Raw genomic sequence first — 60,948 nt, forward strand, 5'->3', positions numbered from 1 at the left:
CACAATGGAGGTCTAGTTAGATTTTCATTTGGAAAACAATACGGGTTCTTAATTATTTAACCAGAATCTTTTAATGGTCATTCTTTTTCTTAAGAAGTCAGCAATCCAATTAATTTATGAAGTATATTACAAAGTAACACTAGTTAATATAGGGTGGGACTGGGCAAGAAAAGACAAACTTCCTGGAATGGTGGCGATGGCCAGAAACCGACTTGGATTTGCATAAGTGGTGGTTATTTGGTTGCTTCCTGTCCTCTAAGATGTCATGGGGTCTCTTAAAATATATGAGTTTGGTCACTTGGGCTTTTTCCTTAAAACCTCACCTTATGTCACTAATTCATATTTCACTTAAATGACATGTATTTTCATAAGATGAAGCAGGGCAAAACTGTCATGCAGTTGCTACAGTTTTCCAAAAAATTCAACAACACTTGAAATGTCAGGTGTACAAATTATAGTCACTGGCATACAAATTATCACACAATGGCAGCTTCACAAGGTAAATATTAATGTGCTTCCTTTGAATTTCAGCAGGTTGTCTATGATTGGATTTGAGTATTTTCGGTATTTTTATGGAAATGTATAGAGACATTCTAAGCAGAGGTAATAAAACCTGATCTCAATAGAAAAGAGGAATTTTACAATGAATGATTTTTTTAACATCTCAGAGAATGAACTGTAAACAAAACTGACCAGGTGGTCAAATATGAAGAGAAAATATGATTAATGACCCTATCTATGTCTTGTCAGATGAAAAATGCTGGGCCTGTCTGAAGAGATACTAAAGGAACACAAGACAGTAAACAGCGTTCTTGCTAGGCCAGAAAAATCCCAGCTTTCAGTGTATAAAAATGTGTGAAAGTGACCCAGAAAAGATTCTCTCGCTGGAAAGTAGCCCAGCTTTCTGCTTCTTGCGCCAGCTTCCAGGCGGTCTGACAGCAAGACTAGACAAGAACCAGAACCGAACTGGGGAGAAAAGAGAATGAAGAATGTGAGTGATCAGGACTTTACTTCTGTTTATATGAAACCTCCCTTCATCAAGTGCTTCTCAATAGTTTGTCTAGTATGAACCCAGAAAAAGTAAAACTGCATAAAATAAACTCCTTATTTGGTTTCAATCATATCTTCACTAAGAGGCATCAACAGGCAGATTTAAATGTCATTTTATTTCATTTCCCTGCCTTGTGTTGTTTGGAGGGGATGCAATGGACCATATAATCCACATTCTGGGATGGATCTCGGTCTCCTAAATGACAGGGACCTCTGTGTCTTTCCATTGTAAGAGTCAGAAAGCCCATAAGCCATGGGTTCAAGTTCAGGTGCTGACATGATTTTGAGACTTGGGCAAGTCATTCTATGAGCTTTGATATCTCCTAAAATAGTAATAATGGGGAAAACTATTCACGGGACTGCCACATGAGTCAGAAAAAGTAATACTAATAACAGCCAAAATTTGTAATCCTAGAATAAATATCCAAAGAGTCATTGTTCACTGAGAGTTGGAATTACAGGCTGCACCAACTGCCTTAGTCAAAGAAACTCTTCGACAACAACTTTTCAGAGAACTGGAAAAAATAGGAGAAAAGAAATAAGTTTAATTGGATTCAGTTCTAAGTCTAATTAATGTGCCCAAGAAAAGATAGGCATATTCTGGCAACAAAAGTCACAAAGATCCAGGGTTTTGTTTGGGGGGGAATAAGATAAACTGAAGATCTGGACTTTATATTCAAATTGTATGCCATCAGGTGTGCATTCCTAAAACCTGGCTCATAAATTTTCTTCAAAATGCCTTAAGCCTCTCCCTCTAGTCACATCCATCTCTCAGGGTGGAAAAAAATTTGTCTTTTGCTTTGGATGTGTCAAAAATAGAACATGTATGCCTATTCCTTCAAACGGCAGTGCACTAATACATGTATTGTAATCATGTGGAAAGGCATTTAAAATGTTTTGCTGTTTGTAACATTTTATTTAGTAAACATTTTATTTTGGAAATGTATGTATGTAGACTTTCTCACGTATACCGTTTTGACAATGACAGGAAACATCCCTGCCAGGTCCTCTGTTTTGGAACTAAGCCAATGAAGCAGACAGGAATAAATCTATTTTCTCCCTCAATATCATCTCACATTTTAATGTAAACAAGTCTGACACTTCAACAGCCAATACAATAAATTCAGACAGTGTGTGTTATTGGTGTGAAAATTCGAGAACTAAAGGGTTAAGCTCTGAAAACTGTCTCTTACCTATTCAGTTTATTTAACCTCTTGCAATGAGCAGAAATAATTCAGTTATTCCTAGTGTCATCTGTCTAAGGATTAATTCAGAGTAGAGCTAAGGACCTTTGCGGCTTGAGCAATTTCTCTCCTCAGTATGTCCTGAGGATACCTCTTTTCCACCATAAGAAATTGCAATGCGAGCCACATGAAATATACTAATAACTCCCATCATTTTCAAATGTCCCAAATTTATACCAGCATTCAAAGAGCAATTTTATTTTATTTATTTTAAAAAATATATTTATTTATTTAGGCTGCGCCAGGTCTTAGTTGCAACATGCAGACTCTTAGTTGTGGCATGTATGTGGGATCTAGTTCCCTGACCAGGGATTGAACCAGGGCCTCCTGCATTGAGAGCACAGAGTCTTACCCACTGGACCACCAGGGACGTCCTGAAAGAGCAATTTTAAATAACAGTTATCCCTTTGCAGAAGGCTATCCTCAAGCACTAGTTCAATTTACTATTGATAGATTTTATGGAAATAGAAATGTCACAAGAAACCTCCTTTCTAACATTAATTTTCATTATTGATGAAAAGTGAGGCATCAAGTACACAATGTTCATTAAAAAACAGCTTGAGTCACACAGAACAGTGCATCACATATTCAGTAAAAATATATTCTTTAATAGATTCCATTAGATGCAATGATCCGAGTTACGTACTGCAATTCTGATAAAGTTATTTGACATTTCAGAATAGAGAATTTCTACAATAGCATGGTATTATAGAAATATATTTGGTCTTTGTCCCTGATTCTTGTCACACAGCCCCTAAAACCCTTGGAACTTTCTAAGTGATAAGAGTGATAGGTATGGCTCTTGTTCTAATGAAGTGACTCTTGGCCCCTAAATAGCTGTAGAAGGGAGGCTGATTGCCAGAAAGACCAAGCCTTGATTAGAAGCTGAGAACTTTCAGCCTTACCTCCCAACTTCCTGGAAAAGGGGAGGGACTGGAAATTGAGTTATCAGTCTCCAGTGATTTAATCGTGCCTGTGTAATGAAGTCTCCATAAAAATCCCGGGACAACAGGGTTCAGGGAGCATCCAGGTTGATGAACACATGGAGGTGCTGAGAGAGTGGCCTGTCCAGAGCGGGCAGCCATCCACCCTCTCCACACCCTGCCCTGTGCATCTCTTCCATTTGACTGTTCTGTGTTGTATCCTTTTATAATAAACTCGTAATAGTATGTGCCTTCCTGAGTTCTATGAGCAGTTCTAGAAAATTATCAAATCTGAGGAGGGGGTCATGGGAACCCACAATTGAGAGCTGGTAAAGTCAGAAGTACAGGTAGCTCAGGACTTGTAAATGGTGTCTAAAGTGGGAACAGTCTTGTGAGATTGAGCCCTTACCTTGTGGGATCTGATATTAACTCCAGTTAGATAGTGTCAGAATTGAATTGTTGGACACCCAGTTGGTGTCCAGAGAGTTGGAGAATTGATTGGTGTGAGAAGAAATACCCCCCACACATTTGGTGTCAGAAATGTTATGAGTAAAAATAACAAGTGGTTAAAAAAAAAAGTTTAAGGGAAAATAAATTTTTAATATTTTATAACTTAAAAATAAAGTTAGAAATGAAAATTTATGTTCACATAAAACCTATACCCAAATGTTCATAAGAACTTTATTTGTAGTAACAAAATACTAGAAACCCCAATATCCTTCAAAGGACAAATGGTTGAGTAGACTCTGGTACATCCATACAATGGAATACTACTCAGCAATAAAAAAGAATGAACTACATATAGATACATGTGACAACCTAGAAAGTCCTCAAGGGTATTGTGCTGGAAAAAAAAAATATTCAACTTCAAAAGTTGTATTCTGGGACTTCCATGGTGGTCCAGTGGCTAAGACTCCATGCTCCCAATGCCAGGGGCCTGGGTTGGATCCCTGGTCAGGGAACTAGATCCCACACGCTGTGTGGCATTGCCAAAAAAAAAAAAAAAGGTTGTATTCTGTATGACATCATTTATCTACATTCTCAAAATAATAAAACTACAGCAATGGAGAGCAGATTAGCAGTTTCTCCGGGGCAGGCATGTGGATAGGGGTTGCAAATCCAAAGAGGTAGCATGATTGAGTTCTTTTGTGGTGATGGAACAGTTCTGTATCTTAACTGTGGGGTGGTTTCATGAATCTATACTTGGGATTAAATTGCACAGAACTGCACACACAAACAAGAATGCAGGTTAAAAATTGGTGATAGCTAAATAAAGTCTGTACTCTGGTTAACAGAAATGTACCAGTGTCCTGTTTTTGATATTGTACCATAGCAATATATGATGACATCACTGGGGTAAGCTAAGGGGAGGGTACATGAGACTCTGTACCATTTTGTAACGTCCCATGAGTCTACAATTATATCAAAATACAAAGTTGAAAAAAGTTTTTAAAATAGTTAAAGTATTAATATTATTCACATCAACAGAGATTTAAATTTTTATCTTTAGTTTCTTGCTAACATTCTCTTTTAATTTTATTATTTTTTAAGAAAAGAGGGTATTTTTTCCCATGTTACCCCAAGATAGCATATGTAGTTATCTTTCCATGAACTATCTCCAATTTCACTTCATTCTGACATGAAAATAGGATTCAGCATTTCACTGACTCCCCCATTTTAAAAAAATAGTCCGTTTCACAAGGCATTGGCGAGCCATATAGATTTTACTAAAATTTTCATATGTGAAACATTGCGTAATACACAGCAGTTTTACTAATACACATACACACACACACGTCTCCTCTCAAATCAGTGCTCTCTGCTGTCCTTACTTGCTCACAGCCTCTTCTGTACCCTGTGTCTCTTACCACTCTTGCACCCATGGCTGTGGCCTAGGCTTGGTTCAGTATTAAGTCAATACATACAGATAATTTTTTGGGTTTTTTTTTCCACAAGAAGTCTAATCATGTGAAATTTATAATTTTGCTAATGCTTAAAAGTTTGTTCAATTGTATTAAAAATTGAACTGCTGGAAGGATAATTTTACATGTTACACAATTTTTAGCCAAATCACTAGTTCTGCTACTTACATTTTTCTGCCTTCCAAAAGCCAGGATTCCCAACACGTGCCCTTGCTTGTAATTTGTGATAACCTGAGAAATGTAAGCCAATCATCTCTCTTGACCAAGTTCTACTTACTTCTCTTTTGCGGAACAGCTCTGCCATATTATGTGCTACCTCAGCCACTTCTGGAATTAAGGTAACCACATTTCCTCTGTCTTATTTCACACATAAAGCAGTTATAACTAGTTGATTTATCCATTTAATTTGACAGGAAATATCAAAGTCATAATCATCACACTTAGCATTATATATCTTGCTGAATGTGTGTGTTCAGAAAGCTAAAATGATAGAATGCTATTTGTTATGTTACTACCTTAACTTTAAAAAGTGAGTAAAAAGAAATCATGTATTGGAGAAAATAACAACAGTATTTGCTGTACAACGTGGGCTGTGTTAGACACATTGATTTGTTTGTCAAAAATCTCCTACTTTCTTGAGAAATGTTCTCTCACCTAGGCGGTTACTATAGGAACAGTCATTTTCGAGCTACTTCATGTTATCTTGTGAAAGCTGATTGTTAGCATCTCTTCCAAATTCACATTCTGTGCTATCACATTGGGAAAATGGCCGTGGTGAGAGTATTTATACCTCAGAGATGGCAATCACTACAGATTGGTCCCTCCAGCCCCCCAAAATCCTCCTTTCGCACCCCTCTGCCCACCTCCCTCGCCCCTGCCCTGCTCCAAATCAACACACCACTACATTTGGTACACTGTGGCTCTGGTTTGGACTATAGTTTGTACAGAGGCGGATACCTGATTCCAGCTGAAATCAATCAGTTCTTTTCCTATAACTTGTGAAACTGGAATTGAAAATAAAAGCCAATTTCTCTTCAGTGGCTGAAATAGTAATAAGCAAATCAGGAGATACTGGAGAGAAAGGAAGAATGCTTATTACTATTTAGATCAGAAAACCAAAGACAAAGGGCCTGCAAAGAGAGAGAGAATTATAAAATAGATGTACAGAGGTGAGCAGAAATGAGAGATGGTGAGATGATTTAGGGATATATAAGCCCTTCTTCTACTTATTCCTTGAAAACATCTGCATTTCTATCCATGGGTTCCATTAAATACTTCATTTTCATTATAACAAATTATTCTTTGTGCTAATTTAATTTAGATAAGATTTCTGACCTTGGCAATCTAGAAGAGTCCTAATATGTGGAACCTCAAATATTTGCTGATTTAATCTGAAGACTTCTCAAATCCTCTCATTTAGTATGTATATATTTCAAAAGCATAATTTTCACAATAAGAGTTAAACCTCAAAGTACCTTTTGAAATTAACTTAAAACATACACACACACATAACTTGAGAGGAAGAGAACAAATGAATTAAATGCTCAGCAGAATTAAATTTGTGTGCCTGCCTTACACCAGGTGATCAATAAATATGAGAAATTCTTCAATTGAGTCCACGTGTAGTGTTAAATGGTGTCATATGGACCAAGCTCTTCACTTAAAAACCAAGGAACAGGGCTTCCCTGGTGCCGCAGTGGTTGAGAGTCCGCCTGCCGATGCAGGGAACACGAGTTCGTGCCCCGGTCCGGGAAGATCCCACATGCCGCGGAGCGGCTAGGCCCGTGAGCCATGGCCGCTGAGCCTGCGCGTCCGGAGCCTGTGCTCCGCAACGGGAGAGGCCACAGCAGTGAGAGGCTCGCGTACCGCAAAAAAACAAAACAAAACAAAACAAAAAACCAAGGAACAAAAATGTTAGAAAACAAAATAAGAATTTGGGTAGCTGGCTTGGTCATTACAACTTGCACAAATATTCTACTAGCCCATTGAAAATGAATCTGATTAATGAAACTCAGTAAATAAAAGTTCATGTTTTGTCCCAGGATCGCCATTCTTGTTTGGATCCTGAAGAGCAAGGGGATGAGCCAGGAGCTCTGAGAGCTGAGTTCTGGTCGCAGCCCTCCCATTTGTCAATTGTATAATCATGAAAAATTGCCTCACCTTTCTAAGCTTCCACTTCCTCATCTGTAAAATGAAGATAATAACAGCATTTATCCACTGGGCTATAAGGTAATGTCAGACAGTTCATGGAAAGCTCTTGGCACAGAGTGTAAACAGGCAATAAATGCAATCTATCATAATAATGATATCATTACATTATTGTTTCTATTATTATTATTATTATAATGGAGGTTATTATTATTATAATAAGGTTTCTTGTAAGAACCTTTAACTAGTCACCTTGAATCCAGCCTCACCCACTTCAACTACCCAAACCCTCTTAAACACCATTTCCAAGTTAATATTCTCACAATTTTCCTTCACTGTCCAATACTGAAATCTGTGATGAGTCAAAATTATTCATTGAATAAACTATAATCCCCTAGCCTGGCATCCAACGTCTTCAATGTGTAGCCTTAAACTGCCATTCCGGAATTGTTACTATCAGTCTGTGTACCTTATGTATAGTCCTTCTCCATTTGCCCTTAGCGTCTGTCTGCCTCCATATTTTGCTCATTCTCACCTTTTCATCAGACATGCAACCATCCTCACAACCCCTGATTTACCTGTTGAAATGTTGCCTGTATTAGTTTTCTATTGCTGCCGAAACAAACTATCACAAATGTCGTGGCTTAAACACAAATTTATTATCTTATAGTTCTGTAGGTTAGATGTCTGATACAGTCTCAACTGGGCTAAAATCACAGTGTCAACACAACTGTGTTCTCTTTTGGAGGCTCTAAAGGAAAATCCATTTTCTTGCCTATTCCATTGTCTAGAAACCTCCTGCATTCCTTGGCTTGTGGTCCACTTTTTCTGTCTTCAAAGGCAGCAATGTTGTATCTCTCTGACTACTTCTATCTCCCATTGTCACATCACTTTCTGACTACACACAGCCTCTTCCCATCTCAAGGTCCCTTAACATTAATCACAGCGTCAAATTCCCTTTTGCCAGGTAAGGTAACATATTCACAAGTTCAGGGCATTAAGAAATGGACATCTTTTAGGTGTGTGAAAGTGGGCGCAGCTGGGTGGAGGGGAGCAGAATTATTCTGCCTACCATACTTCCCATTCATTTTTAATCTTGGCATTCTAACATACAGGTAGTGGAATGGTAATTGGCAATTAGGTTTAGAGGGTAATTTCAAACATATTAAATTTATGCATTTTCTTTGATTCCATGTAACTCCACATCTATGAAATCTATGCCACAGAAATACTTACACATTTATTCATTCAAAAATCCTTATCAAAAGTATATGATACCCCAGGTATTTTTCTAGTTTCTAGGAATAAAGAGAAAGCACTTGGTCTCAAGCCACTAGTGGAAGAAAGCAAAAAAATAAATAAATATGCATTATGCTAAATGGTGATGCTGGTTTTGGTTGATCAGACCAAAATCTTTAGAGTTTTTCTTAATTCCTCTCTTTTCCATACATACATATCTAATTCATCAGCAAATCTTACTGACTCTATCTTCAAAATATGTAAGAATTCAACCACTTTATTGTGCACAAATATGTATCTACAAAAATGTTTCCCAAGGTAAATCAGGACATTATTACTAGATGAAGAGAGATCAAGTAATGAGTAGGAAACAAAGAAACAAATATCTACTCTGATATCTTATATATCTAACATGTATCTAACACAAACTCTAGCCAAGTAATCAGCAGTTATAACAACACACTGACATATCATGAAGTCTTCACAGCTATCTACCAAATTTTTATTATTGCATAAATATTTTTAAACCCTACCTGAAGATACATTCTACTATGGTGATATCTATTGGATAGAGCATTAAGTGGGTAATAAAAAGCAGTATATGGCCATGTACAAACCAATATAAGTAAAAGCTAGAATGATAATGTAGCATTAAGATGGCACCAAAGTAAAATCTCAGATTTCCTGGAACATAGTTGGTGGGCCAGGGGCTATTGTATGCAGATCCATGTCATAACCTCTTCTGTTCAAACAACATAATATTGAAAGTCATAAGAGCGCATAGTCCAGTAAATATGAATTAAATGCAAGTTAATCATATCAAGTGTGCCGTTAAACATTTCTGTGTCTGGACTTCCTTGGTGGTGCAGTGGTTAAGAATCCGCCTGTTAATGGAGGGGACACGGGTTCGAGCCCTGGTCTAGGAAGATCCCACATGCTGCAGAGCAACTAAGCCCGTGTGCCACAACTACTGAGCCTGTGCTCTAGAGCCCGAGAGCCACAAATACTCCAGCCCGCGTGCCTAGAGCCCGTGCTCCGCAACAACAGAAGCCACCGCAATGAGAAGCCCGTGCACTGCAACGAAGAGTAGCCGCAGCTCGCCACAACTAGAGAAAGCACAGCAACGAAGACCCAACACAGCCAAAAATAAATAAATAAATTTATTTTAAAAAAATCATTTCTGTGTTTAAAATTGTGCTGTGAATACAGGTCAGAACCACAAGCCACCATTTAGCCTCTGCTAATATGATTTTCTGCCTAAGTGCTTGCTGCTATGATTCAAAACAGTATGTGTCATGAGGTAAAAGCAGGCTCTAATCTTTGGTCTATATTCCAAACAAAAGTGTGTTGACTTTCATCAGAAGAACATCTTACTTGAAGACTAATGAGAAGAGTAAAAAAAAAAGAAGCTCTAAAAAAAATTTTAAAAGTCCTTGAATTTGTTTAATGACTAAACTATTATTATTCGGTCTTATTTGACTGTTTTCCTTTGCTTCTGCACTTTCTCACTTCTCTGATTAAACTTATTCTTTGGCTAAATTTTCTCTACAGACAAAAGTGGGGGAAGGACCATAGGGTCCTGCTGTGTTTCAGTGGGGTACTTTATTTTAGTATAAGAGCCAGGTAATTAATATCCTTAGTTGACAATTCAAACGGGCTTGAGAGTACAAAATGTCTGGAATCTGTATTCTTGATCTTCCTTAATACCCGGATATAATAAGGATTAAGTAGTAGCTGCAAAGCACACCCGGGGCTTATAACAATTACTTGGATAGAAGATGAACTTCCGCTTGACTCAGTAGCTGAGAGTTGTTTACTATAATTTACTTATTTTATTCAAACCCTGTTTTGGCTGCCAATTGTTTGGTGTAAAATTATTTTTCTTTAATGACAATATTGCCAAGTGGATGGATTCAGAAATTTTATTGACCAACACAATTTTAGCTTAAGAGCCAGTTTAAAAAATTGCACAAAGCTAAAGTACAGAATTTAAATGATTAAAGTAGTTGGATGAGGACCAAAATTTCCAAAGGGATTCCATATTGATTTCATTTTACTTAAAGCACATTTCAGAGCAAACAGGCATTGAAAGCAAATATATCTGCTGGATGGTAATTGCAGCTTTCTGCAGAGGTCATTGCTAGGCCCTCAGAGTCAACTGTTTATTTCGTCCTAGAATGAAATAAAGTAGAGTCCAAGGGCACAGGGAGCACCACCTTTGAAAGAGGGCTCTCTTTTATTACCCTCCTTCAAGCATCTTCTGTCTTCTCCTCAGAAACTCCCATGTCCCTTCCTGAGGCTTTTCTTCCTCATGGGCGTCTGGAGCATTGATATTGCCCAGAACCCTTACTCCTTGCTTAACAGAATAAAGCGTCTGATAAACTATTTCCAACAAAATACTAGTGACAACTATATTAGCTTCATCCTCCTTTTTGACACAGCCAATTCCAATTTTAACCCACATGTCAGCGTACCCAACCTCCAACGTAATCCTGTATCCCTCCTCCTAAAATCTGTGCATTCCTACAGTTAACCCTGTCATGTCTCTAATGGGTCTTGAATTTTTGTTCCCAAGAGTTCTTCAGTATCACCTCCCATGACTGAGGTGTTCCTCATGTAGGACTTAAGTTTATTTCCTTGTGTTCTGCAAAAAGAAAAATAGTAAAAGAAAAAAACAGACAAATCATTTGTGTCATAGCCTTTTGTGAAGACCTGGAGACAATGTTGTATAGCAGCAACACACACAACCAATTCAATACTATGTCCCCCAGGAATTCCCTGGTGGTCCAATGGTTAGGACTCCGCATTTTCACTGCCGAGGATGCTGGTTCCATCCCTGGTCCTGGAACTAAGATCCCCGCAAGCAGCTCAGGGGGCCAAAAAAGCAAAAAATTAGTCCACCAACTTTAAGAGAAGCATCCTCTACTGTTGCTCAGCTCCCTCTTTCCCTCTATTCAAACACCAGCATTTCAAAAATACCACCTCTGGCTTTCTGTTTTATATCCAAAGACTCATCCATATGCTATGATTAAACATAGGTCATTTTGTCTGAATCTAATTTTTCTCCCCATCTCCCCAGTCTCTAAAGGCAAGGGAGTCGAATGGAGATTTATTTAGCCAATGAAAAGAACTGTGTCACACCCTCTATGTTGTAGAATGGGCTAGGATTCATTTTTATTTTAAATAACTATTATTTCATTCTGTAACATTATACAACCTTTCTTACTGGGTTAAGTGTTTCTCCACGTAATGCATTAAAACAATCTCTTTGGCTATCTCTTTCCAAGAGACTATGAGCTTTTCAAAGTCAGGAATCAAGTCTAATTGTTTCATTTTTACTGTTTATTACGAAAAATATTCTCATGAACTCCTGGTACTCATTACCCAGCTTCATCAATTATCAATTTATGGCCAGTCTGGCCGTTTATACCTTGCGTCCTTGCTGTCTCCAACATATAATTTTGAAGAAAATCCCAAATACCATAAAATTTTATCTGTAAAAATTTTTGTATGGATCCCTTAAAGATAAAGGCTCTTTTAAAAGCACATAACCATAATAGCACTATCACAAAAAAATATTAAAAGCAATTGTTTTATTTTACCACGATTTGTTTTCTAAGCCTCCCTTCTATTACACAACACCTGGCACACGGAATTGCCCAACCACTGTCTCCTGAACTACTAAACTTTCAGGAATCTTCATTTTGAAAAGGCAGTATTCAATCTCTCCTCTCCTCCCAAAAAATTCTTCAAACTGCTCAAAACTCAGTTCAATATTACCTTATTTTTTTCAAAAATTATTTAACCTTTTAAGTAGATAATACATTTATATGATTCAAAATTAAATAAATAAATAAATAAATAAATATATATATATATATATATATATATATATATATAATTACCTTCTCTGTGAAAACTTCCCTAATTCTCCCAAACACAGTTAATCACTTCCTCTTGAAGGTTTTCATAATACACCATCCATCCCTTTAATATGAATCTAAATATTATTTATTATAAATATTCATTTAGTTGTCTGTGTTCCCAAATTTAGTCATACCTTCAAGGCAGTAATTGAACCTTGCTTATATCACAGTAACCTCAACGTCCAGAGTACCTGCTCATAAGAGGAATTTTATGATGAAAAGAAGGAGGAAGAGAGGGAGTGCACAAGAAGCTGGGGCTCAGTTATGCTCCCTGTAGTAGGAAGTCTACTGGAGCAATCCCATAGCCCCACATGAGACCCACTCCACTCTGGAGTAAACGTATATGGACAGAGATGCTTGTCTCTTTTAGATACTTTCTATCTCTAGCATCTAGAATAGTGCCTAATAAAAGTTTAATACATATTTATTGAAATGAATGAAGAAAAGGCCTTTGCCTTACACAAAAGACTGATGAGTCGATATGCATTCTTTTTTTTTTTTTTTTTGCGGTACACAGGCCTCTCACTGCTGTGTCCTCTCCCGTTGCCGAGCACAGGCTCCGGACGCACAGGCTTAGCGGCCATGGCTCACAGGCCCAGCCGCTCCGCGGCATGTGGGATCTTCCTGGACCGGGGCACGAACCCGTGTCCCCTGCATCGGCAGGTGGACTCTCAACCACTGCGCCACCAGGGAAGCCCTGTTGTGCATTCTTAAGTTAAAATGCTTACTACATTAACATTTTTTAATGACTACCTGCTGTCACAAACGTTTTTGATAAATTAAGCATTTCTACAAGCACGTGTCACTTGTTTTCAAACCAGGATATCTTCCTCTCAGAAGAAGTATATACTATTTATTGCCTTAAAGGAATGCCTAACTAATAACCAGTGGCCTCCTAGGAATTTTATTTCAGTGTAAAAGCCACCAATGTAATCAGTGCCTTCAGGTGCCAAATCCAAAGGCATAGATATTTCTGATCTTTATGCAAACGGCAACTCAACAAACAGATTTTTTTTTTTTTGGTAGCACCCGGGCTCAGGAGTTGTGTCTCATGGGCTCCAGGGCACAGGCTCAGCAGTTGTGGTGCACAGGTTTAGCTGCTCCGTGGCATGTGGAATCTTCCCGGACCAGGGCTTGAACACGTGTCCCCTGCATTGGCAGGTGGATTTTCAACGAGTGCGCCACCAGGGAAGTCCCAACAAACAGCATTTTTATTCCCTCCTTCAGGGGAACTGGATCCATTACCCAGATCTGGCAGGGAGAGCAATCAGGTGGTAGCCAGATCTGGATAATTTAATTTACTGAGAAGGAAATTATATTCTCCTTATCCTTGGTTCAGGAGCTCAGTTTGATTTACTCTGACCTGGAGATATTATTTGTATACTTGTTTGGTTGGCAATGAGCTTCGGACAATTGAGTCAGAGACCTCTAATAAATGCTATGGGTTTCCTTCATCCTGGAATCAGCTTGAAGAGGCAGTCAAAGACAAATCACCCCTTTACCTTTTATATATATATATATATATATACATTTATTTATTTTATTTAATTTTGGGTCTTTGTTGCTGCGCGGGGGCTTTCTCTAGTTGCGGCGAGCGAGAGCTACCCTTCATTGCGGTGCGCGGGCTTCTCATTGCGGTGGCTTCTCTTGTTGTGGAGCACGGGCTCTAGGCACGTGAGCTTCAGTAGCTGTGGCCCGTTGGCTCAGTAGTTGTGGCTCACGGGCTCTAGAGAACAGGCTCAGTAGTTGTGGCACATGGGCTTAGTTGCTCCGTGGCATGTGGATCTTCCCAGGCCAGGGCTCGAACCTATGTCCCCTGCATTGGCAGGCGGATTCTTCACCACTGTGCCACCAGAGAAGTCCCGAAAGCATTAATTAAAGTTTTATTTATAATAGCCCCAAACTGTAAACAACCCAACAAATAAATAGATAAATAAATTGATGTATTTCTTTACAATTGAATGCTCCTCAGCAATAAAAAAGAATAACCATTGATACACACTAAAATGTGAGTTAGTCTCAAAATAATTATGCCAAGCAAAGGAAGCCAAACAAAAAGTACACCTGTCCACTTATATAAAAGTCTAAAAAATGCAAAGTAAACTGTAGTGACAGAGAACAGACCAGCAGTTATTTGGGGAAGGGGAAAAGAAAAGAGGAAAGGGGAGGAATTACAAAGGAACACAGGAAATTTGAGGGAGTGATAGGTACATTCATTATGTTAATTGCAGTGACAGTTTTATAGGTGTCAAAACAGGTCAAATTGTACACTCTAGATATACATGGTTTATTGTTAAGTTCAATTATACCGCAATAGAGCCATTAAAACAATATATCTCTTTAGGGATAGGGGCCAAATATTAATCATATGTGTATCCCTGAGTTCTGGATGCTGTTCTAGTACATCATAAGTACACAACAGCACAACAAGAAGTAGCAGTTAGTAAATGAGATAAGAAGAAGATGGTGTCCAATGACTGCGGTCATGTAGGTTGACTTTGGACAAGTAAATTCATTATATCTTAGTTTCTGCAAGTGATTGCATAATATTTATGCTGAAGCCTGAATCATGGGAATATTTTTGGTTTTTAATAAATGTTTATAAAGGACTTAACATCATAAGTATAAATGTAATTCTTTGGGTGAAACTTTAATACATTATTTTCTGTAGTTAGCTTCAAATATCCACTGCCTTTTGACACACTCTTTATTTATAGCAAAAGGAAAAAAAAAATAGCCTGTCATTTGCAAAGTAAGAAAAGAAAGAAGAAAAGTAAAATTATTTTATCTTCAATTAAAGCACAATAGAAAGTAAAGTGTTTAAGCCCCATTAAAAATATTTGGCAATAGATACAATACTGAACAATTCTGTCACTTTACAGCATAAAAAGAAATAAATATGAAATATAATATATCCATTTAATCTGGATTAAAAATTTATAATAAAAATATAGATTATCAATATGCTGAAATTCACTCTTTGGCACCTCCATCTTAAAAAATCATCTCACTCTATAAGTCTATCTATATCTACTGTTATTGTTGAATCTGAATATAGAATAATAATACTGCCAGTAGTTGGACAGAAAATCTCTGCCAAGGCATTCATCACCCAATAGGAAAATGAAAAAGAGAGAAAGTTGGTAAAAAAAGAAATACAAATGACTCTTAAATATATGAAGGATGTTCACTAAGTGCAAGTTAAAACTATAATGAGATATCATTTTTCATCTATCAGATTGGCAAAGATCAAATATTGATAAATTCCTGTGTTGGCAAGTGTTAGGGAAGGAAGCACTTTTATTCTTTGCTGGTGGGAATGCAAATTGACACACAACATCCATGGAAGACAATTGGGCAATATCTCTCAAAATTAAAAAGTAAATATCATTTAGCCCAGCTAACATATAGCCTGCTGAGTGTAGTACTTCAAACTGGTGTTCACTGGGAATAAATGCCAGTCATGCAAATGTCCTTTTTCTTAATATAATATTTTCTATTAACATAATTATATGAATATAAGAGAGATCATCTAATATAAAATTTGAACTATGGTATAGATTGCTGAGATTAAAGTTTCCACATCATATTTTTTCTCAGTCTATAAATTTTCATCAAATGTGTCCAATACTTTTTTCTTAAATGACCTAGCAGTCCTATCTGAAAAACAGAGACAATACATAGCCATGACTACACAATATTGGACCCAAAATGTCTTATTTATGTTTATTCCTTATCTTATTTATGCACAGGCACAAAACATCTGAGGATTTCATTACAGATGTGTTAAATTAATATGGAGGCTAAGAAACAGTAAAGAACTGATACTAATGGCAAGGAAATTTTAATCGCATGACATCAGTGATTTTACATAGAGGTAAGAGGGGTCTCTTTTTGATTCAGAGTCCAAGCAGTATTTACCAAAGCAAACTTAAAATAAACCCCCCCAAAACACAGCAAATGGAGCAGAAAACTGTAACATCAGGAAGTCATTTTTTATATATAATGCAAAGAAATAGTCAGCCAGTGGTTTGCTGAACATCTTAGAAGTAAACATATCCTTTTATAAAATGCTATTAATAAAGGCTTGATACTTAGACTGCACTTTGAGTAGTGCATAATCAAAGAACGGCTTTATAATGAGAGCCCTAAAAGAGGAAACTGACATATATTATGTGGGACAAGACCCACATGAGACATACAGAACAAAATAAAGATAGGACTAGAACGGAAACTATTTCTCTGCTACAATAGATATGATGTCACTAGATTCTTAGCAAAGGAAATTGGGGATTATTTCAGAAACCATTGGGAATCCTTTAAAATCTGTTATACATAAATACGTGAGGTAAAACATTTCTTATTACAAAGTTTGGGTTTATTTATTCCCAACGATTCATTTTATTATCCTTATCATGTACCCAGTTGGAGATATCAAAGTAGTGCAAGACTTCTGTCTATGGAGTTGCAGTCTGGGAATAGCCTGCCTTGCAGAATTCTCTTGTAATGAAGCCTATTTCAATCTTGAAAGGCAACACGTTATACTAATTTAGATTTTTCCAAAATGTATTCTTTGAAAAATTAGACATAACTGATGCTCCTTAGTTTGCGGGGTAAAGAGTGAAGGGTGAAAGGAGAAGATGTAGTGTGATTTCCATGGTTCGAAATGCTTACTATTAGACCTCTCTTGGAAATCAATAAAACACATTTACTTATTAAAGATGAAAAATTGTTGCAGTAAAGAACTCTCTTTAGGACTTCCCTGCTGGTGCAGTGGTTAAGAGTCCGCCTGCCAATGCAGGGGACACGGGTTCAGTCTCTGGTCCAGGAAGATCCAACATGCCTCGGAGCAGCTAAGCCCGTGTGCCACAACTACTGAGCCTGCATTCTAGAGCCCGCGAGCCACAACTACTGAAGCCCGCGCGCCTAGAGCCCGTGCTCCTCAGCAAGAGAAGCCACCGCAATGAGAAGCCTGCGCACCGCAACGAAGAGTAGCCCCTGCTCGCCGCAACTAGAGAAAGCCCATGCGCAGCAATGAAGCAACTAGAGAAAGCCCATGCGCAGCCAAAAATTAATAAATAAGTAATATTTTTTTAAAAAAAAAAGAAACCTCTTTAACTTTATTTCTCAAATTAACTTGATCAAGGAAAGCTTTTCTCACATAATATTAAATAACACACCGAAGATGTAATATTTCACAGAACAAGCTTTGGAAGAATACACTACTTGGTGATAGAGATAAGGAGCAAGGTGCCTAGATTGTAACCAGACCCATATACAGAAACTATTTTCTCCCACCCCACATTATAAACCTATTAAAGACATAGACTGATGGTTTAATAACTAAAATCCAAGAACAGGAGTATAATTTGAAACATCTTGGCTAGAATGACTTCTTGGGGAGTCTATCTTCAAAAGTTTAGTCAGGGAGCAACACTGCTGAATTATATTGCTAAACAAATGGAAGGAATATGGAAGAATGTAATGGCTCATAAAAAGGGAACGAGTCATGAAACATCTATGTGGTCTAAGAAAATACAATCTCACTAAAAAGGCTTTAGAGGGAAAGAAGTTGTTCAAAACCCCAACAGGAAGTTTCCTGAGATAAGAAAAGGTATAAAAGTCAAGAATTATGGGTAGGGGATCACTGGAGAAATTAATTCCATTTTACCAATATAGATTGAGAAACTGATCTTATGTCCAAATTTACACCTGTTATCTCAGCATAACAGCTAATAGTATCCACTTTTACTCTTAAAAAGTGTTTCAATTTGGATAGTAAATTATATGGGACCTCCTATCTATTGAACACCTACCATGTGCCGTGTGTACTAAGCAGTCACCAAAGTTTCTTTTGATACGGTAGGTGCCTTGCCATCAAAAAGTGAACAATCTCATTATAGAGGCAAGAATAGTATGTCTGAAACAATCTGAAAACAGTGAAAGGTTTTCTAGTTTAACGTTAATATCTAGTAGAGCAAATAAATTGCAGAAGAAAGCAGCCAGGGGAGAGGGTAGAATGCAGCAGAAGTGCTGGGGAAGATAGATGGATAAGCTTATACCTAGAACCCAAACTTGAATCACTGTGTCCTTGAGTGGAACAAGGGTGCAGACAGACATGACTGACTGACTCTAGCCCGGGACCTTCAGGCTGCCTCTCCTGCTGCAAGGGAACTAAGACTACATTCCTCGAAGAAGTCTCCATTTTTTAAACCACTTTCTTCAGATTAGAATGTCAGATAGTGCTTCCATAGCAAATGTACTACCCCAAGTACAAATCAGGACTCTGTTTCCCATCTTTTTCAGACTGCAAATATACCAAATTTTGAATTTTATTACTTTCCAGAAAAGGGCAGGTTTTTGACATCCAGAAACCAAATTATAGGACCGTTTTGCCCCCAGAACCCTTTCCATGACTAGGGGAGCCTCTGGATCTTGGCCTCTGCTTCATTTTTCACCATTTTAGCAGTCACTTGCTGAATATCAGCTCCTATGTTCAATTTGCTCCCAATGTTCTCTGGGGTTAAACTATGCTAGTTTTCTAAAAACTAATTCACTTTACCAAGTCTTTCTTCTGAGCGGAGTCAGTTTTGTGCTCATAAAAGCAATCTTTACTTAACATTCTGTGAAATTTGGTGGCCTAGGAAGATGACACATGCCAAGTATGGCACAGAACCCAACAGTCTGTTTTCACAGGAAAGAAGATGAATGATGCGATGCAATCGTTCCTCTGCAAGCAGCAGACCTAATAAGAAAATAAGCCTTTCATGTGGAGGCTTCATAATGCTTTTCACTGAGTTCACACAGCAGCTTCAAAGCCCTTCTCTGTCAAGAGTAATTATCTCCAATTTGCAAAGCAGCACACAGTCTTTTCACAGATCACACAGTCCCCTTCAGATCTGAAGCTGTCTGGATGTGGACTCTGGATAGCACGTCATTTCTTGTACAGGAAGCAAGATCCTCCTGATTCAGCCAAGAGGCTGAGAGAAGAAGGGGAACACCTCTAATTAAAGACTTCCCAAAGAGCTATGTCCTTTGTGCTGGCAGGCTGCTCACAGGGGTCCAAGAGCCCAAGTCAGCACAACCTGAAATTAAAAGACAGCCCTAATACTCGGATCACTCAAATAGGATCCTAGTGTATGGGGCACCTCTCATGAGCAAGTCAATCCCAGTGTTATATAAGACAGAGTAAACTAATAAAATGGACAAAACAGTGACTTGTGCAACCTTCACTTAGTCCCTACAGCACTACTGTGAAACAAACCACATGGCTCTTCACACAATCAACTTCTGACTGTAAAACAATAAAATTCACAACATTTTATTCAGAGCAGTTGACATTTCTTCAACATAAGATATTTTTTTAAAGAATGAATGATAAAATATAAAAGGATTTCTAGGATCCTGTCTCATTCTAATATGCAATCTTCTACATAAGAATTTTTATCTTTTTGTGCATCTTACTAAAAGGTATGAAAAGTGTGTGGTGGCTCTTAACAATTGTAAATCAACTTTCCTAGGATTTCTAGCTTTCATTTTTAATTAACTAATGTAACTTTACAGCTAAATTCTAGGAATAATTGCTAAATTTCTACCACCATTTCTTTTAGATGGGACTGATTTGAAACCAGCAAGAATTGACTTTACACAGACCCTTTCCCCCAATAGATTGTTTTAATTAATTTTAATTTTTAATCGAAGTATTACATTTACAATTCTTTGGGGGATGTATACAAGACTAAAAGATTTGTAACAACAAAAGACTCATAATAACAGCAACGAAAAAAAATAAATAAATAACAGTTCCACGTTCTCCTTGCCTGCCACTTTTCTTGTCCTGTTTACAGTTTTAACAGTTTCTTTAATATTTATTTTCAAGACCCTAAAAAGTGGGTATGTACAAATGTCTCTCAACTCATCATAATTTATTTACTAATTTTTCTAATACCATAAGTTATTTCACTCACCCTCTTCTCCTCCTTCTATTTCTGACAATATAATTATAATATTTTTTCTCTCTCTCCACCATATAAACCCAAATGCACAGTTTTCATTATTATAATTATTTAAATATTCATCACTGCTGTGTTTCCAGGAATTGATAATAGCCTCATTTTTAAAATTTCTTTTATCTCTAACACACTCCAGCAGCTCTACAAAATACCTTACAATACAGTTTTCAGTTCAATCAAATCTGCCAGATAAGTTCTCGATAAACTCACTCCAGCTGTCCCCTAACCTCCTGCTCCAATCTGGACTGACGTCTCTTTAGGCCATGCATTATCGTGGAAATTCCCTTTGCTGGCATCTTGAAAATTTTCTTCGCCTCTCTTGTTTTGGACATGACGTTTCCTAAATCCAAAATATTTTTTTCTTAGTTTACTCACTTATTTTGTTGAAGATATACTTTTCAGTACTTTCTGAGGAGAAAAAGGTTTGGGAGTTTATATGTCTGACAATATCACTGCTCCACTATAATACCTGATCAATATGCTGTTATATATAAAATATGTCTTTCAGCTTTTAAATTCCCATTGAGATGTCTGATGTTATTCTATTTTCTGTTGCTCTTCTTTGTAACTAAACTTTTTCTCTCTAGAAAATTTTGGAAGTTTTTTTTTTTTTCTGGTATTTTAATGCGTTGGAAAGAGTTTGTCATTTTTTGTGCTGGAAATTTAGTTGGCTTTTTCAATGTAGAATCACAAGTGTTTCAACTCTGGGTAATTTTCCAGTAATACTGAATTGATAATTTTTTCCTTTCTGTTTATTCTCTCTCTGCTGGAATTTATGTTAGTAGGATGTTGGACTTTCAGAAATAAGGTTATCTTTATTTTCTTATCTTTCTCTTCTATTATCTATTTCTTTGTCTTTTCATTTTTCTAGGGCTTTTCTTAACTTTATCTGTTGACCCTTCTTTTGAATTTGTTTTTATTTGGTTATCATAGTTTTAATTTCGTGAAGTTCTTTCATAATGTGATTATTCCTTTTAATTGTATCCTGTTCTTGACTGATGGATGTCATACTTTTATTATCTCTGGAAAAATAATGACTTTAATTTCTTCCTTTTCTTCTGCTCTCTGAATCATCTCCCCTTCCCCTTCTTTTCTCTGTTTGTTTGTTTGTTTTGATGTCTCATGCTAAAGGCTTTATTCACATATCTAGTGCTCCTTAGCTATCATTTTAGGATCAGCAAACTATGACCCTAGGGCTAAATCCACTCACTACCTGTTTTTGTGAAACCTTGGTTTCACTTTCTCCAGAGATTAATCTCCAGGCTCCAGTAGGAGTGAAGAGGGGTAGTAACCTAAATAGCCAGAATGGGGGTGGAGACAAGGTAAACTAACAGCTTCTTTTACAGACTGTTAAATAATCCCCCAATTTGGGGTCCCTTTACATACCATTTTATGCCTTCATTATGGATCACCTGATATCTCCAATTTCTGATATTTTCCAAGGTTCTATCAATACAAGGCAAATTAACTTGCTGTCCAAAAGGAAATTTCTGTCCACTGTGGAAGTGAGACATTCACCCAATGCACAAACTCTTGGTTTTTGGAGAGCCTGAGGAAATGTCACCTATACAACCAAAAGCTGGCTTATGTGCTAAGATCACTATCTTGAGAAACCCAACTCAGGATCAATACATTCCATGATGCAAAGATTTCCTAGAGGCATTAATTGTATGCTGCAGAAGAGCCCTGTAAAGAAGAGTTAAGGACAGAGAAAAATTGAAAGGTAGGGTTTCCCTGGTGGTGCAGTGGTTGAGAGTCCGCCTGCCGATGCAGGGGACATGTGTTCGTGCCCCGGTCCGGGAAGATCCCACATGCCGCGGAGCGGCTGGGCCCGTGAGCCATGGCCGCTGAGCCTGCGCATCCGGAGCCTGTGCTCCGCAACGGGAGAGGCCACAGCAGTGAGAGGCCCGCATATTGCAAAAAAAAAAAAAAAAAAATCAAAAAAAAAAAATTGAAAGGTAACCAGAATGAAGCCATCTGGTAGTGATGTTGTCAAATATAATCTAGAGTCTAATCGGATATCTGCTTAATGACCTTTGAGATTTCAAGGGAACGTTTTTCTGCCACTGATGCAAGGATGTCATTAACCACATTGCAAGTAGCCCAGAGTATGACCAGAGGAATGATTTTCTAGTTAAGCAGAGACCTCTTGAGCTTTCACACTAAATTAGACTGATACTAGAGAGGCTATGGTAATGGAAATCTTTGAAAATAGAACATCTAACCCAATTCTTCAAAGACTGACTTACACTTAAATCTCATGTTCTAATCTGAAAACTACTCTGAGCTCTGAAATGTTGGCTTCACAGCATATAAAGTATTTTGCTGTAATTTTAGTTCCAGTTAATCCTGAGATAGAGGATAAAGAGAAACAGAGACAGAGAATAATATAACTTAATAAAAGATGCCTCATGAAATGGAGCAATCATAGACCTCCATTCAAAGACGATTTATTTTTTTTAATTTCTAAGTACATAATAAAAGAAAGAGACAAGGCCCTTGTTCACATGCAGCCTACAGCCTGGTATAAAGATATACGATGCTGGGGCTTCCCTGGTGGCACAGTGGTTGAGAGTCCGCTTGCCGATGCAGGGGACACGGGTTCGCGCCCCGGTCCGGTAAGATCTCACGTGCCGCGGAGCGGCTGGGCCCGTGAGTCATGGCCACTGGGCCTGCGCGTCCAGAGCCTGTGCTCCGCAGCGGGAGAGGCCGCAACGGTGAGAGGCCCATGTACCACAAAAAAAAAAAAAAAGATATACGATGCCTAAGTCAAAAATATGGGCTCACAGAGGAAAGAAATTATTTCCAGCTAAAAAGAACAGGGATGGCTTTATGGGGAGATGATTTGAGCTGGCTTGTAAAGGATGGGTTAGATTTTGACAGATGGTAGTAAAAACGAGGGACAGAAATTCTGATTCAAAGAAAAGCAATGCTTCTCGCAGCTCAGGAGACATTTCAATTTTAAGGCTGTCAATGCACTAAAAAGTAAAGAAATGAAAAAATATAAGGTTATAAAAAAAAAAAAGTTATAAAAACATGGCATATTTTAAACATTCAATCCCGTGTATGTGTTTCTGTTTCATTTTGAGGTAATATTAAAAAGTCTAAATTTAAGACCATTTTTTTAATGAAATCCGCAGGACAAATGGTCTTTTGGGGCTTCCCATCATCAATTACCCCAGATAAACTCTGGGATACAAAAGCAAAGGGAGGGAATTCCTTGGCGGTCCAGTGGTTGGGACCCCACGCTTTCACTGCCAAAGGCTTGGTTTCCATACCTGGTTGGGGAGCTAGGATTCCTGCAAGCCACGTGGCGCGGCAAAAAAAAAAACAACAAAAAACAATAAAACCCCACAAAACTCAAAGGGAGACAAAGCTACAAAGTATATTCTGAGGAAACAAATGTGATCCTGATTACATAAATATACAAGACAGGTTAGGTGGGTTTTTCCTCCTACATCTTTAAGAAATGTTTAATGACATTTTTTCAGGATAAAGAAAGCACAAGAAATATGATTTCTTTTAATGGCTTAAAAGCATTTATCTATCTCCTTCAAGTATCACTCCCCTTGTCAGCTGCAGTAATAATGTACCTTTTTTTTTTTTTTGCGGTACGCGGGCCTCTCACCACTGCGGCCTCTCCCGTTGCGGAGCACAGGCTCCGGACGCACAGGCCCAGCGGCCATGGCTCCCGGGCCTAGCCGCTTCGCGGCATGTGGGATCTTCCCGGACCAGGGCACGAACCCGTGTCCCCTTCATCAGCAGGCGGACCCTCCATCACTGCGCCACCAGGGAAGCCTCAATAATGTACCTTTTTAGTGAACTGTCTTATAGATTTTCTTCCACATCAGTTTTGATTCTCCAGAAAAAGGAAATATCATCAAAGTATAACGTGACTTTTGTTGAAGTGGCAGCCAACTTTCATGGCATAAACACCAGATGATCTCTTCACCAAGGGTCAGATCAACAAGAGAAGAAATTGTCCTCTGAGGAAAAGAAGCTCATCTTCAACAACAAAAACATCCAATAAAATCAGCATCAATGCCAAAACTCACAAGCTCATAAAATCACTATTTCATGTTTTATAAATGCCTTTGTTTTATCCGCTACCTTTCACACAAAGCTCACTCACTTCCCCCGGCTTTTTTCCTATAAGTATTTTCTCAGGATTAATCATAACATTGTAGATAGAGTTGTTGAACAAATCAAAGTTTATCAGGCAGAGAAATTAGCAAATCTATAATTATTTCTCTAGACCTTAGAACAGAATGGGTTGAAAACACCAGGCAAGAAACTGTCAAAGGAACTGGAAGTGGGAAAGGGCCTGCAAAGTCACAACAAATAAGCTCTGAAATATATCAGATGAAGATTTTCCAGGAGAAAAACAAATAAAAACTGAGAGCCATGAGGCCTACCTGAATGTAACCAGGGCATCGTTTGAAAGTAGAGGTGAAGAAATTACAAATAGTCTTTATTTTTTTAGCTTAAATATTTATTTAAGTATTATCTTTTTAAGTAGTGCAAAATGAATTTGTTATTTATTAGGTTTATAGACAATGCACACTTAGTGGTTGCTTTTTCACAATATTTTTCTCCATTGATGGAGTGAATGTAGAAAGATGGTACTAGAGTCATTGTTGATGATCCCTAATCCAAGTAAGTGTTTTTTCATAAATAGAATTTAAATTACATATTTACTTTATATTAGTCTCTTTTTGGGAGCTTACCTGTTAGGCCTGTCTCTGTCGGAAAGAAACATTTATTCACTGTACCTCTTCAGTGTATCTAAGAAGCCCTACCATGGCCAGAGATGGCACCTGATAGACTCCAGAGGAAGATATATATGACTCAGAGGATGCTCTAGACAACTCCCTTCCTGATTGTGATATATTAATTGCAAAAAGGTTTCCAATGATTTACCTCTTTCTAGTATCCATACTCTTTGCAATGTGAATTTTAACTCCTCCCATAAAGAGGTGGAGTCTATTTCCCCACTCCTTGAATCTGGGCTAGCCTTGTGACTTGCTTTGGCCAATAGAATGCAGTGGAAGCAATGCCATGAAAGTTCAAGGCCAAGATCTCAAGAGACATTGCACGTTTCCATTCTCATCTAGAATTCTGCCACCGCCATGTTAGCAAGCCTGAGCTAGCCTTTTGAAGGATAAGAGTCATTTGGGAAAGGTAGAACTAATGCTGGATAGAAAATAAAACAGAAATATCCACAATATTGGTAAAATTTGGGTTTGAGGAAACAAAATCAAGAATTAAAGAAAAGTAAAGAGAATATAACATATATATCTTTTCTTGCAGTTACAAATCATCCTCTTTGACATTTTTATTTTGAGAGAATTTTTACAAAGGAGATTAATATTTGCAATAATTATTTTTTTAATCAATTTAGTAGACTTTGTAAATATTATACTTTATGGATTGTTTTTCCCCTTTTATATATCAAATATTATTCCCTAAAGTGAATTGTCTGGGAGAACAATTAAAAGAAGGAAGAAGGCAGAAAGAAAAAAAAGTTTCCTAAAATAATCTCTCCTGGCAACTGAGGATATACTTATCTAGAAACAAATTTACTGACCATAAAATCTTGTTGTATGTATTTGCTGAGAACTTTAGCGAAACACATCACATCAGTGGATTGCTCTGTCTGAAGTTGGGGGCTTTTTGGTTGGTGAGTGCCCTCAACCTTCTATGAGCCAACTGTAGTTTGCTATTTCTAGTACTACTAAGACTACCTACACCAGACCAGATGTTCTTGAAGATTTACCAAAGATTATTGATATAAGTTTTTTGGAAAACAAAGAATGAGGAAAACACATTATCACAATTTCTGGCAACTCTAAAACATTACCAGTTTGAAAAAGTGAAAAATCAGAAGAGAGAAGGATTTTGAAGTGTCTTTTGCAATAGCAAAGCAAAAATGCAGCCAAATTTGGTTATAACTGATTTGGGGCATAGAGAGACAAGATAAATACTTCTCTCCTATAGATTTTCTCTGAGACTGGGAGTAAAAAAATCACCTGACATCACTGCATACATGGGCTATGTGGAGGTTCAGAAACAAGAGCGTGGATTAGGCTGGAGCCAGGAAATGTGTTCTGGGCTTGGATCCACTGTAATTGGCTGTGTGACCTCTTTCAAGTTCCTTCTCAATACCACAGAGACAATAAAAGTGTTCTTTCAATAATGAGTTCTTATTTCCATTTTTTAAAACAACAGTATAAGTCCAGTAATGACTGTTACTATTTAGGGAGTGCTTAATATGTCTCACACGGTGCTAAGCACTTTACAAGTACCCTACCTGTTACTGTTCAAAATAATCCAGAGAAGTAGGTGCCATTATTATCCCTGCTTTAGAGATGAGAAAACAAAGAGGAGATTAAGTAATTTGTCTAAAGTCACAGGAGAAGTAAAACCAGGATTCAAATTCAGGCCTTGTGGCTCCAGAGTCCATACTTGTAAACTATTCTATATTTGAAAACAAGTATGATGTATTCTAGAGATAGTATGTGACTTCTAATATGAATTATATTTCACAGTATTACAAAACATGTGGTCTTGCAAGTTAAAATAATTATAGTTCATAATAATTGTATTGGAATTGTGCTAATTGGAATTAGCACAATTCTCCTGTTTTATATTTCAGATAATGCATTTTCCAGCAGATTGGTGAATGTGACAGTGGAGAGATGTCTGGATCTCAAGGTTCTAATTTTTCCTCTCCATATGTACCTGTTTCTTCCATGAATTTAGGAAATCTGGTCTCTGGCATCCAGGTTAGAGATTAAAGCTTATTGTTTCAGACTAGTTATCTCCCACCAAAATGGGGATGCTTGTCTAAACCACACTGTTCCTTCCTGTCACCAGGTTAGATCCAGCTCAGTACAGGTCCTGGTTATTGTAGGTTTGAGGTATACGGAGGAATCCACCAAGGTCTGAGGAAGATCTAAAGACCCAGTCAACCTAGGCCATGACCTGGGAGTGGGAAGGAAGCAGTGTTATAGATCATTACCCCAACTTTAGTGAGGGATAACCAATCTGAAAGATAATGCACTTGATTCAGCAACCTGAAGACCGGAAGCCAAACTAGCGAGTACATAAACAGGCCGTAAATCTTTCCAGAAAAACCTGAAGATACAACACTGATCTCACCCATTAGTCAGAACCTTCAACCCTCTCCCAGCTGTTTCTTGACTTCTAGAATATTCCTATAAAGAGGAGGACCTTCCAAGTGTGTAGAAGTGTGTAGCGCTACTCTAGATGATGACCTCTCCCTCCTGCTCAGGGAAGAACTTTTACCTACAGGTGTAGGCTATTTTAAAAATTAGAAACCAAGATGCTACATCTACAAACTTTCTCTGTCTTATTTTTATTATTAATTCTCACAAAATAAGAAAATATTAAAATTGGAAGGTTGTGGTAAGTAGAATAATGGTCCCCCAAAGATGTCCCTGTCCTAATCCTCAGAACCCGTGAATATGTGACCTTACATGGCAAACAGAACTTTGCAGACATGATTAAGGTCAAGGCTTGAGACAGGAGATTATCTTGGATTATCCAAGTGAGCTCAATCTAATCATATGAGTTCTTAAAAGTAGAGAATCTCCACCAACTGGGTCAGAGAGATGAGATGGAAAAGGAAGGAGAGATTCAAAGCATGAGGGCAACTCAACCCACTGTCTCTGACTTTGCCGATGGAAAAAAGGGGCCATGAGCCAAGGAATTTGAAGAAGCTAATAGCCCTCAGAGGACAGCCAGCAAAGAAATGGGGATCTGTGTTATAACTGCAAGGAACTGAATTCTTCAGTTGAGGAAGAAAATGAATTCTCCTCTAGATCCTCCAGAGAGGAACACAGTCTGGCTGATACTACTTTAATTTTAGTCCAGTGAGACCCATATCAGACTTCCAACCCTCAGAACTGTAAAATAATGAATTTGTATGGTGCAAGCTGCTAAATTTGTGGAAATTTGTTATGATAGCAATAGAAAACTAATACAAAGGGGATCTTATAGATGTTTTGAGCTCTATCCCTAATTTTGACCAGTGATAAAACTTAATTCTAGCTATGCTGTAGAATGTTCTTCCAACCCTATCCATCTGGCTAACACCTACTTTGCCCTCTGGATTTAACTTAGATGATTTTACTTCCAGGAAGTTTGCCCTGGCCCTCCAGGACTGGATTAGGTGTCCTTGCCCTATGGATTCATAGCACCCCATGCATAATTTAGCACACTGTCTACCTCTCTGAACTCTCACTAAATTTTTGAGGTCCAGGACTTTGTTTTACTCAACATGCTGCTAGAGTATTCTGCTGAAAATGACCAAAGGGCAGCAAACAAATTGGTAACCTTGAAAGGCAGTATGGCTTGGCTATTAAGAGCATGGGCTTTAGAATCATACAAGCTAGGTTCATGTCCTGGCTCTAACATCTATTAGCTGTATGGCCTTAGACAGTTTCTTTAAAGTTTAATTTCCTTTACTGTTATTTCCTCATAAAAAGAAAGACAGTAATAGCACCTGCTCAAACAATTGTATGAGAATTCATTTAAATGATGCTTGTAAAAAGCTTGGCCATGTTCCTACTACATAAGAATAGCTAAAAAATTATTTCTCATTATTATTAGGTATCTGTGATGGTTAATGGTGTGTTAATTTGGCTGGGCCATGATGTCCAGATATTTGATCAAACATTATTCTGAATGTTTCTTTGAGGGTGTTTTGGATGAGATTAACATTTAAAGTGGTGTACTTTGTAAAGCAGATTGCTTTTTATGATGCGGGTGGGGTAGGCCTCATCCAATCAGTTGAAGGCCTGACTAGAACAAAAGACTGACCTCCTCCGAAAAAGAAGGAATTATCCAGATAATTTTGAAGGCAGATGGCCTTCAGAGTTGAACAGCAACATCAGCTTTCCCTGGGTCACATACACACACATACCCTATTGGTTTCTTTGGAGAACACTGAATAATACAATATCAAACCTGTAACCTGTAAATATGGTACTATTACAAACAACATGTAAAAACAAAAATGTGAAGATGGGTAAGATTCCCATTACCCATTTTAAGTAAATTTTCCTCCATTTCAATATCATATGGGACTCTTTCAGTTAAGAGGAGTACCAGCAAGAAGACAACAAAAGAAAAGCTGGCTTAAAGAAAAAAAGAAAAAGAAAGAAAAGAAGGTAAAGAAGAAGGAGGAGGGGAGGGGGAGAAGGAGGGAGCGGAGGAAAAGAAATGTCTTAGCTCCTGTGACTGATATGTACAAGCATAGGTCTAGCCTCTGGGATAACTGGATCCACGTTTCAAGAATATCACTGAGGCCCGGTTTCTGTCCATCTCCAGAGATGCCTTCTCCATGGGGTTTCATTCTCAGATAGGTGATCTCCTTGGAGTGGTGAAATGGCTATAGCAGCTCTACATGACACACTTTCAGGCTCAAGTCACAAGGGAATGAGAATGTATCTTTTCTGGTAATTCCCATAAAGATTCTGAGATTCATTCTAAGTGGTGTAGCTTAGATTGGGTGTTCATCTGGAACCATCAGCGTGGTCAAGAGACCAGATATGTGCATTGGTTTAGGTTAATTAATCTGTGCTCACTGCTAGAGCTCCTCACTAAACCACTAATCAATCATAGGGACAGGGAAGCTTTCTACAGGGTATATAGTGCCTGAAGAAGGTTAGATGGATGCCAGGTAGTCAACAACAAGCTGCTCCAATTGCTTAACAAAATCGCTCTTTACAATTTTGGTTATTTTGGCTTTTACAAATACTATTTGATTTCTGAGAATCAAAAACACAAGAGGATGCCTGGCATTAAATATTTTTTAAACATCCATGTTATAAATTCATCCTACATGGAAAATGTATAACAGTGAATTTCCTTTCTTGGCTCTTTTTTTTTTTTTTTTTTTGCGGTATTCGGGCCTCTCACTGCTGTGGCCTCTCTCGTTGCAGAGCACAGGCTCCGGACGCGCAGGCTCAGCGGCCATGGCTCACGGGCCCAGCTGCTCCGCGGCATGTGAGATCCTCCCGGACCGGGGCACGAACCCCTGTCCCCTGAATCGGCAGGCGGACTCTCAACCACTGCGCCACCAGGGAAGCCCTCTTGGCTCCTTTAAAACAAGAACAATTTCAAACCTTTCCACCACATTACAATTATCATTGTTGCCTCTTGGTGGTGATTACTTCTAAGCTTGCTTTATATTTTCATAATATTCTGTTACCATTATTATTAGCTATCACATATGGGCCAGCCAGATTCTCTGGCATTTCTTTCTGCAATATTCAATTTAAAAAACAAAGACAAAAACAACAAAATCCTCACACCGGTTGGATGAAGCAGATTGTCGCTGGATTAAAATGAAAACCCTCCTCCCTCCGACCTCCATAACCAGTCTGTTACTTGGGAACAACAGCAGTTTCTAAATCTAAACCACAACAGGAGTTGGATGGACAGTTTTTATCTGCCATGATTCCAATATGCAAAACACCATCTGTATAACTTAGAGAAAGAACCCAAAGGCATACACACAGAAATTTTACAATGGTTATTATTGAGCCAAAGGGACAGCTAACAATGACTGAGCACCTACTGCATGCGTGCTTCACAAACATTATGTAACTTAATTCTCATAAGAACTCCATGAAGCAAACATTACTACTATCTCCATTTTACTGATGAGGACAGATATTGAATCTTAGAGTATTTAAATAAGTTGCTCAAAACAAAGTCAAATAGCTGGTAAGCACCTGACCTGGGTTTTGAACTCAGAAAGTCTAATTTTTACTTTTCTGTAATGGAAGCCTGTTTTTAAAAATGTCCTTTTCCAATTCCCTAAATTTGCTAGAAAAAAATCATTTTTCCAAAAAAGAAAAAATAGTATAGAAGGAAGGAGGAAGAAAGGAAGGAAAGAAGTTAGGCAACAATTTTGTCATAGTGTAATAATCACATTATAGCCACAATAAATTTTTTAGACTAACTTGGAGGTTGTTAGATATTAATGGAAGAAATTTTCACATGTTGAGGTGTGGGGAAGTCATTCTGGCTTATATATGATTTAACTTGAATTTTATGCTAACTAAAACAGCCTGCTTGTGGCCTATCAAACATACATTTTACATCTGCTTTAATCATTAAAGAAAAGGGTACATTGATCACAAATAAAGAATGTCCCTGTTAAAAATAAAGATTAAATGCCTCCAGTCCTGGGACACAAATGCCAGTAGTCCTTCGATAATAAGACCGCTTTCCCAGGTGTCAATGCCATACTGACTCACCCGGTACAGGCTGATCTGTTTGTTTGTTTTTCGAAACCTGACTCTTTGATGTTCTTTGTTGTGACAAGGTATAAAGCTGTGTGAAAACCATGCTTCTGTGGGGCAGTCCCTCAGACTTATCTAAGTGGCTGTCTCCCAGGCTATAGTCCTCAATTTGGTTCAAATAAAACCCTTTCTTATCCCTGCTATAGTTTGGTTATTGATTATCTGCATCAACAATGTAAAAGGACGAGGCATGAAATTACTTTGCAGTGGGTGCTGTAATACCCATTGGACCCCCATTGCCAGGCCAGGGCTCCTATCCACGCTTCTCTAGAGAATTGCCTCAGCTGGGTGGAGCCACTTCACCAGGGAGGTTACCCACACACCCCCATCCCCACCACCTTCGCTGCCCCTCCCCCTCCCCACTCCACAACTAATGATTGACTAATACAGGACTATAAAAGTCCAGCCCGCTTGACCCACATCTACAGGGCATTTATTTCAGAGACCATCCCTTGAAAAGCAGGCCAAAGCTAGACTTTGCCAAACTTTTATTCAAAATAAAATGAGTTATGTGAATAAAATACATGTCCATCCTAGAGAGTCACATCCTATTCCCTTTCCCAACTAAACACTAATAATTAATAACTAATAACAACCCTTGCAATATCAAGAGAGTAGTTTGCTAATCTGCTTATGAATTCCCTATGCTGGACTAAGAATGGTGCACTGGAACAATGAAATGAAAGGTCAGAAGACCAGAGTTCTAGCCCTGGTTCTGCCAATTATTTTTATTAGCCATGTGATATGGAGTAGTCACTTAACCACTCTGAATCTTCCTTTCCTCTCTATAGAAGATGGACTTATACTTGTGCCTTCTAATTCAACAGGTAGGTGTGAGAACAGCTGAGCTAATAAATGAAAGAAAAAAACAAAAACAAACAAAAGTAGGTCTGGACTTTTTTCTATTTGAAGAAACTGAGATATAAAGTATTGTAAAATTAGTAATGAACTCAGAAATCTTTAATTCCCCAGGGCTATGCTATATGTGTTCTGTTAGAGGCACACTACTCAGAAGATCAGGAATATTTGCAGTATCTGACCATTCTCACTGGAACAAATTTAAATTGATTTTGTGAGCAATAAGTCAATATTTAATCAAATGTGGTTATTAAGAAAAAGAAATACAGCAATCCTTTCTTCAATGAACCTTCAATTTCTATTCCAAGTCAATTACATTGCATAATTTTTTTTCTAAGTTTGGGACTTCCTCGGTCGTACAGTGGTTAAGAATCTGCCTGCCAGTGCAGGGGACACAGGTTCAAGCCCTGGTCCAGGAAGATCCCACATGCTGTGGAGCAACTAATCCTGTGCACTACAACTACTGAGCCTGCGCTCCAGAGCCCGCGAGCCACAACTACTGAACCTGTGAGCCACAGCTACTGAGCCCGTGTGCCACAACTACCGAAGCCCATGCGCCTAGAGCCTGTGCTCCGCAACAAGAGAAGCCACTGGGATGAGAAGCCCGCACACCGCAATGAAGAGTAGCCCGCACTCGCCACAACTAGAGAAAGCCTGCATGCAGCAACGAAGACCCAATGCAGCCAAAATTAGATAAATAAATTATTTAAAGAAATTTTTTTTCTAAGTTTGTAGTTCTGTTATGAAGCAAATGGAATCAGGGTTTCTTTTGCTGTGGAGATGAAAATTCTTTTTTTAATACTTACTTGTCTTTGGATAATTACTCAGAGAAGTTTTCTTATTTTTACTAATAAGACTTTTGTTATCCCTTGACAATTTTGGTTTAATCGTGTTTGCCATATTTCTTATTTCTTTTGATATTGGTCTCCTAAGAGAGGTTTCTTATGAAGCACTTGTGTTACCTTTTGCGTTTTTCTAAAGTGCATTACAAGCTTTATTTCCTTTTTCCTGAAACTTTCTTTAGGTCTACTTAAGTAATTAAGTGATCATATTATATTTACAAAAATACAGGGTGTTAGATGTCTGTTTTGTGTAAAATCAGTTTGTAGTTCCCAACTGTTTCCTGGCTCCTCTGTGGAATTCAGGTCATTTAAGGCTATGCTGTTGTTAAAAAGGATGTCAATTTTTTTTTTTAATTCCAGATTTCATTGTTACTTTCTTATTTACCCCTCACATCTCAGAGCTAGTAGTCTTTGGCACAATATTCCAAAATAAAGAACCACTTTATGCACCTTACCTATAATAGAACTCACTAAAAAACTAAAAGAAAATGTACAAGGTAGGACTGAATTTTGACTAATGTGCCTTATAAAGCAACTCAGTGAAAAATAGTGTGCTGGAAGCCTGACCTCATCTAACTTGATCAGTATGTGGCTGTCCGGTTATGTTACCCTCTACAAAGCTAGATGTATTATGAAGTGGGAAGGGGTGCGGTGCAGTGTTTAAGCACTGAATCATCATCTCGGTGTGAACTATGTTAATGGAGACAACTTGCAGATAACCAAAAGTGTAGATAAGCTTCTTAAACCCTAATAAACAAAACGGTGCCTTCTCAGGCAATAAGGGAAATTGCCTAGAACATGGTTGTGACAGTTAATTTTATCCACAAACTTGGCTGAGCTATAATGCCAACTGTTTGGTCAAATAAATACTTGTCCAGGTGTTGCTGTGAAGATATTTTTTAGATGTGATTAACATTTAAATCAGTAGCCTTTGAGTAAAGGAGACTAGTCCCTATAAGGTGGGTAGGCCTCACTCAATCAGTTGAAGGCTAAGCAATTCTGCTTCAAAAACAGCAACACAGAAAATTTGTCTGAGATTCCAGTTTGCTGGCCTGCCCTGCAGATTTTGGTCTCAAGACTGCAGTAACTCTTAGGTGAATCTCCAGCCTGCCCCACACATTTCAGACTTACCAGCCCCCCACCATCACATGATCCAATTCCTTGAAATAAATTTCTTTCTCTCAGTCTCTCTCTACACACACACACACACACACACACACACACACACACACCCTATTGGTTCTGTTTCTCTGGAGAATTCTGACTAATAAAATGGTAGTTACTTGCTGCTCACCAGAAGCTCAGGCAATGGATAGACCATATATAAAAATAGACCTTTGACCTACCATCTGCAGCAAGCTCCCCAGAAAACCAACTCCTTATCTACAATAAATAACCCAGGAAGCCAGCTGCTATAAGTCAGATGTGTAGGAAATTTGATTGCTGCCTCTAGCGACAATCCAGGAAGCTAAACAGTAACTTCTGTAATAATCAGTCCCAAATGGTTAGGACTTGATTAATAACTGACAGCTTCCTTAATTTTCGTCCCTGCTTTTGACTGAGGACCAAACCTAGAAAACCAAATATGCTCCCCTACCCAATCACACAGGATCCCCACTTCAAGTCAACCTGCCCACCGCTTCCCTAGGCCAACAGCCTCTAATCGGGGCATACTTGAAGACTTCTCTTTTTACACTACAAAGCTTTTTCATTCTTCTGTCTGCCTTTGTTTTTCTTAGCTTTTTTTTTTTTTTTAACATTTATGACAGTGATTTAATGTTATTCATTTAAAAGTCATCTAACAGTTTTAAATTTGGAAATTTTTGTTTCTCATCCACATTAACAGGCATTAAAATTTCTGCAATTCCTATGCTCTGCCTTCCTTTGAGTCTGCCAAAAAACAAGTGACAGTAGCTGACTCCCTTGTAAGCTTAGAATAAATAGCCTTTTCTTTTCTTATTCAAATGGTCATTTGTTTATCCCTACAGCCTTAAGGTACAGAAATGGCAAGAAATCAAGTCTTCCAGAAACCACAGTGGGATATAACCAGCATCAAAATGCTGCTACCTACAGAGACAGAATTTCCAGGGTCCACACACATAATTCAGAAATGCACAATACATAAGAATATGTATTTGTATGTATTCTCCTCCTACCCAGCACTATTATTAATCGAATTCAATGATAGGCTCCCCCCGCCCCAGCCATGCCCTTGGGCATGCAGGATCTTAGTTCCCCAAACAGGGATCAAACCATGCCCCCTGAAGTGGAAGCATGGAGTCTTAACCACTGGACCGCCAGGGAAGTCCCAATGATAGGATATTTTTACACTGAAACAAATGGTGATAGCAAATGTGACTGAAAGCCTTTAGTACAAACAATTTAAAAAATCCAATTATTTTGACTTACGACGTAGTGACAATAACTTGCTGATTATGCTTCTAGCTATGAAAGTATTTCTTCCTTTAGCCTCAACAAATTTACTGTTTCAGATAAAAATATAAGAAGTAATATTTCTCTATAAAAGTGGCTTTTGACCTGCCCCATACAGATTTTATAACTAATGTGCAAACACTAAGATTTGAGCATGATAATTACACAATTGAATTTATAAAAATTAAGTGGCTGAGACCTCTAAGAGTTGGGAATTAAAAGGGCCCAGGAATACAATTTAATGCCACATAGTACAGAAAATATCACAATGGGATACATTTGATAATAAGATTTATTTTTTAAAAAAATAGTAAGTACAACCTTAAATCAGTAAAATTTCACAGACTTTTCAGATATTTGATTTTTGGCTTATGGTAATTAAGTGTAAACCATTGCTTTGAGTGCTATTTTCAACAATATACAAAATCACCCTTGATTTAAGAACATTCATTTAATAATTTAAATTCCTCAGAAAACATGAAAAATGAAATGCCATTAGATTGTAAACATGATCAATATAAATCTTAAGCTTGAAAAAAAGAACACAATCCCCAATAGCAGCACAAATCTCACCTCCTTCAGAGGCAAATGTATATCCAAATTAACAAAAAGATCTTAACAGAATTGACTTGTCAATTACAATACGGGAAAGAGGAAACTTTTTAACAGGAATGATACCAGGAAGATTACAGTTGTGAAAGGTAATAAAGTCCCTTAAAATTTTCACTTGAAAACTCTGCAAAGGCTCATTAATGGTCCATTCAATTATTCAGAAGTTTTGATCTTTTTGCAGGAAGCAACCTCTAATAGCAGTTCTGGAATGCTAGTTGTGACTTGCATTTGGAGAGTGCTGTGTTAACAGTGCACAAGAAAAATATGTTATTAAACCTTCAGGCAAAGACTTCACCTCCTCCAAGAATTCTTTTCTGAAGACTACATTCTTTTAAATCTGCATTTCGACTCATTTCCCTATACATTTATACACCCTGTATATTGTAATAAGAAAAGAGAAAACGTTTACAGTCCACTCTATAAACATAGTGAGGCCACTCTATAAACATAGTGACCCGCCGCTCCCAAGATTAAGCGTGCGCGCATGCGCGCGCACACACACACACACACACACACACACACACACACACACTAAAATAAAACTTACTGCTGCCTTCAAAGCTTGATCTAGATCATCCAGTAGGTCTTGTTTATCCTCTAAGCCCACAGAGAGTCGAATCAGTGTGTCACTAATTCCAAGGACTTCTCTGTCGCTCTTAGGCACTGAAGCATGGGTCATGATTGCCCTGAAAGAAAGAATGAGCAAAATTTTGATCACTATATTGTAGCAGGGGATGCATGTTTCTATCTCATAAATTGCAACTATTTTCAAAATTTTTCTACTCTCAATATCAAATGCTTCATACACCTACAATGTTTCGCAGGCAAAAAATTAAGGAATTGTGCAAATTATCATTTCTAGTCATGATTTTAAATGAACACAAAGATCTTTTATTGTTTTCATACCATCAGTAAGGTATACTCAATCGGACACTGAAGGTGCCAGTCAAACACCCCCATGCAGGAGGGGAAGACATAGCCTCCAGTGTGTGGATTTTAACACCAACCTGAATGAGGCCTTGGCCAGAAGTCATACACCCCATGACCAACCAGCTGCACTTATAAGAGGCCTCTTGGATCAAGAGCTGGTCAGAATTAATTCCATCTGGATCAAAGGATCAATCCAGAACTGGACCTTCTGAGGCAGATCAGGGAAAGACAACCTACGATCACTGGTAGCAATCACTAAGCATTAGGAATTAATTCCAACACATAACTCATGACACAGAGTCCTCAGAGGATGTTCAAGATCACGTAGCAACTCATCGTCATTGTCAGCATGGGTAAGGGTAGAGCACCTACTATGGTTCAGGCTCTATAGTAAGAATTGGGAAACCAAGAAGAATGAGATATTTTCTTTAGGTAACAAAGCAGGAGCTAAAGACTATGACAATTCACAAAACAGAACAGTCTACAGCAAATACCAAACAAGTATGGACAATAAGAACTGCCGGAGTTCAGAGGAGGGAGAATCTCTGTGGGCTGAGGCATCACGGAGGGGAGGCTTATATAGTCTTAGGGAGCGCTTAGATGTACACTGCCCCCAACATTCCACCATCCCCTTCCACCACCAGCAGAAGGAATCACTTTCTCCTATCCACTTCAGGCCCATGGAAAGAAAATCTGAGTTGTGTCCAAAGTAAATGAATATCTTCTTTGATCACTCTAATGAAGTTTTACATGCAAACATCCTCCTTAAAATGTTCTGCCTTTTTAGGCTCTTAATTCCTTAAAAGAGAGTGAATGTGCAGAAATAAGAATTTAGGCTTCTGGGACCAATAGACTTGGGTATGATTCTCAGCCCCTCCACATACTGGCTGTGTTGGGCTTGTAAAAGTTACCTGTCCTCAGTCAATTTCCTTATCTCAGTACACTGTTATCCACATTTTACAATTGAGAAAACTGAAATTGAGAGTGGATAAGTAAGTTTTCTAAGGTCACCAAGTTAACACACGTTGTTAGGCTGGGAGACCAACCCAGTACATGTTGGCTCAGCTTCCTCCCCGCTGACTGCAATGCTGCACTGGTTGCAGCGTTGTTGGGAGACGCAGAATGAGGGTGATAAAACAGACAAGCTCTGACCTAAATTTATTCTTCCACTGGCACTGGGGTTAGCGCCTAGCTGGAGCTCCTAAGGGCCAAGCAACTTTAAACCACATCCCTAAATAAATCAAGCGAGGTCTACTTTTAAGAGAGCCTTAAAGTAATATACATTGCATTACTACGAAAAATAAACCAATTTCATATGCTGAGTGTGCCCTCTTGTGTATCCAGACTTATTAGCAAGCATTTTCCTGAAAGACTAACAAAAACCTCTATGGCTTATCTTAATTATTTGGATCATTATTTGGGCTTCATTTTTTTTTTTTTTAAAGATTATGAAATTGCCTGACTCTCCGCATGAACTATAAACTACTAAACCAGGGCAGGAAATGTGCCTAAATGTTAGTAATCCCTGACATTCCTCTGCACATAGTTATTTCAGAAATGTTCATGAAGGGCTTCCCTGGTGGCGCAGTGGTTGAGAGTCCGCCTGCCGATGCAGGGGACGCGGGTTCGTGCCCCGGTCCGGGAAGATCCCACATGCCGCAGAGCCTGCGCGTCTGGAGCCTGTGCTCCGCAGCGGGAGAGGCCACAGCGGTGGGAGGCCCGCGTACCGCAAAAAAAAAAAAAAAAAAAAAGAAATGTTCATGAAAATTAAAACATAGAGACATACCATGCATTTAATACAGTTGAAAATTAATAGGTAATGATATTGATTTATCCCTGTAATAATTATAATATATGGTCATAGAAACATAAAAAGAAAAACAGGATGTAGCTCAGGAATGCTTGCTGGGACAGATAATCATTAAATAATAATCATTATTTTAATTATTAATACTATTTTATGGATGAAAAGATTGAAGCACAAAGGTTAAGTGATTGATGTTCTCAAATCCAGATCGAGGCTGCTTTAAACACTCCGCTCACAGTTTCTGATGCAAAGCCTCAAGAGTGAAGTTGCTAACATATTCCTGTGTGACATTTGATTCATCAGCAAAACTTTCTGAACCGTTGTTTCCTTGTCTGTAATACAAGCTGTTGGACTCCCTGATCTTAGGCTGTTTTGTGTTCTATTATCCTCTGGTGCTTTGATAAAATTAGATGAATTGGTTGGGTCAGTTAATGAAGGGTCAGGAATACAGTTGAATTTTGGGTTTATGTCACAGATGACACAGAGCCATTTACCCCACAGAAAACAGAAAACAAACAGACTTGATGGTAACTAGCAGGGCTCTCCTCTGATAAATAAGAGTATGGAGGGTTTTTTTTTTTATCAGAAACACATTCTCAATTTCCCCTGGAGTCTTAAAATCAGCCCTTCTCCAACCTCCCTTCCAGAGCAGAGTGGAGTAGAACAAGTGGCCCTGGTTCGGAGGTCAGAGAATTACTGCTGGAATCTCCTTCAGGCAAATAGGAAAAAAGCAAAATTTGGGAGGACGCAGCTTAGTGTTTAGTAGCCCCCATTAGATTTTTATCAGGGTCTCCATTCTATGGAGTTAGAGTCCATTCCAACTAGATAGTGCCATGCTGCTCTTATTGCTAAATATCTTGAATGATCCCTGATTTTATCCTACTCCTTTTCCAAACAATCATTACAGCTGAAATCGAAGTTAAAATACTGAGAAAAACAGAAATACTTACGGAAGCTCAGCAAGACTTTCATATCCTCCTAAGCTCTCAGCCAGCGTAAATAGCTGTGGCAAAGAAAATATTAATATAGATCTTCTACTAAAATAAAAATACTAAAATCTAAAAATAAATGTTGTTGATAAAATGGCCTCGGGACGGGGGATGGAAAATGGTGCAATTATGAATAAACTACAAATTGGATAAAAACTTGGAGAAAAAATCAGAATAAAATCCATAACAATGATTTCACCAGACTTTTTTTTAAATTAATTTATTTATTTATTTTACTTATTTTGGCTGCATTGGGTCTTTGTTGCTGCACGCGGGCTTTCTCTAGCTGCGGCGAGTGGGGGCTACTCTTCATTGCAGTGCACAGGCTTCTCATTGTGGTGGCTTCTCTTGCTGTGGAGCACAGGCTGTAGACACATGGGCTTCAGTAGTTGTGGCTCGCGGGCTCTAGAGCACAGGCTTAGTAGTTGTGGCGCACGGCCTTAGTTGCTCCGCGGCATGTGGTATCTTCCCAGCCTAGGGCTCGAATCTGTGTCCCCTGCATTGGCAGGCAGATTCTTAACCACTGCGCCACCAGGGAAGCCCCAATTAGACATATTATGTGTTAACTTTTAAAACATTAAAAGTTGATCAGTACTTCCCTGGTGGCACAGTGGTTAAGACTCCACGCTCCCAATGCAGGGGGCCCAGGTTCGATCCCTGGCCAGGGAACTAAATCCCACATGCACGCCACAACTAAGAGTTCATGTGCCACAACTAAGGAGACGGTGAGCCACAACTAAGGAGCCCACATGCTGCAACTAAGGAGCAGACGAAGATCAACTAAGGAGCCCTTGAGCCGCAAGGAAGGAGCCCGCCTGCCACAACTAATAAAAGGAGCCCACGTGCCGCAACTAAGGAGCCAATGAGGCACAACTAAGGAGCCCTTGAGCTGCAACTAAGACCCAGCACAATAACATGAGCTCTAAAACCTCAGAATTATTACACTTGAGACCTAGCTCTGTGGTTACCCTTTAAATAAAAATCTCTAAATGTCTATCAAGTTATACAAACTTACTCATTAATATGTATCACTCACTAAATTAATGCATCTATTTAACCCCTTCCTAGGGAAGAAGGGAAAAAAACTTGGTTGTTGTATTTAGTGTTATAGTGTCATAGAATTTCACAACATATTAAAAATTCTTCTCACAACTGTGTTAAATCAAATGTGCACTACTATATTTCTGATTTTAGAAGTGGACAAATTTTAGAACCAATAGAACTTTGACTAATCCAGAAGCATCCTTTTCTTTAGATCTGTAGTATTTAAAACTCAGTCTTAAATACATTACTGCATGAGCTCAAAGTAAGCCCAAAGTATGGAGTTACACAGGTCTCTCTCCCAGGGCCCCTGAGGGCCTCCTGCCTCTTTGAACATTAGGCAAAGGCCTCCCTTCCGTCACTCCAGGCAGATGCAACCTGGGTGGTGCAGGGATTAGAAAGCCATTCCTAGGCTGGATTTCAGAACAGTCTTTCGGCATTGCAGTGACGACACACTACTGCGGTTTCACATAATACTTCATTTGAAAAGACGGTTCACTTTAAATTTAAAAACCAATGGATTAGAACATTCTGTCTCTCTCAAATGGACGGCAGTGTCTGCAGAGTTAAATAAGTTAAGTAAGCAGATTCATATATCTGCTACTGCATCACTCTAAATGTTTCAAGTGATTTTCCAACCCAAAGCATTTCATGACAAAGAGGCTTGTGGGTGTGAACTCCAGGTACAACAACATTAATATGAGTCAGGTGGAAGTGAGAAATAATGACTATAATAATGTTATAAGAAGGTCTTAACGTCTACAGTTTAAAAAACTAGTTTGAAAGTTTACCTTTAGGTTCTTGAGGAAAGTCTCAGCATGTTGAAGGGAGCCCTTGATATAAAAGGCGATCATCCCTGGGCAACCTGTGCACTGACGCTTTGCCAGCTCATGCTGAGGATGAGAGGGCAGTCCTGTAGTCATAAGGTATAATGAATGTCTTATTTTAGAGTCAAACATGTAATTTCAGAACAACAACAAAATCACCATTTGCTTAAGTCAACTGCAAATAAGCCTAATAATGAGCTTTATGCCATGTTGACATCTGACCTCTTGTTCTGGTCCCTGTCTATCTCTTTAGCTTCATTTTGACCTATCTTTTCTGGTCTCTCCTTGCTCTAGCCATGCCAGCTTTCTTGACACCAGTGGCACCACACTCTTTTTCATCTTGGGACTTTTGCATATGCTGTCCCTTTAACCTGGAACATTCTCTCCACTGACTGCCCCCTTCCCTCTGTTAATTATATCCTCTGTAATTTATTTGCTTAATGTCTGTCTTATCCACCAGACTAACTCCATGAGGAGAAAGCTATTTCTTTTACTAATAATTGGATCCTAGTTCTGAGTGCAAGGCCTGGCCCATGGTTGGCTTTAATAAACACTTATGGAAAAAATCTGAAATGCCTTGTCCATGACCTTCTAACAAATGCTACCCATTCCTCAGGGCACAGCCCAAAACTTTTCTCCCTTCCTCCATTCAAAATGCACACCAGTCAACAGCTCTATACCTAGTGTACATATTAGGGCATTTAATCTCATATGTATTTCTGCCTTGCCTTATCTAAATTCCTTAAGGGCAGGGATCAAGCCTAATTCTCCTTTACACCCAAGACTACATGGATGCACACCTCAAAAGGGTTTAAAAGAACTATTTACTTAAGACGACCAGACCACAATTAAAAAGTCTGGTAAAATAAATTCAAAGAGTAACATGTAAGTCTGCTAACTCACATGAGCATTTCTAGATGTTGTAAAGGTGAAGAAATTCCAAAAAAAAGTAATACAATTTTGGGGGAGTTTTGGTACCAAGTATCAAGTCTCAATCTATATCAGATAAAAGTTAGAGCTAATGCAGAATATCAGACTGATAAGATTACCAGCAAATTACTGGAAAGTACAAGGTTGCAATCCTGGAACAGGTATACACAAACCTTCAAGCTAAAGACAGGAACATCAAATATGTAAGATTAATTTGTTAACATCCAAGCAACCACTAGACTATAGACAACTCTAGGCCAGAGATCATGTCCATCTTCTTTACCATCAGACCCACCAAAAAGCCTGACACACAGACACACAAAAAGCTCAATAAGTGAACAACATAAAAATACATGAAAGCACCTAACTTACAAACAAATGTTACATAAACAGGATGCATAGGATAACACTTAAAATCCTAGTGTAAGCATATGTGCTTAGAAAGCAGATTAACATACCGGGATAAATAACCTTTTCTACCCAAGGATTCGACTCCAAAAACTGAGCAACTTCCATTCCATTTTCGAAATGCTTCTCCATGCGGATTTGTAGAGTCTTCAGACCTCGATTGCAGAGGTAACAGTCAATAGGAGATGGAACTGCTCCAAGAGCTGCAAAATGAACATGTCCTGGATTAGTCTGAAGGTGAGGAGGCACCCAGAAAATCCTCTCACTGCTCTTTTTCATTATAGTGACTCTGAGAAGTTAGCTACAAAGCCCAATGTTTGAGTTTTAGTGGGAAAAATTAATATATCAAATTAGAAACATGAGAATGAAGCATAAAACATGCTTAGTGAAATGGGCTTTAAAATGAGAGGGGAGGGCTTCCCTGGTGGCACAATGGTTAAGAATCCACCTGCCAATGCAGAGGACACGGGTTCGAGCCCTGGTCTGGGAAGATCCCACATGCCGTGGAGCAACTAAGCCCGTGAGCCACAACTACTGAGCCGGAGTGCCACAACTACTGAAGCCCACGTGCCTAGAACCCGTGCTCTGCAACAAGAGAAGCCACTGCAATTAGAAGTCCACGCACCGCTACAAAAAGTAGCCCCTGCTCACCGCAACTAGAGAAAGCCCACGCGCAGCAACTAAGACCCAATGCAGCCAAAAATAAATAAATAAATTTATTTTAAAAAAAATGAGAGGGAAAATGAATTATCCTGAAAATTAAGTGCAAGTACAATGATATGAACTTTTCAAATATGAGCATCAATAGTCTTTTCTATGATTTTAATGAAAGGACATAGTTTAATCTTGTATTTCTTTGACAGAGTATTATAATACACAGAGAAAATAGCAGTTCAGCTCCTATTATTTCTGAGTGTTCTACCAATATTCTATTTAGCTTTTGTCTAAAGCAGCCTGTGATTTCCCATGCCTCCAGGATACGTGCCTCAGTCCTTTTTTTTTTTTTTTTTGTAAATGAAAGGAATTTATCAAGAAATAAATTTTGGTTTCCTTCCTCAGTGCCCCCTTTTGCTACCCAACATGTATTCCCTGGAAGGGGATTTTTATTCCTAATTATGTTTGTATCTTATCTTTCTGTCAAATCACAGTGGTTAAATCAAGTCTCTTTCAATAAACCCTTCTCCATACCTGAGATAAAAAAACAATCTAAACAGAAAACAGACGTTTAGACACCTGTTGAAAAATATAAGTTTATATGTTAAGCGCCATTTAAAAGTTATCATCATTTCAGATATAAAAGGTATAGTATAAGAAAGCCATCATTCCAAATGTTTAAAAAAAAAGACAAAAGAATCCATTAAGTCATAAAACTAAAAATTCACTTGAGGGACTTCCTTGGTGGTCCAGTGGTTAAGACTCCACGCTTCCAATGCAAGGGGTGCGGGTTTGATCCCTGGTCAGGGAACTAAGATCCCACGTGATGCTCGGTGGGACAGAAAAAAACAAAAATTTACTTGAGCTTTACCAAATTATGATCAAAATTAACATGGCTTTGAAAAATAACAAAACATATCTCTTGGTCATGTTGTAAAGCCCTATTATGTTATAACTGTATTTTTATAACCCAATTTTTCTTTCCTCTAAAAAATCAGAATTTTTCCCACTATTTCTCATTTCTTCCTAAATTAGTGGAATGCTATCACTTCACAGCACTTAGTGGAAATACAAATATCAAATGTAGTCACTTTGAGAGCATAAGGGGAAATTTGGGTTTTTTAATACTTACAATTTTGCAAGAATCGGAGCCTATTATGAAGCCTCTCAGAATTAAGTGACACTAAGCCCATCACAACATCACTGTGGCCTAAAAAAAACAAAACAAAAACAAAAAACTTTAAGTTAAAAACAACATATGTTTATTCCTCAGCTTATAATTTCTAAAATGTGACTTTCACTTGAAAAAACTCTGGGAAAAATCCCTACAGAATCAGTTTAAATAAACTTTAGCAAAAGCTATACCTTAAACAATAAAATTAAAATCATGTAAAAATTAAATGTTTCTCTTTAAGCTATCAGCAGGATAAAAATATAACATTTATAGTAAATTTTAATCCTCTGCTGTTAAATCATGAGCATAGTTTTGTCTGCTATAAATGAAGTCCTATATTTAATCAAGGTATTTTCTTACTTTCTACATGAGTCACAGAGAAAACCTGAATAATAGAAGTAAAGGGATAAAAGGATAAAGTCTTATGCTACTTTCATCTATTGATGGAAAAGAACATTCTAAGTGAAGACTGTCTTACCATTCATATATTTTGTTGCTGAATACATACAAATATCAGCTCCCAGAGCCAAAGGCCGCTGAAAAGAATAAAAGGTTTTTATTCCAAATGGGAAATCACTTGAAAATATGCTTCATTGCCTGCCTATTTATTATTGTAAATTCCATTCCTATTCTAACTTTTAAAAATACGCACATCTTAAAATTTCCAGAAACTCTGGTATTATCTTTCCCTTTCCTCCCTCACACCGAATAAAAATACAAAGTATTAGAACCAGTATTAAATCCAAAGGCACAAATTTTCTGGAAATAGCAGATAAACTCAGGTCAACAGGTCTTCTGAACCTGTTTCTTTGGAGCAGTTGCTGACTAGCCCCTAAATTTATTACCTTTAGCAGAGATGTTGGCATTTTATGACTCAGTAAACACAGAATAGTTGACACAAAGATTTAGCAATTGTTCTGTCAAGTAAGTATAAAAGTGATTTGCTTAGGTTTTTAATCATTAAAACCTTACAATGTATGCTGTGGTTATTTGTTGATTTGCCATGATCTTGACTCTTAATTACTCTTTTATTATACTAGTTTTGTCAAGTGTAAAATCACTTATAAGGAAATTTGTTTAGATTGTTTTCCCTCACTGAACTTTCCTGCAAAGTAATTCTTTAGTCTTAGATGTCTTTGTTTACGGTGAAAATTAAACTAATAATCAACTTATTCACTAAATAATGTAATATCAACATCTTTCCATTTAAATTTCCTTTAAAATAAAGTGTGTGTGCGTGTGTGTGCGTGTGCACACGCGCACGCATGTGTGTGTGTGTGTGTGTGTGTGTTTAACCTCCCTAGCTGGGGGCTATGGGACTTTTCATTTAGGGTTTCAAAAATAGGACATTTTAAGTGTGGTATTCCTCAAAGCACTCTCTACATATGTGTTTGCTCATCTCTAAAGTGATGAGTCAAACTAGATGTTGTGTGAGGTCTCTTCCAGTGCTAACATTCTGTAAACTCTATGGTCAAAAGGAAAAATAAAAACCAATAACTAACAACTGTTGATGCCATTATGCTCCAAGAATCATGAGTTACTTTACATAACCCAGTGAAGCATTGTTCAAAATACTTTACCTAACTCAATAAAATCAGTATGTTTATGACTAATTGTACAGATGGGGAAAAGGGACTAAGAAAAATAAAATAGATCACTCAGATTTAAAAAATTGGTAGGACAGGACTCAGACTACCGGAATGCAGAGGTTCTACGTGGAAACTTTATGCTTGTATGTCCATTTTGCCTTTTGTGAGACTTATAAAAGATCAAGAAGACAAAAGACAGGAAAGACAGAACATACCCACTTTTCATGAGTGTAAAATAATGAGAGGATCTTTTCAGAAGATTTGCTTTGTGGAACCAAATGTGGTTCCACATTTGGTTTGTGGTTGCCTAGGGACACTGTGATTCTGATTAATTCAACTGGAATGAATCCAGACTGAAATGAAGCAAATTGCAGTCCCTGGCATGAGGAATGTGATGTGGGTTTCAGAAAGGTGGAAAAACTGGACCTATTTTAGTGACAACAATAGGAGAAAAAGGGCCAGGCCTGATGAGTAACCTGGGCAGGCCCAGCTAAAATGATTCATGCGATCTCTTTGGGAATATACAGGACTCATGATGACTCAGCTAGAGCAATCCTATGCTATAATAACTGCCCTACTGTAAGTGGTAGATGGGGTAAGGAGTTGGGATAAAGACTCCAAGAGTGAAAATCACCTGGGACAAATAGATGATGCCAGGAGATTTTCACTTGGAAACAGACTGCCTTACTTGATATAAGAAACAGCTGGGGCTTCCCTGGTGGCGCAGTGGTTGAGAGTCCGCCTGCCGATGCAGGGGACACGGGTTCGTGCCCCGGTCCGGGAAGATCCCACATGCCATGGAGCGGCTGGGCCCGTGAGCCATGGCCGCTGAGCCTGCGCGTCCGGAGCCTGTGCTCCGCGACGGGAGAGGCCACAACAGTGAGAGGCCCGCGTACCAAAAAAAAAAAAAAAAAAAGAATCAGCTGAAGCTATATCATGAGCCAAAGGTAGATGACACATGAAGCCATCTGAACACATTGTAGCCAGGAAATGTGTTTCAGGAAAGGAAGGTAAAATATGGTAGTGCCTTCCGAATAAAATGGAGTAAGGTGAAGAACAGCTTTGTGCAGACTCCTAGGGAGTCAGCCAACTTCAGGGACCCAGAACAGAAGCAGGGAATATAAACAATTGAGCTTGTAACATCTGCCTAATTGAAGAGTTGGAGAAAATGAGCTCGGGTTTCAGGAGCTCTGCAGAATAAAGGTGAACTACAGGAGGTGTAATAAGAATGACCACAGGATACAGACAAAAAGGAAATAGCAGGGAGATGGTAACTCCTAATAAAGAAAGGAAACAGAGTTAGGTTACTCAGAGGAAAGAAAAGGAGAACGTGTGGGGAAAAGGCAGACAACCAGTCAATTATAGAGAGATCCCAAGATGATCTACCAAAAGGAGCAAAGCAGAAAAGAAGAATCTGGAAAAATGTACAAGAAAAGAAAGAAAGGAATTGCGGATGAATGGGAGGGTTTGAGTGGGGAAGAGATGTATGTAGAGGACAGGCAGGAAAAGAGATAGTCTAAAAGGAGCACTGTAAAGGAGCTGTACTCACAGATACAAGGTGAAACATGGAGTAGAAATTCATGATACAAATAAGGTAAAGATATAGAGGGCAGGGCATGGTCTTTGAAGCACTGAGGGAAGACAAACTAGAAAGAGGGAAGACAAATGGAGAAATAATGTGTGATGTACACTGAGATGTCATTGAGTATAGCTTTTCTCTTCCTTTTATTTGAAAAGTTAGCCAGGTTTAAATATATATAAAATAATATAACTGACCTGGAACCAAAACATAAACATTGAAACCCCTACTATGTGTAAGGCACTGACATACACAATCATATAATACGGCCAGGTCTTCAGAGAGTTTGCACAGTTAATTAAGACAACATTTAAAACACACAAAGTCCCACACAACATATTAACGTAGTGTTGAAAAGATATTAACTAATGGTAGGAAAGATCCAATTTTAATTCTTTGTCTAATCAATAATTATAAGCAGATTTCATGTAATTTAATGTAAACAAGTCCTTCCTCTCCTGTGTAGTCTACTAATCATGCCAAAAATATTATTTTCATTTACCTGGAAATATGCCGACATAAAAGTGTTATCCACGACCAAAATAATGTCTCCATGTTTATGGACAGTATGTGCACAGGCTTCAATGTCAATCATCTTCAAGATAGGGTTTGTGGGAGTTTCAATCCAAACAAGCTAAAACAATTCAGTAAATGACAATAGTTTGTAAAAACACACTGCCAAACATCTATCTCATATACTGTAACCATCTGGGAGGCTACATTGGAAGACCATAGATGATGAAGTTTAAAGGTTTGAATCTGAATCCCAGCCCCATGAATTTCTAAGAAGTCATCATAGGTAAGTAACTAACCCTCTACGTTCTTCCAATTTTTTATCTATACAATAGGATTGATAATATTTACCTTATACAGTTGTTGTAAGGATCAAATGAGATAGTGTACATATAAGCAGAAAAGCATTCAAGTTAATTATTGTAATTATTTTCCATTAAAAAGAGGATGAATTCCAAAGAGATAGTTCAATGTCTGGGAATTTTGTTCTCAAAGATAAATAACATAGGTTGTCTAAGTTTACATTCTGGAATTTTCAGTAAAGAGAACTATCTCTATGACGCCAAAAATATCCTGAATAGTAACTTAACGCCAGATGCACTAGAACCTACAAAATAAGTCCCCAGAACTTGAAGAAGAGAATGGGTTTTAGAGTGAGGAAGAAAAGTGACACACACAACAGAAAACCTGGCCACAGCTCACTTAAGAGACAGTATCATATTTATCTGTCTATTCAAAAACCAAGCACAATCCAGGCACATCATGGATGTTTGATAGTTATAGAAAAGACCAAAGAAAAGAATTCTGTTTGTTAAACAAGCTGCCACTGTATTGATTGACATTATCTACAGCTTTCTTTTTAAAAGGATTAATGATTCTTTTTTCTATGTAAATGGACAAGTGGTCTGGTTTAACTCTCTTCCTACTCTAGAGTTTTAGTGTAGAAAAGACATGGTAGTTAAAATAATGCATATTCTACAAGAACAGAATTATTTAAGAACATAAAAATTTATTTCTGGGTAAGAATTTATTATTCTCATTCATAATAAAAATTAATTAAAATAAAAATAAGTAAATAAATACAAAGTAGATTTTACATAGACTTAAAAAATCTACTTCAAATGATGAGGCAGACATTTCAGGGGGAAAAATGTATTAATTCAAGTTGGTAAAGAGGCACTATATAAAGTTCTATTGACAAGAATTAATATACACACAATATGCTTTCCTCCCTTAGAAAGACTCAGACCAGCTATTTTAATAAGAATCTTTTCTCCCAAGCAAGAAGACAAACAAAAAACAACAACAACAACAAAAAACAAGTTCCTTTAAAAACAAGCCTTAATCACTCAAAGCTCACCCTGGTGTTAATCTTCAAAGTAACTTGTGTGAGAAAAGTTTTCCATTTTTTAGCATTCACTGCAACATAATCTTGAGTACAATTCAAACCTTTTAATCATTAGCAAAAAGTTGGAAAAGGCTGATACTTATAAAAGGCACTGGTCCTTCTTTTCCCCATGCAGAATTTCAATGAAGTCCCAAGAAAGAATATCACATATGCCATTCATTCCAGCACAAAACACCTTCCGGTGGCATACAAGCTTCCCAGGATGGAAGCTAAAGACTGCTTGTGGCTCATTCTCTGTTTCTATCATTTTGCTAAAGTATCCCTTAGAACCCTTAAAACTATGCTTAGGGTTTGGGGGCTTCCTTACAAGCTTCCTTTTCTGTAACCCAAACTCTGTGGTGACTTTTGTTACCAATACTAGCTTGGTAATGCAGTTAAGAATTGTCTGCTTTTGCTAACAAATTTTTTAACAGTCATCATGTATTGGGTACTGTAATAAGCATTTCATTCGCCTTATCTCATTTAGTTCACACAATCACCTTTCAATAAGGCAGGTACAATTGTCCCCATTTTGCAAATGAAGAAAAATGAGACTTTGGTTAAATAATTTGCCCATAATAATACACCAACCATGATACAGAATTAGAATTTGAATCCCACTACAGAATGCACGCACCTAACCATTATGCTATAATACACAGAAGTCAGACCTATCCTAATCTTGATGGTTTCCAATGGCTTCCAGTAAAATTTTTATTCAGATTTAAATTATTTCCTCAAGCAAACAGAAATGATGAAAACAAAACATCACAAGGAAAACAAACAAACTGAAAACTGAGTTACCTTGGTTTCTGGAGTAATAGCTTCCTCTAACAATTTGGTTTTTGAACAATCAACAAAAGAAATCTTTAATCCAAATTCAGTTGCCACCTGCCTGAAGTACCTGTTTGTACCTGAGGCAGAAGAGAATCAGATAAAATGAAAAGAAAACTGTATTAGGAAATATTAATTCCTTAAAAGTATAAACACTTAAAAAATATAAGGAAGTGTCAATCACCAATAGAGAAACAACTAAAAGCAATTCTACTTTGTTTGAATAGTTTGGCCTTCTCGTATACTAAAGAATATAAGGCTTAAATTTTAAACTAAAAATCAGAGTCAAATAAAATACACTTGATACCCACACCAAGTTGTGTGAAGCAGAAAATGTTTCTTAAAATACACAATCTCTACTCTTCAAACATGAAGTGGCATGCTTCCTGAAATATCAATATCTTTTTAAAACAATTCCTTCCTACTACTCAAATCTAAAATAAATGAACTGGGACTTCCCTGGTGGTCCAGTGGTTAAGACCCCAAGCTCCCAATACAGGGGGCCCAGGTTTGATCACTGGTCAAAGAACTAGATCCCACATGCCACAACTAAGACCCAGCGCCACTAAATAAATAAATAAATAAAATTTTAAAAAATAAAATAAATGCCAATGAAATATTCAAAATAAAATTTCAAACTGATTATACTTTGGTAAGAGAAAAGAATTGGTTTTTATCCTTTGTTCTTTCTCAATCTTTTTGTTATGCGGTTCTGAAAGCTTTAGTAGACAAATGAGACAATGTAAATCAAACTACTAGAGTTTTACAGTGAAAGAAGATAAATCATTCAACTTAGAATGGCTTCTTTTAAAAATACGGTTCTGGATTTGATGTATATATATGCAAATTTAAAGAAAAATTTGCTGTTATTGATAGTGAACCAAAAAAGAAAAAAAAAATTATCATCAAAGATATACTGGAGGGACTTCCCTGGTGGTGCAGTGGTTGAGAGTCTGCCTGCTGATGCAGGGGACATGGGTTCATGCCCCAGTCTGGGAGGATACCACATGCCACAGAGCGGCTGGGTCCGTGAGCCATGGCTGCTGGGTCTGCGTGTCCGGATCCTGTGCTCCACAACGGAAGAGGCCACAACAGTGAGAGGCCTGCATACCGCAAAAAAAAAAAAAAAAAAAAAACAAAGATATACTGGAGGGACTTCCCTGGTTGTGCAGTGGTTAAGAATCTGCCTGCCAATGCAGGGGACAAGGGTTTGATTCCTGGTCCGGGAAGATCCCACATGCTGTGGAGAAACTAAGCCCATGCACCGCAACTACTGAGCCTGTGCTCTAGAGCCTGCGTGCTTCAACTACTGAAGCCTGTGCACCTAGAGCCCGTGCTCCGCAACAAGAAGCCACAGCAGTGAAAAGCCCGCGCACAGCAACAGAGAATAGCCCCTGCTCTCCTCAACTAGAGAAAGCCCACAGGCAGCAACGAAGACCCAATGCAGCCAATAAATAAATAAATACATTTATTTTTTAAAAAAAGATATACTGGACTTTTGGTAGACTGATCCTAGGTAATGTAAGATAGAAAAAGAATGTAAAGAATTGTTAAAAAATCAACAGCAATTTTCAAGATTTTGTACCTATGTTTACCAAAAGGTTTTTATAATAGTAACGAAAAATTTGATTTTTCTATAATTTCAATTCATCAGACTATCATAGGGTACTATGATAAAATATAAAGCATTTTGCAAATTTCTGAGAGGGATAAAATGATTACTAAGTCTCTTCCTTCAAAGAACTTACAGATTTAACTTTTTGTTCAAATAGGAGATAGATAAAATGATAATAATATTCCATAAATCACATTTTAATTATTTGGAAGCATTTGGTATATATGTATAATATACTTACAAAATTTTTTGCTGTTGTTTTGAACACAAAAATCAGTCTTACTTAAAGGTAAGGGCAACTTGTCTTCCTTACCTTCCCACTTACCACTTTATATAACTAGCATTTAAACAATTTGGAATGAAAGTTCTTAAATTTGTATCCATGGATAGGTTTCAAGGGGTAAGTGTCCTTGGAGAGGAGCCTTATCATTTTAAAATTAAAATGATAAACGTTGGGTATAGTCTTAAGTACATTTTTTGGAAAGAGGTCTATAGCTTTCAACAGCTTTTCAGAAGCTTCCCTAAAAAAGAAACGCAGGGGGTGGGGTGGTTAAGGGTTGGGTAGAGTTAAGACCTTTGAGAATGACTTGGGTTATAGACCATCTTCACTGGAGGTAAAAATTTTTAATGACACTAGAACACTCTCTCTTTAAACACTATCTTCTCTAGAGTAGAATATATCTGGGATAAGCTCATTCCAGCTGCTTAAATAAAATTATTATTAAACAGTCTCTCTTATAAGCAAGTTCTGGAGCATAGACTCTAAGTGTTTATGCTCCTCCTTTATCAAGTGTGAACCAGCATAGAGTTGTTCACCATATTTTGAAAAGATAATCAATAGTCAATAATCCTGGTAGCACTGTTAATATAATTCAGGACCCATTTTATTGTCTTTCAAATATCAGCTGAAACAACATGAATGAGAGAGGTCACCTACCTCCATACACATCATCCATACAAATAATTTGGTCTCCTGCTTTTAAGAGATGGGTAACAGTCACAGTGGCTGCTAAACCTGAAGCAAAGGCCAAACCTAAGGTAAAAACCAAGTTAGAGTAAAGCAAAATGTCAGAACTATAGGTTAAAAACACCTACAGTATTTAGTTGCATTACTTTATATCCCTCTCTCTGCTGACTGAAAGACAACCGTCACTACTGAGTCACCAGAAATCCCCTGATTAATACCATTACAAAATCCCCCTTTCTATTTCAAAAATAAAATATCTTTAAAATAAAAATACTTAATTCTGCTTTGGTTATAACATTTCTCTGAAAAGCTTCAAAGAAATAATTCTTTACAAAATTCGGAGACAAGAGACCAATTGCCAATTAAATTACACTTTAAAAGTATCAAACTCTAAAGAAATTTCAAACTTGAGGAATAGAGCTAAGATATGATTCATCCATTAACTATATGGATATGCAGTTGAGAAAATATTTTAACAAAACTCACAATTAGACCTGATAAATTTAATAAATTTTATTTTTTTAAATTTTTTTAATGTGGATTCTCTTTAAACACATGTGATCTGAATCTCATGTTGAACAAAAATAGTGAAACTGCATAATAAAAAAATAACTGGCATTGTACACATTAAACACTGTAAAGAAAAATATCCTGATAAAATATCAGTGTATCACCTTGATGATAAAAATCACTTGTGACCAGTAGATGGGATATCCAATTAACTTGGAAAATGTAATTTTTGCAAAGTTTTTTCAGAAAAGTTGAGGTTGACATTGCAGTTCTCTACTAAGCAGATCTGTGGTCCAACAATGAATTCATACAGAAAGCTAACCTTTAAATCCCATTCAAAACAACCGTGTTTTCTGGAGCCCACCTGAAAAAAGTGTCTGGCATATGAACCCTCAGCCTTTATAATTTCTGTGGGAAATAATAATATTCCCCACACATTACTAAATTTAAGAAATTTAGTGTTTAAAAAACTCCCCCTCTCATCCAAAACAAAAGAAACTCCCCCAATCCCAAACAAACACCAAAGCTCATATTAACATTTCTGATTCCTACACTCTTGCTGTGAGAAAACTCCTAAGACTCTCCTTTTTTAAATTCACGATTCTGCCCTCATTTAGTATCATTTGTATAAAAAGTACAAAGATGATTTAACAGCCGTCCACTCCCTTCACGGAAGAAATTCAAGTTTTGAGGAGTTAATCCCTAATCTCCCAAAGCACAGTATCAAGAGTACCTGGCTATTGCAAATGTTCCTTGGTGCTGCTCTCAGGCACAAAATAGCAGGTGAATGAACCAGAGTATAAGAAAGCTTATATTCTCATAGGTGGTATTATAAAACTTAGTTAATTTGTATCTATTTATACTGACAGCTTCAGACGAAGAGTACGTTTACATGAATTCTAAGTGGCAAATTCTGCCATTTTGCCTCTCTTCATATTTATTTTCACCTTATAATTACACATATACATATGAAGTCAGCTGTGGGACCTCAAGCAAATAATTCAATGTCATAAAAAAATAAGAGTTTTGAACTAGCTAATCCTTATTTCTTTCCAATTCTACATTCTGTGCCTCTATAATTTTTTCTATACAAATAAGAATGGATTCTAGATTTTACAAACTTTGAAATGAAAATCACTTACTGTACTTAGCCCCATCCAGTGCTGCCACTGCTTTTTCCAAGCAATTCCTGGTGGGATTTCCAGAACGGCTGTACTCAAAACCCTGAAGGAAAGAAGTTAGAGTTCATCCTAAGAGATTTAAATTTATTATCAGGGTCTTAACATAGACATTTCCTCAACTACAGGTCCATCCTGCCATGCCTTTCTGTTATTTATCTATTACATGTCTTACCATTAGACAGAAGCATCACTGTTGTGGCCGTAGTGGTATGGAGAGGCCCTGAAGTCAGCCAAATTGGGTTAGAATTCTGTGTCTGCCACTTATGAGCTACATGCCAATAGGTTAGTTACTTAATATTTCCCAGAGTCAATCTCCATACCTTTAAAATGGGAATAAAATACAGATATCTACTTCATAAAATTGATGTGAAGATAAAATAAGTTCTCTGCATGATGCCTGGCATGTGCTAACCACTAGATAAATGGTGGTTTTTATGTTACAGTCACCTCTACCCATTAATCTAGGGATATTAGGAAACAGGAACCACCTGAACCAACAGAGTAAACCTATTTCTAACCTGCACTTCATTTCCTAAAAAATAAGTGTTGTGAGCTCTGTTTAGCATCCAACAGGAAGCTATGAACAGATCTTACAAATGCTCGAAGTTCAGATCTTAGCTCTACAAAAGCAACTCAAAAAAGAGAGTAATTCTTGGCAAAACAGCTCTATACAACCCCTTTTTAAATTTTGCATTATATTCCTTTTACATGTATGACACTATACTAGCTGAATTCATCCAGTCATTTTATTTGATTTATTTAGTTTTATTGAGGTATAGTTGATGTACAATATTACATAAGTTTCATGTGTACAGCATGGTTATTCACAATTTTTAGTGGTTATATTCCATTTGTAGTCATTATAAAATATTGGCTATATTCCCTGTGCCGTACTATATATTCTTGTTGCTTATTTATTTCATACAGTAGTTTGTACCTCTTAATCCCCTACCTTAACCTCCCTCCCCCCTTCCCTCTCCCCACTAGTAACCACTAGTTTGTTCTCTGTATCTGTGAGTCTGTTTTTTTTGTTGTTGTTGTTATATTCACTAGTTACTTTTATTTCTTAGATTCCACATATAAGTGATATCATACAGTATTTGTCAGTCTCTGTCTGTATCCAGTCATTTTATTTAATCCTCACAATCTGCTCTAAAGAAAGTAAAGCCAAATGTTACAGGGAATGTCAGTGCCAGAATTCAAAGCCAGGACTTAAACACTCACTAAAAGTCCTATACATACTTTTCTCCTCCTGCCCCACATAGCACATAACAAAACACAACCACTCTTTACACCTGTTTCTGATTCAGGAGCTCCCAGTATTAGAGATAGATATAGATATGGCTATAGATATAGATATTTAAGTTTTGTTGCCTTTTTTGTCTCCTTGTTTTTGACAAACTGAGTAGACATTTTATAGGGCTCCAGGATATCCTCATTACTGGCCACCATCACCTCCTTGATGTGACCTGCAGCTGTACTCCAGACAGAAAAAAAGTTTAGATTCATGTGGCTATTGCCATGGAAAGGTAGTCCATGTCTCCCTAAATATTCACTGCAGAGATTTAACTTTGTGGTTGGAGAGGGGGGTGGGGGGAGAAGCATATTTCAGTGCCAATTCTCACTCTCATTCATTCAATGACTTTCTAAATGGAAGTGGAAAATTAGATGCTTCTCATTCAGCTCCTCAAATTCTCTTTAGTGCTCTTAACTGACATTTTAAAGATATTAAGAGGAGTTTGTGGATTTTACCACCTCTGCTGGCTCTCTGAAAACATTTAATTGTTAATATCACAGCTAAATTATTAACTTTTGCACTAAATGCTAAAGCTTGGGCAGCTACACATTCACAAAGCCCTACACGAGGAAGAAACTTGGAAGACAGGTTGTGTACACATTTTGATTACAAAATATAGTAGCTAGAAGTATCCTAAGCCAGTTGTAGAAATGCCCTTAGAACTCTACTTCACAAAACAAAGGGCTACGTCTAAAAGAATTTTCCTCAACTTATATAACATAACACACTAAAGAGGTGTTTGAAGTATAATCAAGGTTTTGGATCTACAAAGTGTATTCAATTACAGTTGACACTTGAACAACTCCTGGGTTAGGGCACCGACCCCCTGCTCAGTGGAAAATCCATGTACAACTTATAGTCAGCCCTCCATATCCGAGGTTCCTCCATATCTGTGGTTTATGTCCCCAGATTCAACCAACTGCAGATTATTCAGCTCTGTAGTATTTACTATTGAAAAAGATCAACATGTAAGTGGACCTGCACAGTTCAAACCCCTGTTGTTCAAGGGTCAATTGTAATTTCTTCTGGACCTCAGCAACTTTTAAATACTCCAAGATCCATCAAGTATGCTACCAAAAAAGGAAAAGCTATGTAATTAACACAGAGGCCTATCTCATCTATGACTCTGGGTAGGTTCCTTTTCTATAAAAAGTACATAATACCTGTCTTGCTCTCTAACCTGGTTGTTGTCCAGATCAAACAGAAAAAGTGCAAATATGAACACCATGAAATAGCAAACTACTGAGAAGTTATAATGTACAATGCAGCTTAACATACATATCAACAACTTATGTGGTAGGTACTATTATTAACCCATTTACACAGGATCAACCTGAGGCTTAAGATAAGTCAAGTAACTTGCTCAAGACCACCTGGCTAAAAAGAGGTGGTATCAGAATTCAAACCTAGGTCCTCTGACTACATGATTTAAGCTCTTAATTACTAAACCACAATGATGCAATGGGTTAGATTATTGCTAGCATTACTGTAGTATAGCACAGGATAGACTAATGCCCAAGAGTGGGTGGGGTTCCAGAGCAGTACTGCACTGGAATCCCAGCTCTACTACTTATTAGCCATGTGGCCTTTGCATTGATACTTATCCCCAAACCTCAGGTTTTTCATGAGAGAAATAAGAACCTAGTTCATACTAGAATTGCTGTAAGGATTATCTGAGGCAATATATGTAATACACATGATAGAATGTAACTATGAATCTGGCTCAATGGCTATTAATAACTACTGGAATAATATTGGGAGTTAATAGCTACTGGGAATAATCTTGATTCCAGGTGAGTTATGAGACTCTTAATTTTTTTCTTAGTTGACTCCTTACTATATCTTTACAATTTTTGTTGCTAAAGGTAACTTAAGGAAGTTATGACACTCAGTTTTGAACTGCAAATTTGCCAAAATCACATGAATATCAGTCCAAATCTATAGGGCATGTTGGACAAAGTGTTCCTTCCAGTCCTGCTTATCAAAAGAAATGCTTATCAAAAGAAATATGATCATTGAACCATTCAATACAAACCTTTATTACAAGGAGGTTTACAGGTGTAGTAAACATCATTCCTGATATACACAAATTAAACCTCACAAATTACTTGCGTGCCTTCTTAATTTATAAGCCATCTCTCTTTTACCGCCCAACACTGGACCGCCCCAGACAGACCCAGCTCACCAAGTGCCGGCCAGGAGCCCCTTGCTTGAACGTGGTGGACAGTGAGATGGGAGGCACTACAGCCTGGGAAGTCCATTGCTCTGGTTCCTGGCCCACATGGATGGCCTGCGTAGCGAAATGTTGGAACCTAGGCAGGAAACCGTGTGGGGAGGCGTCTTTTTCCTGCATGCTGATCTGCGAAGGAAGGTGAGAGTTAAAGGGCAAGGAAGATAAAACTATGAAACTGGTGAGTCGGGGCTTGAAAAAGACACCGAAGAATTAGGCGAAAGAGGTAAAGGTATGCCCAGCAGGGTGACCAGCGGCGAGCGCACAAAAGCCGGACTGTAGCTGAGACTCTCTTAGCGGGCAGGGAGCTTTGCTTCACCTCGGGGCGGAACCACCGCGACCCAATGAGCGCAGGCCCCTACGCGGTCCCTGCTCCTCATTGGCCGGCAGCGGAGGCGTCGCCCGGAGCGTCGCCGCCAACCCTCTGGCACAGGACTTGGAGTGAAGCCGGGGTCCCTGGGCCCCTTGGTTGGTCCCTGCTGGTGAAATTCCTGAGTCCCGGCCCAAGGGAAGCTTCACTGCTGGCTCCTGTGAGCCACCCAGGCGTCTGTGTGACCTCAGACCGGAGGTTCGCCAGAGATGTGCAAATAAACTGCCTTGACACTGAAACCGAGTAACCTGTAAACAGGCCACGCAAATATCCTCCTCTTACCGTAGCCCTTGCCCCAACCCCTCCCACCTCCACCAACCACCCTTTGTCCTGAGGGCGGTTCTGACGGACGAAGCGACAAAGTGGAGATCGGTGACGAAAACGGTGGCCCAAGCTGCCAAATGTGCAGCTTGGATTCTCATTAACTGAGGGCAGCCTGCCTTTGAAACAACGCTGAACTCTGTAATGACCCAGTAATTATGTTGATTGAAACAGGAGTGAGGGTTATATTTTTCTTAGGTAATAGTAGAGCTACTGTGATAAGGATCTCTAAGCAGGATTCCGGCAGCTTCCTAAGAGCTATTCAAACGACTTTTTTCAAGCATCATTATCTTCTTTTGAAGTACCCAGAGAGACTCTCCCTGATGAAAAAAAAATATATATATATATAGTGTGTGTGTCTTTGAAAAACTTATTGGAGCCTCAAATCCTTACACAAAATGCCTTCATTGTTACGCAGTTGACAGCAACATCCCCGTAGGAAAAAGGAAGCAGTCCCGTGTCACAATTTATTCACCTGTATCCAGAGCCCTACTCTCACAAGGAGCACTCCTTTAAAACAGACAACAAAAATCTCCTTGTTCCCTAAACAATACAGACTTGACCTATTTACTATTGTGACTATTTTCTAGGACTAGGGTTAGGAATACTTCTGTTCCTGCAGAGTGTTAACTAAATATCTGAAAATTTATTAAACCATTTAAGAAAGAAGAGAATACAGAATAAACGGCTCTTAAAATTACAGGACTGAGGCAACTGGCTTTTCAAATTAACTACCAGGACACAGCCATTAAGCACTAGGACAACAGAGCCTAAGGACCTGCAAACTTTTAGAAACCTAGCAAAATTTTTAGCCCTGTGGGGAAAATGGATGGACTCCAAAACACTAATAGATATTACTGTATATTTAATTAATATTTTCTGTTAAAAAATAACATATCGGGCTTCCCTGGTGGCGCAGTGGTTGAGAGTCCGCCTGCCGATGCAGGGGACACGGGTTCGTGCCCCGGTCCGGGAAGATGCTACATGCCACGGAGCGGCTAGGCCCGGGAGCCATGGCCACTGAGCCTGCGCGTCCGGAGCCTGTGCTCCGCAACAGGAGGGGCCACAGCAGTGAGAGGCCCGCGTACCGCGAAAAAAAAACAAAAAACAAAAAACAAAAACATATCAACTGCAACTCATCTCAAGATATATATATATATATATATATATAGCTATACATGGGTATGTTTTTATATGATACGGTGCTTAGGGACCCAGAGGGTCTAAAACAGTCCTAATTAGTTTATCTC

General features: G+C 38.1%; 1 protein-coding gene across 2 annotated transcripts; it reads right to left on the minus strand.

Moving 5' to 3' along the window:
* Positions 1-36,209: 36,209 nt before the first annotated feature.
* Positions 36,210-59,299, minus strand: CTH (cystathionine gamma-lyase). Of its 2 annotated transcripts, XM_029230284.1 has the most exons (12): positions 58,963-59,299; positions 55,442-55,523; positions 53,760-53,855; positions 51,178-51,287; positions 48,976-49,107; positions 45,784-45,841; positions 45,264-45,341; positions 43,528-43,680; positions 42,104-42,225; positions 40,233-40,285; positions 37,093-37,231; positions 36,210-36,783 (listed from the first exon to the last, which is right to left on the minus strand). In XM_029230284.1, exons 1-12 carry the CDS (start codon positions 59,128-59,130, stop codon positions 36,757-36,759), a joined length of 1,218 nt encoding a protein of 405 aa, XP_029086117.1. In that variant the 5' UTR covers positions 59,131-59,299; the 3' UTR covers positions 36,210-36,756. The 2 variants fall into 2 exon arrangements, with proteins under 2 accessions (XP_029086117.1, XP_029086116.1); XM_029230283.1 differs by having other exon boundaries at positions 36,210-37,231; positions 58,963-59,296.
* Between the last annotated feature and the right edge of the window lie 1,649 nt (positions 59,300-60,948).

The sequence above is a fragment of the Monodon monoceros genome, unplaced genomic scaffold (assembly GCF_005190385.1).
Source record: "Monodon monoceros isolate NGI ecotype Baffin Bay Population unplaced genomic scaffold, NGI_Narwhal_1 Super_Scaffold_18, whole genome shotgun sequence".
NCBI classification, from domain to species: Eukaryota; Metazoa; Chordata; class Mammalia; order Artiodactyla; family Monodontidae; genus Monodon; species Monodon monoceros.

Bases quoted from the DNA above. Each gene is read 5' to 3' on its own strand.
- CTH (XM_029230283.1), bottom strand. From the start codon at position 59,130: ATGCAGGAAAAAGACGCCTCCCCACACGGTTTCCTGCCTAGGTTCCAA. The intron at 43,681-45,263 runs GTAAGTATTAAA...TTCATTTTGCAG, and splicing joins GCTCCGATTCTTGCAAAATT to CTCTTGGAGCAGTTCCATCT. The intron at 40,286-42,103 runs GTAAACTTTCAA...TCTTTGCCACAG, and splicing joins CTTTCCTCAAGAACCTAAAG to CTATTTACGCTGGCTGAGAG.